This window comes from Loxodonta africana, chromosome 11, assembly GCF_030014295.1.
Source record: "Loxodonta africana isolate mLoxAfr1 chromosome 11, mLoxAfr1.hap2, whole genome shotgun sequence".
NCBI classification, from domain to species: domain Eukaryota; kingdom Metazoa; phylum Chordata; class Mammalia; order Proboscidea; family Elephantidae; genus Loxodonta; species Loxodonta africana.
In genome coordinates this window covers 53,087,759-53,158,255 of record NC_087352.1, presented here as the reverse complement: position 1 = coordinate 53,158,255, position 70,497 = coordinate 53,087,759, and the positions used below count along the sequence as shown (strand labels likewise).

Genomic DNA, 70,497 nt, shown 5'->3' with positions numbered 1-70,497 from the left:
TAAAAATGCCATAAAGGTCAGTACTGGAACTACTGATGAACTCTGAATATGAACTATATATTAGACAATAGGATTAGATCAATGTTAGTCTCTGAATTTGATCATTTTATCAGGTTAGATAAGAGAATGTCCTTGCTCATTGTGCTATGCATCCAATTTTTCTGTAAGTCTGAAATTTTTAAAAAGAAAAAAAAGTCTTGACTAAAAAAAAAAAAACCAACCCTGTTACTGTCAAGTCAGTTATGACTCATGGTGACCTCATGTGTGCAGCATAGAACTGCACTCCATAGGGTTTTTCAAAAGCTGTGACATTTCAGAAACAGATAGCCAGGCTTGTCTTCCAGAGTGCCTCTGGGTGGGTTCGAATCACCAACCTATAGAGCACTTAACCATTGTGCCTTCCAGGGATTCCTGAGCTTGTACATCTTGATACCTCAATCGATAAGAGATATACTGATTATAGTTTCCTCCAGGAAATTTGTCTAGAAACGTATCCAGCAAAGAGTTGGAAATTCAAGTCAGGTTCTCAGGAGAGAGTTCATTACTAGAGACAAGGACTTAGAAGTCATCTTGTGAGCATTCGTGGTAAAAATAAAGAGAACCAAGAACTGAATCTTAAGGAACACCTACATTCCTGGCTCTGGTGAATGAATAAAAGCCAAGGGAAAAAAAAGAGAGATCAAAGTTTGGAAGTAAGAGGGAGGACACTGAATTTCACAGCTAATAAAGATTAAAGGATAAAGGATGAACAGAAGTCTCAACAGAAAGGGAAATAGTATAGTTTTGGAAAATTTTACCTTTCCTGGCTTTGTCTAACAAGGCTTTATGCCAAATCATATAATAGATGTGAGATCCCGTTTAAAAGAATACAGTTGAGGAGCCCTGGTGGCACAGTGGTTAAGCGCTCTTCTGCTAACCCAAAGGTCAGCTTTTTGAACTCACCAGGCTTGATTACTACTACCAGAAGCCATTAGCTAAATCCCAGTAGATACAGTTTAGGGTTCCCTCTGGTGAGGAAAATCTCATCTAGCATTTCAAAAACTTTTTGGTCATACTTGAATTTTTCTTCTGTGATACCATAAAGCAAAGTACAAAAAAAAATAATAATTGTAACATTTATTTATCCTCCCACTAAAAGAAGAAAACAATCCAATTAAGGAAAGCAGATTGAATTCCCACAGGGACTAGATAGAGACTCTACAAGTATTGAGAACAGATGCTAAATACCTAAGAGACAGTCCCCTCTGCTTCCTTTAACACACTTGACAAATTATAAGCTTTTTAGAATTCTGAGAAAATGCATTTTCCCAGAGAAGCATAGCAACATTGTTGTCTCAAGCAGTAAAGTTGTGACCAAATTTCTCAACATTATCTGACAATGGAAAAGATCTTGCTAGCTTCCTCTGATAGAAAAAGTGAAAGAGTACTCCTCACGAGAGGATTGCGTCTGAAATCTGGTCCATTAAGCAAACAATAGAGATTTAACGGCCCCTGCTCTCTGCCTCCCAGGTGTAAAAGCAGGTGCTGAAATGCCAACTGTCACCCTTGGAAAACTATCCATTCTTTACAATATTTTTCCCTTGATTGTTTACCAGCTTAAGCTGGGGTGAAGCCATCAAAGAAAAAGTAGCTTTCAAGAAAAATAGATGTTAATTTGGACTTCTACTTAGGATAACAGAACAAATTCAGGGTATGAAACTTAAAAGAAACTTAGGGATATAATGACTGATTTGGAGAGCTGTATCTTTTACTCACAAATACATAAGTTGCATCTTTGAGTGCGATAAAATAGTCAATAAAAGAATGATTTAAAAATTGGAAATCCTCCTTAACAACTTCCAATGACATTATTTGCATCAGTTTCCCTCCCTTGTAGAGCCCAAACAGTATGGTTAGAATTTATCCTGGCATTAAACCGGTGTGAGGGCATAGCAAAAAACATTTTCCAGCTCTAATTAGCAGGTTTTATGATTCGCTAAGTTGGCTCAACGACTGTTCACTTAATTCTCAACGAAAATGAAATGCTGCTGACCCTGCATGTCAAGAGGCCGAGGGACACTTTCATGTACATGCAGTATAAATAAAGATTTTTTTTTATTATTACCTACTGCTTGGCATCACTACAGAGGAATCTTGGACTGCATAGCTGAAACTCAAAAGAGAAGAGTTTATTACAATAAAAGGCAAGAGAAAACAAGGAAAGGTAAATTTTAAACTAATAGGAATTATTTAAGAAGATGCTGCCTGGTATTTTGAAATGTTCTGCTAGCTGTTACATGAGCCATAAGTAAACATTTGGGATTAAGGGATAGAGAGAGGCTTATTTGATTTGTGTTGTAGCGGTTGGGAGCCATCGAGTTGATTCCAGCTCATAATGACTCCACATGACAGAGTAGAACTGCCCCATATAGGGCCACTATGAGTTAGAATCGACTCGATGGCGTGGAGTTTTTTGTTTACAGGGTTTCCTAGGCTGTAATCTTTACGGGAGCAGATAGCCAGGTCTTTCTCCCTTGGAGACACTGAGTGGGATGGAACCACCAAGCTTAATAGTTGCGACACTGGGTTTTCTTCCTTATTTAATTTAGTTCCTTAAAAAGAAAAAACACAATGCTGCCAGCAGAAAGAAAATAAAGGTTGAGTTTCAGAGTCCTAAAATACCACTTAACATGCTAAACCGTGGCTTTTAACCTCAATTCTGGCTGCAGAACACCAGAATGCTAGACACAGGATCCATCAGAAATAAGGAGTCGCTATGGCTGCAATTCACAAGAGGGGAAGAAGCAGTACAGTAAAGAAGAAATAGACCTCACCCAATAGCTTCTCTTTCCCATTCCACCCTAGCTTCTCATCCCCTTCCTCTCCTTTGACAGTCATTTCTTGGGAAAAAGAAAAGAACTAAAGTGATTGAGAGTCATCCAAAGACGAACTAAAGTGACTGAGAGTCATCCAAAGGTGTCAAGTAGCTATCTCAACTTCTCACTCATCTTGCAGGTGGTAGAGTAGGATTAGAATCTGAGTCTCCTGGTTCCAAGTTTAGAGATTTGTCTGTTTAACTACCTTCAATCTGTCCTAGTCTCTCTGGCTTTCTTACCCTGGTATTTGCTGTTAGAGAAATGGTGGTCCAGTGGTTAAGCTCTCACCTGCTAACCAAAAGATTAGTGGTTCCAACCCACCAGCAGCTCCACTGGAGAGATGGCCTGGTGATCAGCTCCCATAAAGACTACACACAGCCTAGGAAACCCTGTGGGGCAGGTCTACTCTGTTCTGCAGAGTGGCTATGAGTGGGAATCGACTCAACAGCACACCACAACAATGATTTGTTGTTAACCTCAGATTAGAAAAGCTCTATTTCCACACACACCAGCACCCAAGAACGTTTCATTTGACTAATTCCTATTTACCCACAGGTCTCATTTAGACATCACTTTGTCCAAGGAGCCTTTCCTGATTCCTCCTACCTTCCCTTCTTCCGCGCACTCCGCTGTAGTCCCCAACTCCCCTGGGTTGTACACTCCACGCTACGCTACCATTAGGTATTCCCCCCATCCATTTACTGTACTCTATTGTAATCAGCTGTTTGTCTTACTTCACCCACCAGCCTACAAGTTATTCTTTGTATTCACCATTGCATTCCCCAGTGCCTACTACTGTGCCTGGTACATAGGAAGAATTCATTAGATACCTGTTGAGTAAATCAATTAATACAGATTTTAAAAAGCATGTACTATTGAAACAATGACCAGCATATTTTCTTCACAAGGGAAGTACATAATCACACAGATTATGTAAGAGTATTAACAGCTCTTCCAGTCTTAGAAAATTTGCATAGGTTTCCATGCCCCAAGAGATAAATAATAATAAATTTGACTTAATTTCAATAAAAAAATGAGACACTCATTTCACAAGCATGTTTGATTATAAGACAGTTTATAGTATTTTCTTCCCAACAGTCTCTTCTACATCTTTTAAAGGTAACTTTAACTGTTTATAAGTTGCTTAAAAACTTCAGTGGAATCTTATAGGGTCGCGACAAATCAGAATCGACTCGATGGCAATGAGTTTGGTTTGGTTTTATATCATAAAAGACATGCAGAGTAGTGAATTACTCAATACAGTCATTCTAGCCATGGTCTTTGGGACTCACACACAATGATTGAGTGAGACTGTGCAAATAAGGTATATGGACCTGTGATGGTTAGGGTTATGTGTGATTTAGGAAATAATATTGGAGCTGATATTCCCTGTCTTTGAGCATAGAAAATGTGACCCAGCTGAAGTTTGGCTCACAAGAACACATCAACTGGGCCCAGAGATAAAGACAATAGCTAGCACAATCTTGGAAATTATCTTTTAGGATAACATTCACATAAACCAATCAAACAGAACATGAAAGACTTTCCACTCTTATCTTTTTCTATTAGCATTTAGTGAATAGAAAATTTGTGGGACCAACGAAGACCCTCCTGACTGTCATTACTGAAACCTGTACTGATGATTGTTAAGAAAGGCAATTCAAAATGTAGGATCACAGTTTCTAGCCAATCTGTGAATGATTTTATCCATTTCGTAATGTGAATATATTGGTAACTTTGTTACGTTCCTCAGACTCTGAAAGACATGGCTCTAGCAGCATGCTTGTCCGTTTTCCCACGTTTGTCTGTTCTGTAATATTTCCTTGGACTCGGGCACACATGGCTCTGGCAGCATGGTTGTCCGTTTCCTACTTTTGCCTTTTTGAATATATGCCAAATAAAACTTTCTTTTTGGTTTACCAAATTTTGTGATATTTTTACCCACCAATATGTGTCATCTTGGATAGGCCGTGATTCTCAATATTATATGGTTGTCCTTCATTTTATGCTTTGTGGATCCTGACATCTACATGTTGCGAGAGGGTGTGACTCAAATCCCACCCTTCCTAAAGTTAGCCCTTCCCTGAGGTGTGGCCTGCATCCAAGATATTTGTGTGAATGCCCTGGTGAGACTTTCTCTCTGCATCTGGATCCAGCTTCCTGTTTGTGATCAATTGACCTCTGGTTCTTGGGACTTGAGCCAGAGGCCAGCTGTCTGACCTGCTGATTCTGGGATTCAGTGGCCTTCACAGGCCCCTGGGCCTGTGGAGTATCATGTGACCTGATTCACCAGCTTCCACAGCCTTGCGAGCCAGCAGCCTGTGGTCTGAACTGCCGGTTTGAGTTCGTCAGCCCCTGCAGCCACGTGGGTCAGGAGAAGCTTACGCCTGACCCACGAATTTGGGACTTTCCAGCCTCCATAACCGTGTGAGCCATTTCCTTTATATGGTTTGATCAGTGAGCTCTGTGAGATGTTGCAGTGAATTAGGGAACCCAAAGACAGGAGGGAGAGTAGTGAGGGGAGAGGGAGTAGTTGATGTTAGAGAGGATGGAGTAGAAAGTTGGACATTTGGGACATCTTTAACCTCAGCCTCATAGGAACCAGCTTTGTGCTGATCTTTATAAAACAAATTATTCATTTAAGACCTAATCTCAAATAAACTCCATTTAAAAAAAAATTTCTGAATTTACATATTTATCTGCATGGATGTTTTTGTTCATTTGACTTCAAACAGCCTGATTCCTCTTAATGGTCTCTGAAATGACAAACTTGCAGACATTTATTTCCATGTCTTTTTGTATACTTTGGAATCTTACTCAAAGTTCTCAGAGGGTTTTCTTTTTGGTTTTGCTAATTTCTAATTTACCCCAATCTGTGCTGTTTTTAGCATATCTTAAAAACATAATAGTGAGCTCATGATTTGTCCTGATGATCCCAGTCACTGGGTAAGAACAGGGGTAAAGTGGGAGCTGTTTGTGGAAAGCTTCTACTTCCCTATATAAAAGAAAGAGAGAACATGACATAATTGGTACTGCCCACCCCCTACTTAATCCTGCCTTGAACATGGAACTGGTTTCTGGAGTTGTGACAGCTATCTTGCAACTGTGAAACAAAGAGCATAAAGATCAAAGCTCAACGCACTATGAAGAGCAGAGCAGAAAGATGGAGTTTCTGGATGGCATTACTGAGCAGCCGAACCAAGCCTGGCAACTATCTACCTCCATACTTCTTATATGAGAAACTGAACCATTTTTGGATTAAGCCATTATTGGGTTTTTGCACACCTGCAACAGACAGCATTCTTTCCTGATGAACAATTCCTTCCCTTAACAAATTGCGCAAATTCTGCTGGAAATCAGACAACTCCTAATCTTAAGACTCCTGTGTAAGAGAACACAAAGAAAGAAAGTGACCTGATTGGCCCTGTCTCCTTCCCCATTCCAGCCTTTTTCCCATTGCTGCTTTAGTACTGATCTTGTCTCCATAACTATGGGCTAGATCATGCCATATACCATTTCTGTCTCCATAGAAGTAACATAGCACTCAGGCTACTATCTTCTACTCTTAACTAACCTCATAATATCATCAATAGACTCCTCAGCACTATCAGCCTTTCCTTAACTCACTTCGAAAACATTTTCTCTGACTATCATTTTGATCGGACCACCCCATTCTCAGGTTCTTCTGTTCCTTCTCACTATCTCTTAATCAGATAAGCTCCTTCAACCAGTTGCATTTCAAATGCTTCAGCAGGTTGGCCTGAGCACCTTTACTGGGTTTCCTTCTAACTTGTTTCTTCCACTCTTTATATAGATTTACCCCAAAGGACACTGTTTAATTCTTCTGTGTTTATTTCCAAGTCTTCTCCTGGGTGCATATGTGCCCTGCTTTTTGTATTTTGCACTGTGGTGGAATTAGTTCCATTATGTGGCCTTTTGCCTTGCTTCTTTGAAAAAACAGCTTGAGAGATTTTTCTCCTAAGCCCTGAGGAGTTACATTTGTCCTAGTTGCCTGCTCCAGAGGGTTTGTTACTTTTTTCCAGGTTAATTGACATTTCCTAGAAAGACTGTGAACAACTTGGTTTGATACTTTTTGTCTGGCCCTGGGCTGCAGCTTGCCCTGTGGTTGGTCTATTTTACAAACCTTGCAGAGATTGGTCAATATACTGTAGACTATGCCAATGAAGTGACTGTGGACTAAGCAATTGAAGTGACAATGGTCCACCAAGGGAATTGGTCAGTTTGTTGCCCCGCTGCGAGGCCCAAGCCTTGAAACTGACAAGGAGTTTACTTGTGTATGCTGCCAACGTCACAGAGTTTGAAAGAAAAAGAAGGAAGCAGAAATAAGAAAACGCAAGAGAGCCAAGAAGAGAGAAGAAGCAGAGATAGAGGAGTCAAGGAACCCTAAAAAGAGCTGAAGGGGACCTCTGGCAAAGTTGGTGGTCACAGGCCCAGATGGGGCACTTCGGCAGAGTCAGTGGTGACAAAAGAACCCTACTGCAAAGAATGCAGCTAAGAGAGCTGAACAAAACTGCCACTGTGGCTATGACCTGGGTCAGTTATCAATGGAGAGGTCAATGGCAGGGAGGCCAGAAGCAGAGAGGGTGCATGGCTAAGAGGGGACATGCACGTTCAAAACGCGGCCTGCCCTGAGCGAGCTGAGAGGAGCCTGTCCTGAGGGGGCTGAGAAGAGCCTGTCCTGAGGGGGCTGAGAAGAGCGTGTCCTCAGTGGGCCAACATGAAGCCTGTAGGAGGCCTGTACAGCTGAGAGGGGGCTTGTCCTGAGAAGGGGTGTACATGGCAGAGAGAGAGGCTTGCTCGTTTGTATGGCCCAGAGGAGCTGAGAGAGCTGTCCTGTACCACTTAACTGTAAGTATGGTCTGTGAGTTCTGTGTGGCCATTGCAATGAATTATGGAACCCAGCAGAGAAGTAGAAAACACCGTGGGGATTACTGCTGGTATCAGAATTGGTACAAAGGTTGGAGAGTGGAGGTATGTCTGACCTCCACCTCATAGGAATCAGCTTTGGACTGATCTTGATGATAATTCTCTGTGAAATGAGGCAAAGCCTGATGCCATCATTTTACATACACCTTTTCTTTATTCTTTTAAGACATTCCTAAAATTTTCTTCCTCCAGGCCTAATTGGAGAGTAGAAAATTTCATTTGAATTAAACTTGTCTAAAATGTTTATTTCAAATGACTCAAAAAACCTTACTTACATGACAATAAAATTTTTTATAAAGTGTAATTCCACAAGAATCATTTCTACAAGAAATAAAGTTTTGACCTTTGGAGAAACTGAACCAGAGAGACTGGGGACTAAGACATAGCAGAGGGTACTGGAGAGAACACAGGAAGACTAGTTAAAAGTCTACAGCCCACTGAATGGAGAGACCACCAGCCCGCATCCACTCTGTTCCTCAGAATGTGCACAGCCTGTTTATTCCTTCAGTAAAAAGCTTGGAGTATGCTCGTTTAGAAAAAAAATAACTAAGACCCCAAAGAAAATTCCTCTAGATACCGGCCTGTAAGAATCTTCGAGTGAACAGGCTTGTACACCACCAGATCTCTGTAAAGTCAAGCTTACCAGAAGGCAAGCTCTGCCCATGTACACAGATCTTCCAAACAGCTTTCTTGTGCTTACTCTTAAATATGGGCTGCCTAAGAGGTCAGCAGTTCTACTCCACCAGGTGCTCCTTGGAAACTCTGTGGGGCAGTTCTACTCTGTCCTATAGGGTCAGTATGAGTTGCAGTCGACTCCACGGCAGCAGATTTTTTTAAGATCTCCAGCCATTTGAGAAAAAAACCTGTAACATGGAAAAAAAGAGAGCAAAAAAAAAAAAAAAATGGAAAAAAGTAAATTTGGAAGAAACAGAGATTCCCATCAAGTGAGGGCAGGTTTGCAGCCAAATGAGTAGCAACAAATGTTTGGCTCTCAAAGACTTTTGGATTCTAGAGATGCAGGCAATGGAAGGTGAACACACACTAGAGGAAGTAGCTTAAAAAAAGTAGAAATTTGTTGCCTATGGGGATTGAGACTGAGGAATGTGGAGCAATGGGGCAGGAGGCTGCTTACTTCCTTTACATGCTTCTTAGCGTTATTTCGCTTTTTGAACTATGCACTTGTATTATTTTGATAGAAATACTGTCATTCTTTTCCAATTTAATGCGACTTTCTTGTTGGTAGCTTCACTCACAACCTCATGATGTTAAGGATAATTACCACTTTTCTCTGAATACCAATTACAAACCAGCCCTTGTGTTGGCACTTCACACGGGTGATATCTAATCATCACAAAACCAGGCGAAGTATATATTATCTCCAGTTCACACATGAGGAGACTAAAGCATTCAGAGGCGAAGTTACTCATCGAAGTTTACCCAGCAGGTAAATAAGAAAGCAGCAGTCAGACCTAGGTCCATTTGATTTCGAAACCTGAACTCTTTTGATTATACTTTGTGGTGAAATACAGCTTTATCTTTGTTTATGTATAATTTTAATTTTTGCACATGCTAACTAATTATTCTCCAGGTGGACTTTATGTATGTTTGGGTCGGTATTGTCAGGTATGCTGTCACTCCTTGAAGTGACATTTTTAACATGTCTATTTTTTTTTTTTCCCTCAGGTTCTTACTCTAAAATTTTGAATGACTCTGTAATATTGTTTTCTCTTCAGCTGATCGGAGTTTCAGTGACTGTTCTCAGCTCTAACACTGAGCTTAAAGAAGTTTTTAATACTGAGTGATAGCCTTGAACTGCTCACAGTATTTGTTTGATTGCTTGGTGTGGGGAGGAGGAAAGCACTAGTTGAAGAAGATGAGGTGTGTCTAAAAAATTAGAGTTTCTGTAGGCCCTGCGTCAAAAGAGTCAAATATTAGAGCAGCAGCCTCAGTAGAAAGACAGAGCCAAACTCTCTCCTTTGGTGAACATTGTGCCCTCATCGTACTCCCTTACTCATCTCTCCATCTATTATATCAGGGAGAATTCCAATATAGGAGTCCCTAGGTGGCGCAAATTGTTAAGCAGCAGACTACTAGCCAAAAGGTTGGCAGTTCAAACCACCCGGAGGCACCTCAGAACACAGGCCTCATGATCTGCTTCAGAAAGGTTACAGCCTTGAAAAAGTCCTATGAAGCAGTTCTACACTGCACACATGGGGTCGTTATGAATCAGAACCGACTTGAAAGCAACTAACAACAATTATTCCAATATAGGAGTTTCATGACAATAAAAATGCATGAAAAGATTAAAGTAATGTAAAAAAATGAGTAATGTTTTTTGTTTAAAAGACATAAACACAAAAACATTTACAAACACTTCTAAGTATGTAATTTGTCTATTTTAAGTAAAACGAGGAAGATATGGAACATAGTAACAATAAAAAGAAGTTAGGATTATAATTTTATTTATTTATTTTTTTTGAGAATCTAAACTTAAGTGAGAAATAAATGATTGTCCAATTGTATACATTTTTGTAGCAACTCTGGTGGATTTGGAAACCCTGGTGCCATAGTGGTTAAGAGCGACGGCTGCTAACCAAAAGGTCTGCAGTTTGAATCCACCAGCCACTCCTGGGAAACTCTCTGAGGCAGTTCCACTCTGCCCTATAGGTTCACTATGAGTCAGAATTGACTTGATGGCAATGGGTTTGGTTTTGGTTTACGATGCATTTGCTCTTAGCCACCCAGCTTGTAGAACACTGTCATTAACTTCTTTTGAACAATAAATAGGACCTGAGGATACATAAGGAAAAAAAATCTCAAGCTAAATTACATTTTAGAGAGAGATGGAGAATTAGTGGGTACATGAAAAGAGAAATTTGTACTTATTTTAGGAAATATCTTCTGCAAATTTTCAAGGTCTTTTGCTATACAAATCACAATCTATCAAAAAAGAGAAAAAACTGAATGATTAGTTAAATTGTAAATTAAAAAAATTATAAATGTTACAGATTTTAAGATGGCTGTAAAAATTACGTGATTGTCATATAAATACATGCAAGATTCTGTTTTATTGAACATTGTGTTATTTTTTTTTGAGGAAAAAGTAAAACAGACTTTTAAAAACTGTGCTTTATGGGAAATACTTTACGTTTTCCCAAAATGCATAATTTGTGAAAAGTCCAGGTATACATTTGTTTTTAAATTTTTGTTTACTTTTAATTAAAAAAAAATCTCATACTTCTAGAAAAGTTGCAAGTATATCTCTTCCTCACCAGTTAAAAGTAACTTGTTGACATGATGTCCTATTACCCCTCAATACTTTACTGTATAATTCCTACAAACAAGGACATTCTCCCCCGTAACCACAATAAAACCATTGAAATCAAGAAATTAATTGGAGCTTTTTTTTTTTTATATTGCTACCATCTCATCCTCAGATCCCATTCAAGTTCTATGAATGGTCCCAACAGTTTTGTTTTTTTTTTATAGCAAAAAGATCTAGTTCAGAATCACATAATGCATTCAGTTGTCATGCCTTCCTGGTATCTTTCAGTTGGAACAGTTCTTCAGTCTTTTGTTGACTTTCCTGATCTTGAAGCTTTTGGAGATTATTCAGTTGTCGCCAAGTCTGTCCTGACTCAGGGCAACCTCACATGTGTCAGAGCAGAGCTGTGCTCTGCAGGATTTTCAATGTCTGATCTTTTCAGAAATAAATAGGTAGCCAGGCCTTTCTTCCAAGGCACCTCTGGGTGGTCTCAAACTGCCAACCTTTTGTTAGCAGCCAAGCGTGTTAACTATTTGCACCACCAAGGTGGGTTTTTTGTAGAATGTTCTTCAACTTGAGTTCATCTGATATTTCCTCATGACTAGATTCAGATTATCTGTGTCTTTGGCAGGACATTACAGAAGTGATGCTCTGTTCTCATTACATCCTGTCAACTGATACAGGATTTCCATTTGCCCCACTACTGGTGATATTGAAGGAGCCCTGGTAGTGCAATAGTTAATCCCTCAGCTGCTAACTGAAATCCTGGCAGTTTGGACCCACCCAGAGGCTCTACAGGAGAAAGACCTGGTGATCTGCTTCTGTAAAGATTACAGGCAAGAAAACCCTATGGGACAGTTTTACTCTGTCACATGGAGTCCCTATGAGCTGGAATTGACTGAACGGCACCCTACAATAACCGGTGATATTAACTTTAATCACTTGATTAAGATGGGTGTCCGATAAGATGCTCCACTGTAAAGTTACTTTTTTTACTTCATAATTCATAAGTATTAAAAATACATGATTAAAAATTGTAAAAACAGACTCAAATATATTATACATCAAATTTTAATTCGTTATTGGCCACCTTGGGCTACTGGCTTAATTCAGTTTTGCATTAACTGAGAATATAGCACCTATATTAGTTTTCTATCATTGTGTAACAAATTCCACAAGCTTAGCAGCATTACGCAATGCACATTTATTATTACACACTTCCCATGGGTCAGGAATGAAGGCACAGCTTAGTTGGGTGCTCCGCTTATGGCCTCACCCCCTGGATCTTCTGCTCATGGCTATATTCAAGGTGTTGAATAAGGCTAGGGTCTCATCTGAGGTTCAGGGTCTTCTTACAAGCTCATGTGGTTGATAGCAGAATTCTCTGGGGGGCATCTTAGAATTCTGTCTATTACAAATTTTCTGCCATCGGGTTTAGCATATTTGAACTTCTTGTATTGCTTCACTGGTTATTGATTTTGTCACTCTATTATGACTCAGCTTCCCCCTCCCCCATCTTAAGTTTTGCCTGTCTTATCACATTAAATTGTACAAGTAAAAATGCTGTTACAACACTCGTGCACCGTTGTGAAATGTCAGGCAAGGCCTGGACCTATCTGTTTTATTTGTGCTTATCATGGAGTGAAAGTTGTGCAATGACAAGTAAATTTTTGGTACTTCTTGCCTGACTTCTATGGCTAGGAAGGAGAGAGATGTAACCTATTGTTAATAATACAACTTAGATGTAAACATTTGTTACCATTATCTCATGCTTATGTATCAGTTTAAATGAAGCATATACTCGGTGTTCAATGGAATTTCTGAGAGCTCTGCAAGCAAAACTAGATACAGAAATGGATGCTGGGGCTGCCATATCAGCAACAACCATCTACAAACCCTATCTGACAAAACTTCTTGTAATTATTCCCTAGTTACATTTTTCTCTTTGACTATAAGAATTAAAATTGTAAGGAAAGATTGGTCGAAAGGATTAATGGACCACAACTACCACAGCCTCCACCAGACTGAGTCCAGCACAACTAGATGGTGCCCAGCTACCACCACCAACTGCTCTGACAGGGATCATAATAATGGGTCCCAGACAGAGCTGGAGAAAAATGTAGAGCAAAATTCTAACACACACACACAAAAAACTAGACTTACTGGTCTGACAGAGACTGGAGAAACTCCAAGAAGATGACCCCAGACATCTTTATAGCTTAGTAATGAAGTCACTCCTGAGGTTCATCCTTCAGCCAAAGATTAGACAGGCCCATAAAACAAAATGAGACTAAAGGGGCACACCAGCCCAGGGGGAGGGACCAGAAGGCAGGAAGGGACAAGAAAGCTGGAGTGGGGAATCCAAGGTTGAGACAAGAGTGTTGACATGTCGTGGCAACCAATGCCACAAAATAATACGTGTATTAATTGTTTAATGAGAAACTAGTTTGCTCTGTAAACCTTCACCTAAAGTACAATAAAAATATTTTTTTTTTGAGGATTAAAAATATAAACATAAATAAATGTGTGGTCATAGGCTTCTGCTTTTATCTTTGGCAGGGGTGAGTTTGAGGTGGGTGTTGTGAGAGTCTGTTTTACCAAAAGGTTCTCTTGCTTTAAAAAAAAGGTTCTATTGCTCTAAAAAATTTGAAAGCCACAAAAATTTTTTGACAATGATAGTATTGGTAAAATTGGACCTACAGCTAGTGAATGCATTTCAGAAATTCAGAAGCCTCATGAAATAAGAATTAAATTAAATTCTTCCTTTTATTGGAATTAAGGAGCTGTTATGTAATTCGACCGTATGTATGTATGTATGTATGTATCTGTCTGTCTGTCTGTCCGTTGGAGCCCTGGTGGCATAGTGATTAAGAGCTCAGGCTGTTCTGCTAACCAAAAGGTTGGCAGTTTGAACCTACCAGCCACTCCTTGGAAACCCTATGAGGCAGTTCTACTCTGTTCTTCTTTAGGGTCGCTGTAAGTCGGAATCGACTTAACTGCAACAGGTTTTTGGTTTAATCTATCTATCTGTCCACCTATCCATACCATATTTTCATTTAACACAATTCTGCTTCCTATCAGATAAGATGTGAAAAGCTTGAGAAACCTTTAAAGGTTTTATGTTGATGCTTTCATAAGGGAGAAGAAATAACAGGCAGAGCTGGGGCTTAGTTGTTTGGAGACCAAGTCTTGCCCTTTGGATATTTTATTCTTACACATATGGACCAGTTCTTTAAAAAGTCTCCAGACTAGGGTCTGGGACACTGGTTTAAAGCTATGCTACTTTCTTCATGTCGTTACTCCATAAATGTAGAGAAAGAGCTTTTGAATTACTGCCTCTGTGGCCACCAAGTGCCTCGTGGGCCACCAATCAAGTTTTCAAATAGTAACGTATTTTTTAAAAAAATTTTCCAGATTGAGGATGATGCAAACTTCTGAAATGCCATGGCGGATAAAACATACGCCCTTCCGGGGAGCCCTAGGCTCAATAACACTCAACAGCTTAAGTAAATTAAGCCGGCATTGAAAAACAGCACATATAATCAAGCCCTCTTTAGTTAGTTGCATTTATTTCTCTGTCAGTTGTTATACTTGAAGGGTGAGTTTTAATTTAGTGGAAGGATGGACAAGTAGAACCCTGAAGCAGGGGAGCAAGCAGGGCCAGCTTTGTAAGTGTGCAACCTGTGTAGTCATGTAGCCCCCATGCTTATAAGGGTCCCATGCTTAGAAGGAGCCCACACTTATTTTTTTTCTAAATTTAGTTCATTTTGTTGTTATTGTTGTTGAGAATATACACAGCAAAACATACATCAATTCAATGGTTTCTACATACACAGTTTAGTGACACTGATTACGTTGAGTTGTACAACCATTCTCACCTCCTTTTCTAAGCTGTTCCTCCCTCATTAATATAAACTCACTGCCCCCTAAGGTTCCTATCTAATCTTCCCAGTTGCTGTGTCAGTTTGATCCCATATAGATAGTTCTTAAAAGAGCATAATGCTCAAGGCAGATTTTTTTTACTAGTTAACTTAAACTACTATTGGGTTTTAAGATGAGATCATGGGGGATTTTGTTTAAGGTTTAAAGATTATCACAGGGAAATAGTTTCAGGGGTTCATTCACCCTCCATGGCTCCAGAAAGTAAGGAGTTGATGAGAATTTGAAATTCTGATCTCAATTTTCCTCCTTTTGATCAGAATTCTTCTATGGAATCTTTGATCAGTATGTTCAGTAATGGTAGCCAGGCACCATCCAGTTCTTCTGGTCTCACACCAGAGGAGACAGTTGTTCACGGAGGCAGTTAGGCACACATTCCATATCCTCCTCCTATTCCTGACTCTTCTTACTCTGTTGCTCCAGGTGAATAGAGACCAATTGTAGTGCCTTGGATGGCTACTTGCAAGTTTTTAAGACCCCAGGTATTAAGCAAAGATAAAATGTTATTAGGCCAATAAACTGGGAGGTCCCGTGAAACTATGACACTAAACCTCCAAACCAAGAAACCCAATCCCATGAGGTGTTTCGTTGTACATAAGCAGCCTGAACAACTACTCTTTTTTTTTTTTTTTTGTCATTGTTGTAAATATATCACACCACTTTTGCCAATTCAACTTTTTACAAGGTGCAACTTATTGACAACAATTACAGCAATGGATAAGAGTTCCAATTTCCCTACATCCTTGCCAACATTTGTTATTTTCTGTTTTTTTTTTTTTCATCTTAGCCATCCTAGTGGGAGTGAAATGCTATCTCATTGTGGTTTTGATTTGCATCTCTCTGATGGCTAATGACGCTGAGCACCTTTCCATGTGTCTAGTGGCCATTTAAATGTTCTCTTCAGTGAAATGTCTATTCAAGTCCTTTGCCCATTTTATGAATGGCTTATTTGTCTTTTTGTTGTTGTCAAAATTTTATGTATATTTTTGTTATTATATTCTTATCAGATGTATCATTTCTGAAGATATTTTCCCAGTTGGTAGCTTGTCTTTTCACTTTTTTTGGTGAAGCCTTTTGATAAACAAAAGTTTTTAATTTTTATGAGGCCCCATTTATTTATTTTGTCTTTTGTGGTTTGTGCTTTTGTTATTATATTAGATAATCCATTGTTAAAAGCTAGGCCTGACAGTGTTGCCCTGCATATACTTCTAAGAATTTTATAGTTGTAGTTTGTACATTTAGGTCAATCCATTTTGAATTTGTTTTTGTGTATGATGTGAGGCATGGGTCCTGTTTCATTTTCCTGCATGTGGAAATCCAATTTTCCCAGCACCGTATATTGAAGAGATTCTTTTTTTTCCCCCATCAAATGGACTTTACGCCCTTGTCAAAAATCAGTTGATGTGTGGGTTTATTTCTAGACTCTCAATTCTATTCCATTGGTCTATGTGTCTATTTTTATACCAAACCAGGCTGTTTTGATTACTGAAGCTGTATTTAGAAAAAAAAAAAAAAAAAAAAATCCATTGCCATTGAGGCAATTCCAACTCATAGTGACCCTCTAGGACAGAGTAGAATTGCCTCATAGGGTTTCCAAGGAGCGGCTGGTGGATTTGAACTGTTGACTTTTTGGTTAGTAGCTAAGCTCTTATCCACCAGGACTTCAGCTGTATAAAAAAAATTTTAAATCAGGAAGTATGAGTCCTCCTACTTTGTTCTTCATTTTCAACATTGTTTTAGTTATTCAAGGCTTCTTGCCATTCCCTAGAAAGTTGAGAATTGGTTTTTCTATTTCTGTAAACAAATCCCCCCCCCCCAAAAAAATTGGGATTGTGTTTAATTTATAGATTGCTTTGGGAGTATTGGCACCTTAACAATATTAAGTCTTCCAGTCCATGTACATGAAACATCTTTCCACTTATTTAAGTCTTCTTTTAATCTCTTTCAGCAGTGTTTTATAGTTTTCATTGTATAAATCCTTCACGTTCCTGGTTAGATTTATTCCTAGGAATTTTATTCTCTTAGATGCTGTTATAAATGGAAATGTTTTCCTGATTTCCCTTTCAGATTTCTCATTGCTGGTGTATAGAAACCCAACTAATTTTTCTTTGCTGACCTTGTACCCTGCACGTTTGCTAAATTTCTCTATTAGCTGTAAAAGTTTTCTTGTGGACTCTGAGATTTTCTATATATAGGATTCTATCATCCGTGAATAGAGATAATTTTACTTCTTTTCCAATCTGGATACCATTTATTTCTTTTTCTTGTCTTATTGCTCTAGTTAGGACTTCTAATACAATATTGAATAGAAGTGGTGAGAGCAGGCACCCCTGTTTTGTTCCCAGTTTCCAGGTGAAAGCTCTTAGTCTTTCTCCATTAAGTATAATGTTGGCTGTTGGCTTTTCCACACTTGGTTTAATGTTCTGCTGTTGCTGTCTTGAAATCCCTAATTATTTTTGAATAAAGGATCCCACATTTTGATTTTGGACCGGCCTCACAAATTATTTAGCCAGGTGTCCGAGCAAGGAAGGGAAGCAACATAGAAAATGACTCTTATTATATGCTTGCATACCAGGCACAAAGAAGCTTTGGTGGTGCAGTGGTTAAGTACTCAGCTGTTAACTGAAAGGTTGGTGGTTTGAACCTAGTGACTGCTACTCAGGAGGAAGGTGTGACAAGCTGCTTCTGTAAAGATTATAGGCCAGGAAACCCTATGGGGCAGTTTTATTGTGTCCTATAAGGTCACTATGGGTTGGAATCAACTCCATGGCAATGGATTTGGATGCTAGGCACAGGGAACAGTGGCAGTTCAGTGGTAGAATTCTCACCTTCCATGCAGGAGACCTGTGTTTTATCTCCACCCAATGTACCTAGAGCATAGCCACCACTTGTCTGACAGTAGAGGCTTGCATGTTGTTATGTTGATGAACAGTTTCCAGCGGTGCTTCCAGACTAAGACAAACTAGGAAGAAAGATCTGGTAATCTATTTCTGGAAACTAGCCAGTGAAAATTCTGTGGATCACAGTGGGCTGATCCTTTGTGCATGAGGTTGCCATTAGTTGAGGGCTGGCTCGATGGCAGCTAACAACAACAACATGTCAGGCACAGGGGTAACAGTTTGAAACAGGTCATCTTGATAGTAGGTATCATTATTCCCATTTTACCAAAGATGAAATAGGCTACGAGAGACTATGTTGCTTGTTCAAGGTTATAACTCTAGTCAATGGCAGACCCTCATTTCAGGGTTTTCCACAAGGAAGAACTAGTTAAAAATGTTCCCTCCATAGAGAAAATCAACTTTCTCTGCCATATTTTTCTCAGTGCTTCAAACACCAGACAACATGGACAGGGAAATATCTCTCAACTATGTTAAAACCAAACTAAACCCATTGCCATTGAGTTGATTCCAACTCATAGCGACCCTATAGGACAAAGTAGGACTGCCCCATAGGATTTCCAAGGAGCAGCTGGTGGATTTGAACTGCCAACCTTTTGGTTAGCAGCCAAGCTCTTAACCGCCCCCGCACCACCAGGGCTCTCTCAGCTATGAGTTGGAATCAACTCAATGGCAACAGGTTTCTCAACTATGTTGGGAAACATAAAAATAAAATTTACATGAGCTAACATATGTTGTTTTGTTATGGGTTATTTTGGAGGGAGAGTAAAATTTTTTATTCTAGAAACCCCTCCTCCTAGTTTTAATTAATAGGCTCTAATATTGGAAACGCTGGTGGCGTAGTGATTAAGAGTTACGGCTGCTAACCAAAAGCTTAGCAGTTTGAATCCACCAGGCGCTCCTTGGAAACCCTATAGGGCAGTTCTATTCTGTCCTATAGGGTCACTATGAGTCCGAATTGACTTGACGGCAATGGGTTTGGGTTTTTTTTTTTTTTTTGGTAATCTAGGATAATTTCAAGAAATGAATATTTTACATTTGGATCATAATTGTATATTTAAGTACCAAATGAAAAAAAAATTACAAGGAAGAATAAACATACTTAAATAAAATTGTAGTCAAGACAATATTTGTGGGGGAGTAATGGGTTGCAGAGTGTGGTTAATGGATAAACTGGGGGCATTTTAGAGCTTCAGAAGTCAAGACATTATGAACTCATGTACATTAAAATTGATAAGCATGAACACCCATGTCAGTGAATGGTGGGAAACAGGTACCAGTGCCTCCTGTCTCCTTCTGGCCAAACTGACCACGTATGGTTCAAAGGCAGAAATTTAGCCAATGTTCAAGGGCTTAGACATGAAAAGAATGAGCACCTTCCTGAAGGTCTGTGTTTTATGTTGATGGGTAGCTAGGTAGGCAGAGGGTGATTCTGGGGGTCAGGAGAACAGCTGGAATTGGAGGTAAAAAAGGCTGGTTTTGTAAGGTCTTTGGTCTTGTGCAGTGGTTCTTAACTGAGGATGATTTTGTCCCCCAGGGGATATTTGGCAATGTCTCAAGACATTTTTGGTGGTTACAACTGGGGGTTAGAGCTCTGTGCTACTGGTATCCAGTAAGTAGAGATCAGGGATGTTGCTGAGCATTCTACAATGCAAAAGACAGCCCCTCACAACAAAGAATTATCCAGCCCAAAATGTCAATAGGTATGAGGTTGAGACATCCTAGCCTAAAGACAGTAGTTTTTACACTGTACAACTGCCAACTACCCTCCTTCAGCTTAGGATAAAAAACAGAAATCAGTTGTCGTTCAGTCAGTTCCAACTCATGGTGACCCCATGTGTGTCAGAATAGAACTATGCTCCATAGGGTTTTTAATAACTGATTTTTCAAAAGTAGATTGTCAGGCCTTTCTTCCCAGGAGCCTCTGGGTGAACTCAAACCTCCATATTTTTGGTTGGCAGCCAAGCACACTAATCATTTGCACAACCCAGGGACTCTTCAGCTTAAGGTATCCAGTTGCAGTGAAGTATTGGTCTTTAGATAGGTGCTTTAATTACAAATAGGACATTTTTAGAGAAAGGAGGATATAAGAAAGAGTGGTTCAAATTATTTACTTGCTTTTAACTATGAAAACTTACATCCTGAGGCTAAAAAGTAAATGGAATGCATTTGCTAAAAAATAAATTCTTTAAGAAAAAAAAATCAGCACTTTTATGGAGCTTATGACTTTCCCTAGGGTGAAAGGCTAATGAGTCAGAAATAATTTACAAGGCTAAGCTAAAACCAGAACATACAGAAAAGCTTTGTGTGGTTGGAAACCTGTAATTATGATATGTTGTACAATGTGCATGTCTTGTGGTAGTTAATAATTTTTATCCAAGGGCCTCAAACCCTTTGCATAAAAACTTTGTCTGAAGAAACCCGCTTCTTTGTTTTTGTACAACACGTCCCACACCAGAGCTGTATTTTCCAGCTTTCTTTGTGTTATCATAAGAGTATTTGCTGCACACCACAAGATTGGGCTAAGAGAAGGTGTAAGACGCTGGAATTTTTCTGTCAGCTTCTGCTTGCTGGTTCTCTAGAAGTTGAGTGAAAAGCCTTCATAGTCATTTTAGTAATGACATTTTAAGTGTCATTACTAAATGTCATTACTAAATTTAACTCATCGGGATGTATTAAGGACCTTGCCTCATCATTTTAGATGGAAAGAGGTGGGATCGATGTGATCACAATATGACAAGTCAGTTGGTCCCAGTTTGTAAATAAAGACTACAAACTTCAGTCATTGAGAGAAAGAATATTACTTGATGTCATATAGAAAGTAGAAGCAGATTGTCATAGATTGAATACACTGTGTTAAGTTTACAGACACTAAATGTTAATGTAACAATTTTAAAAAAGGAACCTCTTTATGATTCTAAAAGTAATTTATGATTATTTTAGAGAATCTGGAAAACATAAGAAGGAACTAAAAAGAAAGTGGAAATAATCCATAATCTCTGTGTCCAGAGATAATCGCTCTAAAGAGTCTTTTGATAAAGCATGATTTAAAAAGGAAGCTTTTGTCTTGTTTGCCAATTAATTTCGTGTATCTCTTTCTTCACAAACCACTAAAAACACTGATAGATGCAATGCCTGTTCAAATAACATGGGAAAACCTTTATATGGTCACTTGTTTTTAATGTTAATTTGGAGGAAATGAAAAAAGGTACCCTCAATATCATCTTAGAAAAATAATAATTTCAGTTTAATCAATAATCTCCATTTTCCTGGTTTGAGATTAATAAAATTCTCTATAAAGGAAAATAAGATTTATGTTTATGGGACTTGTTTCTTAAAGTTGATTCGAAGACTTCATTAAAACAACGTATTAATCCTAAAAATACTGCTTGTGCCGCTGCTTGTTGTTATGTTGTTGGCGTTAGGTGCTGTCAAGTCAGCTTCGACTGATAGTGACCCTACCTATATACAATAGAACAAACTGTTGCTCAGTCCTGTGCCATCCTTACAATAGTAGGTATGTTTAAGCCCACAGTTGCAGCCACTGAGTCAATCCATCTCACTAAGGGTCTTCTTCTTCTTCATTGACCCTCTACTTTACCAAGCATGATGTCCTTCTCCAGGGACTGGTCACTCCTGATAACATGTCCAAAGTACATAAGACGAAGTCTCACCAGCTTCAATTCTAAGGAGCATTCTCGCTGTACTTCTTCCAAGACAGATTTGTTTGTTCTTCTGCCAGTCCATGTTATATTCAATATTCTTCACCATCACCAAAATTCAAAAGCATCAATTCTTCTGCGGTCTTCCTTTATCATTGTCCAGGTTTCATGTGCATATGAGGAGATTGAAAATACCCTGGCTTGGGTCAGATGCGCCTTAGTCCTCAAAGTGACATCTTCCCTTCTTTTGCAGCAGATTTGCCCAATGCAATACATTGATTTCTTGACTGCTGCTTCCCTGGCCATTATGGATCCAACTAAAATGAAATGCTTGACAACTTCAATCTTTTCTCCAATTACCATGATGTTGCTTACTGGTACAGTTGTGAAGATTGTTGTTTTCTTTATGTAGATGTGTAATCTATACCGAAGGCTGTAGTCTTTGATCTTCAGCAGTAAATGCTTCAAGTCCTCTTCATTTTCAGCAACCAAGGTTGTGTCATCTGCATATCACAGGCTGTTAATGAGTGTTCCTCCAATCCTGATGCCTCATTCTTTTTTATATAGTACAGCTTCTCAGATTATTTGCTCAGCATGCAGATTGAACAAGTATGGTAAAAAGACACAACCTTGGAACACACCTTTTCTGATTTAAAAATGCTCAGTGTCCCCTTGTTCTGTCACTGCTTAGAAAAATTATTTCTTCTCTTCCATTATTTAAGAAATTCTGATAAGACAAAAAAGTATAAGGTATAAAATGAAAATCCCTCAGAGTCCCCACTCCAGCCCAAAATGACCATGGTTAACAGAGTTTGACATATTTCTCAAACTTTTTCTTATAATGCTAATGTGGGGTAGACATAACGGTCACATGTCTAATTCACAGGAGTGGGATCACATGGTACACATGCTTCTGCACCATCCGTTTTCACTAGTATCTCTTGAACATCATTCCTTCTCAGCATGCAAAAATTGACTACATTCTTTTTAATGGATGCACTGTTTTACCGTCTCCATATTGACGGCATATATTCAACCTTCCTTGCCATCTTTTTTTACATATGTTTCGGATTATTCGCAGTTACAAACAGCGCTGCAAGGAACATCCTTGTGCACGTATCTTTGTGTGCTTCTTTAGGCGTCAAATCCCATCCTTTGCTAAGACAAACCCAACTTCCCAAAATTCCATAAGAACTTTATCTTTATCTTTTTAAATTAATAAGAGCATATGTAAGCATACCTCTGTCGGTCCTCCAAATGTTCCCTCAAATCTATCCATTTCTCTGAGTCTATACTGACACCCTGCCCATCTAAGCAATCTTCACTGTTATCTCTGGTTTAGCCCACTGCAGCGACCTTCTAATATCTTCCTGCTGTTACTCTTACGTCTTTAATATATGTGGGCCCAAGAACAGCAAGGATGATCTTTTGCTAACATATAATTTCATTTTCTTGCTAAGAACCCCTCCAAGGCTTCTTACTATCTTTAGAAAAGGATACACCCCCTCTTCTTGCCATGGTCCTTAAGGCTCTGCTGGGGCAGACTTCCGTACCTCATTTCATAGCAGTTTATCATTTTTCCCTGCACTTGGGCCACACCAGGCCCTTTCTATTCAGTGACAATTTCCTGTCTCCAGACTCTTCTGTAGTATGGAAGGCTTTTCACAGAGCTGGTTTGTTCTCTTTCTCCAGTTCTCAATTAAAATGTCAATACTTTAGACTGATCTTCCAAACCATCCTCTCTCAAATGACCTCCCCCAGGTACACTACACTCTCTTATCACACTGAGTACCAATTATAACACTCATCCCAATCTGTAATCAGTGTGTTTATTTACTGTTTACTTGTTTTTAATCTCTCTCACCTACTGTTGTTGTTGTTAGGTGCTATTGAGTGGGTTCTGACTCATAGCAACCCTAAGTACAACAGAAGGAAACACTGCCCAGTCTGGCATCTTTCTCACAATCATTGTTATGTTTGAGCCCATTGTTGCAGCTACTGTGTCAATCCATCTTGTTGAGGGTCTTCCTCTTTTTCACTGACCCTCTACTTTACCAAGAATGATATCCTTTTCTAGGGACTGGTCCCTTCCGATAACACGTCCAAACTATGTGAGACATAGCCCTGCCATCCTCACTTCTTAGGAGTATTCTTGTTGTACTTCGTCCAAGACAGATTTGGCAGTCCATGGTATATTCAGTGTTCTTTGCCAATATCACAATTCAAAGTTGTCCATTCTTCTTTGGTCTTCCTTATTCATCGTTCAGCTTTCACATGCATATGAAGCGATTGAAAACAGTAAGGTAGGTCAGACACACCTTAGTCTTCAGAGTGACATCTTTGCTTTTTAACAATTTAGAGGGGTCTTTTGCAGGTGATTTGCCCAATGCAATGACTGCTGCTTCCATGGCTGTTGACTGTGTTGATGTGGCACATCTCAAAATGAAAAGAAACAGCTGCAAGCATCCATTAATAATAGGAACTTGGAACATAAACGAAGTGTAAATCTAGGAAAATTAGAAATTGTCAAAAATGTAATGCAACACATAAACATCCATATCCTAGGCATTAGTGAGCTGAAATGGACTGGTATTGGCCATTTTGAATTGGAAATGCATATGATCTACGATGCTGGGAACGACAATTTGAAGAAGAATGATGTTGCATTCATTGTCAAAAAGACCATTTCAAGTTCTATCCTGAAGTACCATGTTGTCAGTGATAGGATAATATCCATATGCCTACAAGGAAGACCAGCCAATACAACTATTATTCAAATTTATGTACCAACCACTAAGGCCAAAGATGAAGAAATTGAAGATTTTTACCAACTTTTGCAGTCTGAAATTGATCGAACATGCAATCAGGATGCATTGATAATTACTGATAAAAAAATTTCTCCTACTAGAATGTAAATTTTTCTAAGGCAGGGGCCTTGTACGCTTTGTACTTTATTAGTACCAATATAGTACAAGTTGCTGTCGAGTTGATTCTGACTCATAGCAATCCCATGTGTGTCAGAGTAGAATTGTGCTCTCTAGGGTTTTCAATGACTGATTTTTCTGAAGTAGATCACCAGGCCTTTCTTCCAAGGTGCCTCTGAGTGGGCTCAAATCACCAACATTTCAATGAGCAGCTGAGCGAGTTAACTATTTGCACCATCCAGGGACTCTATTTTTGGTGGATACTTTAGTTACTTCAGTAGTATCCACCAAGAATATGTGTGGAAAAATAAGTAACATTATTTTACCATCAATGGAAGGGTTGGATAGCTTAACAATGTTAGATTTTAAAAGTTCTTGATGTACAAACCTTCCTTACAGAAGAAATCTCAATACTGTGTGTAGATATGCCCCCCTCCAGGTGGTGGAGGTTAATCTGCCCCCTCTTGTAGATGGGGTAGACATAGTGAATCGCTTCCAAAAGAATAGGGTATGAAAAGGGAGATGCAGTAAATTTACAGTCGAGAAACCTGGCAGACATTGCCTTAGCCGAGCAAGCATGTGAATATCATATACTCCTGATCAGATACACTCAGAAGGGCACAATATCCCTACTGTGGAATTCTTGCCCAAAATTTATAACATCAATCTAATCATAAGCAAATATCAGACAAACCCAAACTCAGAGGTTTTCTGTAAAATAATTAACCAGTATTTATCAAAAGTGTCAAGGTCATGAAAGACAAGGAATCGGTTCAAAGGCAATGGTTTTGGGGTTTTATTTTTATTTATTTTTTTTGGTTTAACACACATGTGGATTAGTGACTATTATCCTTCGAATTATTTTTAGAAATTTTTTCTACGTTTATCCTAGGTCTCAATTATTCATTTCCATTTCTGCCACCATACTTTAAAATCCTTAAAAGATACTACCATTGCAGTTAATGCCCATGTAAAGTTTCTAATTGAAGGACATGTTTGGACATACTGCTACCAAATACATAGTTAAACGAAAACCAAACACGTTGCTGTCAAGCGGATTCCAACTCATAGTGACCCCATAGGACAGAGTAGAACTGCCCCAAAGAGTTTCCTGGGTCATAGTCTTTACGGAAGCAGATCGCCAGGTCTTTTCTCTTGCAGAGCCACTGGTGAGTTCCAATTGTCAACCTTTCAGTTAGCAGCCAAGCACTTAACCACTGCACCACCAGGACTCCTTAACAGATAATCATTGCTGTTAAAATCATCACTCCTTAAATAAAAGTTTTTAAGATAGATGATTTTTACCTATCTGTAGACTTTTTTTTATAGACTTTAGCTTATTTTTCTTTTCAATAGAAGCCAGAGAGACTATTAAGAAATCAATAGTAATGAGTATCTGAAGTCAGAATTACAGAACCTTCTATCTGAGATGTTAGAAATGGAATGTTACCAATAGAGTCGACTGCCAATGCATGAAATGGCTCCTACTCTAGGCTAGTAACCAGCCAAGAACAAGAGCAATTTGTTCTTTTTGTTATCACTCAGGCAGCTAAATTTATTTGGATAACGGCATCTGCTATATCCACTTGTGTAATGACAAATTAATAAATAATCCACTGTAGAAAATATCTTGGTTTGGGATTTACACAGAATTACCTGAGGAAGCAATACCTGCTTAAGACATTTTAAAATATTGCTGACTTGAATTACTTTTCTTTACCTTCATAGAGTCATAGCTCAAGGTCATAAAAGAAAAGGACTGAGGGACTGTCACGGATTGGAGGAGACAAGGAAGATATTACAAATAAATAAAAGGCGGGGTCTTGGATTGGATCCTGGGACAGAAAAACTACATTGCAGAAAAAACTGGTAATATTTGAATAAGCTGTAGTTAGTTGATTGTTTTGTATGGACGTTAATCTCCTAGTTCTGGTAACTATACCATGGTTATGGTTATGTAAGTTAATGTTAGAGGAAACTGTGTAAAGAGTATACAACAACTTTCTGAACAATTTTTTAAAACTTTTGCAACTTCTGTAAGTCTCAAATTATTTCAAAATAAAAAGATTTTAAAAGTTGCACTGGAAAATTCCTCAGGAAGTGGTGCTTCAGAGAGAGATAATAATGTTACTCAACAGTTCCAATAAGCCAGTTTTCCCCCAGTTTTGAAACAAACCATTGTTTCATCAGTTGAGCAGATGTGTTGTTGGTTTGTACTTTAGGGGTATTTTGTACAAAAATACCTATCTCAAAATACTAGAATCAGACTTTGTACAGCGAGACATTCATACTTTTGAGTAGCCCATTGGAAGTGAAACCATTGAGGAAAAGATTCACATTTTACATCTTACGCTTATGCAAGAATATCTGCTCATCAAGTAATGGGATGAATTGTTCAGATAATTTAAAATTGATGAGGCTTTTTCTTCTTTTCATTGTTTTCTTTCTTGTCAAGTGCATATAGTTGAATTTGAATACGTTAAATGTAGATATTATGTGATTTCAGCGTATTCCAATGGAGGAAGTAAATATGCAGAAAGTTTTTTAAAGAGTAATGGGGGACACACTCTTTGACGCTACCTTATAAGTGACAATAATTAAAAGATCTTTTTGTCAATTCGGCAATTGTATTCTGTTTATAATAACTACCATTTATTAATCTCCTACCATGTGCTTGGCCCATTAAGCTACCTCTCTGTAGGGTCACTATGAGTCGGACTCTACTCCAGGGCAACGGATTCTACCTAACCCAGAGCCCTTGTGGCACAGTGGTTAAGAGCTTGGCTGCTGACCAAAAGGTCAGCAGTTTGAATCTATGAACCACTCCTTGGAAACCCTATGGGACAATTCTACTCTATCCTATAGGGTCATTATGAGTCGGTATCGACTCCACAGTGATGGGTTTGGGTTGGTTATACTTAATCCAGCAAGAAATTTTCCCTATTTTACAGGTAAGGAAATGGAGGTTTCGAAAAGCTTACTGGCTCACTCTAGGCTTCAGACTCATACTGGTCCATCTCCAAATGTCTGACTATTTATATTCACGGATCTACCCTGCAACAAATTCTACCCTTGGTGAATTGTGTCCTATTGAGAGTTCAGAATATAAGTCTTTTAACATGCTCGAGATACCTTGTTAATTTTCAGAGCAATTGTGTTATTCCATTTGAAAATTGACATATATAATTATGTTTTCTTCAAAATACAGACATGTATAAGAAAACCCAAGATCTAGATACTAATCATGTTATTAAATTATTTTTGTAATAGAATATATTAAGCAAATAAATTATGTATTCCTTAAGTATATTACCCTAACTATATGAAGATCCTATAACACATTTTAATCATGTTTACTATTGCAGTGTACTAAATGTTGTTTTTAAAAAGTCAGAAAAAATGTCAGTGATCTAAAAGAAGTGTGTTGCTGTTAATGCTTACTTTTAAAAGTTAGCTTCCTTGACCGTTTATTTACCAGTCAGACTATAGTGAAGAATTTATGGGTAATCTCCCTAGTTGAAAGTTACCCTTTCAAAGTAAAGATAAATATCTTTATTTTGATCTTTTTGAAAGTTTCTACTCAAATATATAATTACGTACTTTGGATATGGAAAATATTATTCAGTTGAACTATTCTAGCAATATAGATGCTCTATAACTGGGTTGGTAGAAAAAGATCATTTACTTGATTAAAAAAAAAAGACAACTTTGTGGCTGTTGCTCGCACCTTACAATTAAAAGTGGCATAATTAGATACAGGTTTAAACCTATCCCTTACCTCCTGGAACCAGCAAGTTTTATTCTGTGTGCCCTACTGGCCTGTGAAGTTGAAGTGTGTTAAAGGGTTTTTGAGATCCACTTTGTTTGAGCAGACAATGTTGTCTCAAAGCTCTCTGGTAAAGCATGGAACACCAGCACTCCTTGCTTAAGTTTTCAAAACTATGGTATGACCTAGATGATTCCTCACTTTTCCTGATTGCAAGAATCACCTAGGTACTGGTTAAAAACACATTTTCCGAGGCCCCTCATCTAGAAATTCTGATTTAATAGGTACAGGTGAGACCCTGAGAATCTTAATTTTAAGCAAATGCCTCAGGTGATCAGCCATATTTGAGACACATTGGTCTCAAATTTAAAAAATTAAATTACATTAAAAAAATAACATAAAGCATCTGTTATTCTTTTGAGGTGGTATTAGGGTACTAGAAAGATAATGAAATTTGATGTTAGACAGATTCCATGTTTTTCCTTTACAAGTTATTTAATCTCACCTTTAATGTCTGTTTTAAAAGGTAATAATAATGCCTATCTCTCAAATTTGTTTTAAGTATGAAATATGAAGGATCTAGGCCCTTGCCTAGACTCAATGGATTCAAACATCACTGATCATGAAGATGGCACAGGACCAGCCAATGTTTTGTTCTGTTATGCATAAGGCCAGTATGAGCCAGAGCTGACTTGATGGCAACTAATGACAATAGGCCCTTGCAATACAAAGTATGGTCTGGGGACCAGCAGCTGGCAGTCACTGAGAGCCTATTAGAAATGCAGACTCTCAGGCCCTACCCCAGACCTGCTCAATCAGAATATGCTGGTTACAAAGATTCTTTGGATGAATCATATGCATATTAAAGTTGGAGAAACACTGACCTAGTCATAGAGCAAATATTGATGAAATGCTAGGGAAGGGTCTTTCCTTCTCACTATGTTAGTTGTACCAATAATTTAATGCCGTTAGGGCTGAATGGCTGCCGCTACTGTTTCTTACTGTTGATTGCAAACCGTTGGGTATACTTTAAGCTTTCTCATTCAGTGGAAAGGCTTTCATGAATAAACCAATGCATGGGCTGGATATCAGTCTCCTGTAAAAGGTAATTCTGGGGATTTTACTGTCTGGCCTTTGCTCATGCACACTACTGCAGGCATGAAGCTGACAGCACACAAGTTTTAGGCTTTTCTAAGAAGAATTTTGGAACTTCTATGTGTTCACTGACAGTTTCCTACACAGCTTTCACAACTGTTTAGAAATTGTTGTAGCAGGGGAGGCCTACAGCTAATAACTAAACTGGTCACTACTTGAATAAAAATTTGGGGAAGGCTTCATAATAAAGTGTTGGGTCGTTGTCTTCTTTTTTTTTTTTTCCATTGAAACTTGTATAGTCAAAAGAGGAGAATTAGGTAGAACCTGTCTTACTTCATCAAAGACATTTTCAGTAATTGCCTGCATTAAGACATATAGCACATGTTGGGACATGATAAATGAAAATGAAGAATATATTTTAACCTTTGGGAACACTAAGGGAACAATAGAAAAGGCCATTTGCTACAATTAATATTTTAGCTGAAATGCTTTTATTAAAGCAGTGAATAAATTTAATTTTGTGTTTAAAAACAAATGACTAGGGTAATTCTCAGGACTTTAGATACCCCAGCCTCAGAAGGAAAGGCTTCTTTCAATGCCTTTATGTTTCTTAAGGAGCGAACTCCTCAACAGAACTTATTTTCAAAATCTAGTGTTCTATTATTTATGCGTTTCTGGTAAGAATACCCTTTTTGACTTTCCCTTTAATACTGGTGAACACCATGCTGGGAGATTCTGATTACACTGCATTCGTTGCTAAGCCAGCAGCCTGGCTTTAACCACAACCACACCTCCCCCATTTTTTATGACTTGGCAGGAAGTGGTAAGGTGTGTTCTCACCTATTGTTCTGTGTTCTTAGGAAAGTTCTGTACACGTATTGGAAGGCTGGAGAACCTGGCTAGGTATGCCTGGACTTTCACATAACAAGTCTTTGAATTCACTGCCCACCCTTTGCAATATTGTTTGGAGGGCAACCTTATCTATTCCCCCTCTCCATTTCAACGAGATACAGACAGCAGCGGAAATAAGACATGCCTTAAAATTGAGAAAGTAACAGCGGAAGATACAGCTCTCACTAAAATCAATGTGGCCTTGGTAAGCAATTAAAAAAAAAAAAGCTACCTAAATTTACAAAATAAACCATCTTTCACGAGTCATTGGGAAGAGAAATCGGCAGTGGATGTTGCATCTATCCTGAGGGTTGCCTGACTGTCTATTATGTGCTTGTAGTATAAAAAAACATAAGACTGCCAATTTGATTTTTTTTTTTTCAATTTTAACCTTAGCTTGCTTTTAGCTTAATGATGGTCACTATATATATTCTAGTCATATTGTCACAATTCAAGAATATTTTCACCTGTATTTTTTTGTTATCATTACGAAGCACTTTCCCATTCACTAGCTCAATTGATCTTCACAGAAACCTTGAAGTAGGCAGGAATTTAGCATGCCACCCTTGAGAATGGGGCCAAGTATTTGGAACAGAAATATGCCTCTTAACTTCAGTTTCTCTCTGATCTCCTTATGGAACTGGATTTTTACTTCCAACCAGGAAACAAAAAATCTGTCAATAGCAACAGTGTAAAAATGATGTGGGGGTGTCATCTGACCTGCTTTTACTTCATAAGGGGGTTAGAAGAATCAAGGTCAACAGCCCAAGGTTGATTCCTATGAAGCAGAAGCCAGACATGCCTTTTCTGTCCACCATTTTTACCAATTCTGACACCAAGAGTCCTTCCCACGGCACACGCCACTTCTCTGCTGGGTTCAATAATTCCTTGCAATGGCCACACAGAGCTCACAGACGATACTAAGGATTATGAAATTTATTAGGGAAGTAACAAGTTATAAATCAGGATCAGGAATGCTCATGATAGAGTTCTTCCATCCGGACAGCCTGTTCTCAGCCGTGCCCACAGAAACACCTCTCTCTGGCCCCTTGGCCTCTGCCCTGCTTGGATAAGTGTTACGAGACTCTTTTAACCCTGCCAATAAGTGCCCCAAGGCACCCCACTCCACCATTAGGCCTCAGCCCAAATGCAATGCTCATCTCTAGCTCTGTGGGTCAGCAAACCTAGCTCCACCAAGTGCCTGGAGGCACCCTACTCCCATTAAAAAGGCTCCTGCCTAAAGGCACTCAGCTTTCTCTCTCCATGGTCTGGGAAGCCCACTGTGCCGTCTCCTGCCAGTGTCTTCTGCCACCATTGCTCTGCCACCGCTTCTTGCCGTCTTTGGTGTTACAGCTCCCCCACCTCCTCTGTCTCCTGGTTCCAGGAGCTTCTGAGCACAGGGATCCCAGGTCTAAAGGACATGCTTTACTTCTGGCTCTCTTCCCTTCTCTGAGATGGCTCATTTTAAGCCTAGTGGGATCGCAAGACTGACCAATCTCTTTGTTACGGTTCCATAGATCTTATTTGCATGGCACCACCTCCAGACGGTACCATAATTTTTTTTTTACATTATTAACAACCTATCCAATCCCCTTGGTGGGCCACAAATACCTTATTTGTATAGTCCCACCCAGTCACTTGGGTGGGAGTTACAAGACCATGGTGAGAAAGGGCATATAAAAGAAATCCATTGCATGGCAAACAGAAATCAAAAATAATCTATTCTGGCTTCTGCAGAAATTGGTTGGTTGACAAATGGAGGGGGGAGGGTTGTAAGGGCAATCTTATTTTAGAGAGGTGAGATCTGAGGGGCATGGCCAGAGGCTGTCATACCCTTTTACACTTCCACTGTCCTGCCAAAACGCCTGAAATTCCAGCTCTGGAAAAGTGTCCTTGAGAGCCACTTGTACAGTACAAATATTCCTGGAGAGAGTTTGGAGTTGGCAAAGGAGGTTCCTTTCGAAGATGCTATGGGAAGAGGCAAACATCTTGTGGGAAGGGGCAAGAATTAAGTATCCAATCGTAGTCAACTTGAGAAATGAAGCCTATGATGCAGAAATGAAAAATGCAGCTCAGTATTATGTCATGATTGAATTAAAGGGCTCACCATGGTTAATCCCTAAAAGGCCATTTTCCTTTTGATCTGAATATGTGTATAGACACCACTGAGTTTCTGAAATGTATATTTTGTTTTTTATAGCTGTTTTTATAAAACATAGGTGTTGGCATATTTTTTCTGTAAGGGTCAGTTAGTATGTAAGCTTTGCCAGTCATAAGGTCTTTGGTCTCTGTTGAAACTATTAAACTCTGGTATGTAACATGAAAGCAACCATAGACAATACATAAACAAATGGGTGTGGTTGTGTGCCAATCCAGTTTTATTTATGGACACTAAAATTTGAATTTCATATTATATTCACGAGTCACAAAATATTACATTTTCTTTTTTTTCAACAATTTAAAAATTTAATAAAAAAATAAAAATATTGTTAGCTCACGAGTCCTACGCAGACTGCTGTTGGCAGCTCGGATTTGGTCCATGGGTCGTACTTTGCAAACCTCTGAACAGAGGTTCTGCCAACAATTGAAGTCAGCAAATTCAGAATTAAAATCATCTTTAAAGGTCTTTTTTTTTTTTTTTTTTTTTTAAAGGTTATCTAGTTCAGTGGCTTTGGAAAAAAAAAAAAAAAAAAGCAGTGGGAACCTATCTTCAAATATAACTCTAAGGTAATGCCTGTCTGCTCACCCCCCAAAAAGGAAGCTGCTCTGTTGAATTGGGGCTGGGGTCAAAGGCAGAACCAGAGTGCCTCCTGATTTGCTGTTCTAGGCCTGAAATACTTTTCCAGAATCCACAGAACAGGTTTTAAAATCACTGATCAGGTCCAAAACCACAGTTTTTCATATTAGTCCAAGATCACACATTCAAATAGCAGACAAATGTGGATTAGAACTCAGGTCCATTGGTCGGTTTATGAAATATTATATGAAGTTTCTGGAGCCCTGGTGGTGTGGTGGTTAAGATTTTGGCTGCTAAACAAAAGGTCGACAGTTCGAATCCACCAGCTGCTCCTTGGAAACCCTATGGGGCAGTTCTACTCTGTCCTATAGGGTTACTGTGAGTCAGAACTGACTTGATGGCAACAGGTTTTATGGTTGCCATTTATGGTTTCTCAGCTCAATTAAGAGTCTTGTTGCATTGTTCTTTCTCTTCACTGACTGTATGCCTATCACTCTTAATTTTGAAATAATTTCAGACCTACAGAAAGGGTAGAATAGTATAAGGAACTCTCATATATCCTTTACCCAGATTCACCAAGTTTAAACATTTTTTATGCCCACACATATATTATTTTTTTTAATAATTTTTATTGTGCTTTAAGTGAAAGTTTACAAATCAAGTCAGTCTGTCACATATAAGCTTATATACACCTTACTACATACTCCCATTTACTCTCCCCCTAATGAGTCAGTCCACTCCCTTCTTCCAGTCTCTCCTTTCGTGACCGTTTTGCCAGTTTCTAACCCTCTCTACCCTCCCATCTCCCCTCCAGACAGGAGATGCCAACACAGTCTCAAGTGTCCACCTGATACAAGTAGCTCACTCTTTGTCAGCATCTCTCTCCAACCCATTGTCCAGTCCCTTCCGTGTCTGATGAGTAGTCTTCGGGAATGGTTCTTGTTCTGGGCCAACGGAAGGTTTGGGGACCATGACCGCCGGGATTCTTCGAGTCTCAGTCAGACCATGAAGTCTGGTCTTTTTATGAGAATTTGGGGTCTGCATCCCACTGATGTCCTGCTCCTTCAGGAGTTCTCTGTTGTGCTCCCTGTCAGGGCAGTCATCGGTTGTGGCCAGGCACCATCTAGTTCTTCTGGTCTCAGGGTGATGTTAAGTCTCTAGTTCATGTGGCCCTTTCTGTCTCGGGCTCATAGTTATCTTGTGACCTTGGTGTTCTTCATTCTCCTTTGACCCAGGTGGGTCGAGACTAATTGATGCATCTTAGATGGCCGCTTGTTAGCATTTAAGACCCCAGACGCCACAGTTCCAAGTGGGATGCAGAATGTTTTCCTAATGGAGTTTATTATGCCAATTGACTTAGAAGTCCCCTTAAGCCATAGTCGCCAAACCCCCACCCTTGCTCCGCTGACCTCTGAAGCATTCAGTTTATCCTGGAAACTTCTTTGCTTTTGGTCCAGTCCAGTTGAGCTGACCTTCCCTGTATTGAGTATTGTCCTTCCCTTCACCTAAAGCAGTTCTTATCTACTAACTAATCAGTAAATAACCCTCTCCCACCCTCCCTCCCTCCCCCCTCTCCTAACCACAAAAGAGTGTGTTCTTCTCAGTTTATACTATTTCTCAGGAACTTATAATAGTGGTCTTATACAGTATTTGTCCTTTTGCCTCTGACTAATTTCACTCAGCATAATGCCTTCCAGGTTCCTCCATGTTATGAAATGTTTCACAGATTCGTCACTGTTCTTTGTCGATGCGTAGTATTCCATTGTGTGAATGTACCATAATTTATTAAAGCATTCATCCGTTGATGGACACCTTGGTTGCTTCCAGCTTTTTGCTATTGTAAACAGTGCTGCAATAAACATGGGTGTGCCTATATCTGTTCATGTAAAGGCTCTTATTTCTCTAGGGTATATTCCGAGGAGTGGGATTTCTGGGTTGTATGGTAGGTCTATTTCTAACTTTTTAAGAAAACACCAGACAGATTTCCAAAGTGGTTGTACCATTTTACATTCCCACCAGCAGTGTATAAGAGTTCCAATCTGTCCGCAGCACCTCCAACATTTATTATTTTGTGTTTTTTGGATTAATGCCAGCCTTGTTGGAGTGAGATGGAATCTCATCGTGGTTTTAATTTGCATTTCTCTAATGGCTAATGATCGAGAGCATTTTCTCATGTGTCTGTTAGCTGCTTGAATATCTTCTTTAGTGAAGTGCGTGTTCATATCCTTTGCCCACTTTTTGATTGGGTTGTTTGCCTTTTTGTGGTTGAGTTTTAACAGAATCATATAGATTTTAGAGATCGGGCGCTGGTCAGAGATGTCATAGCTGAAAATTTTTTCCCAATCTGTAGGTGGTCTTTTCACTCTTTTGGTGAAGTCTTTAGATGAGCATAGGTGTTTGATTTTTAGGAGCTACCAGTTGTTTGATTTCTCTTCGTCATTTTTAGTAATGTTTTGTATTCTGTTTATGCCTTGTATTAGGGCTCCTAAGATTGTCCCTATTTTTTCTTCCATGATCTTCATCGTTTTAGTCTTTATGTTTAGGTCTTTGATCCACTTGGAGTTAGTTTTTGTGCATGGCGTGAGGTATGGGTCCTGTTTCATTTTTTTGCAAATGGATATCCAGGTATGCCAGCACCATTTGTTAAGAAGACTGTCTTTTCCCCAATTAACTGACACTGGGCCTTTGTCAAATATCAGCTGCTCATATGTGGATGGATTTATATCTGGGTTCTCAATTCTGTTCCCTTGTCTATGTGCCTGTTGTTGTACAAATACCAGGCTGTTTTGACTACTGTGGCTGTATAATAGGTTCTAAAATCAGATAGAGTGAGGCCTCCCACTTTCTTCTTCTTTTTCAGTAATGCCTTTACTTATCTGGGGCTTCTTTCCCTTCCATATGAAGTTGGTGATTTGTTTCTCCATCACTTTAAAAAATGTCATTGGAATTTGGATCGGAAGTGCATTGTATGTATAGATGGCTTTTGGTAGAATAGACATTTTTACTATGTTAAGTCTTCCTATCCATGAGCAAGGTATGTTTTTCCATTTATGTAGGTCCCTTTTAGTTTCTTGCACTAGTACTTTGTAGTTTTCTTTGTATAGGTCTTTTACATCTTTAGCGAGATTTATTCCTAAGTATTTTATCTTCTTGGGGGCTACTGTGAATGGTATTAATTTGGTGATTTCCTCTTCGATGTTCTTTTTGTTGATGTAGAGGAATCCAAGTGATTTTTGTATGTTTATCTTGTAACCTGAGACTCTAACAAACTCTTCTATTAGTTTCAGTAGTTTTCTGGAGGATTCCTTAGGGTTTTCTGTGTATAAGATCATGTCATCTGCAAACAGAGATAATTTTACTTCTTCCTTGCCAATCTGGATGCCCTTTATTTCTTTGTCTAGCCTAATTGCTCTGGCTAGGACCTCTAGCACAATGTTGAATAAGAGCGGTGATAAAGGGCACCCTTGTCTGGTTCCCGTTCTCCAGGGTGCCCACACATATATTATTACACTGCATTTATTTTTTCTGAACTATTTGAGAGTCTGTTGCATACATCATGCCCTTTACTCAACATTTCAGTGTGCATTTCTTATATCCCATCACTCCTTTCAGGGTCTTGGTGGCACAATGGTTAAGAGCTCGGCTGCTAACTAAAAGGTCAGCAGTTCGAATTCACCAGCTGCTCCTTGGAAACCCCATGGGGTAGTTCTAACTCTGTTCTATAGGGTGGCTATGAGTCAGAATCAACTCTACGGCAATGGAGTTAAGTAATGGGGGTTTCCCAATTTCCCATCTTTCCTCATAGCTTCGTTCCCCTACCACTTGCGGTTTCTCAAGCTTCTCACATTTTATTTGATAAGAAGCAGAATCATGTTAAAAAAAAAATTGTCTGTGTGGATGGATAGATAGACAGATAGATAGATAGACATATACATATCTCTACATTTCTGGTAAGGAGAAACCATAACTGAATTACAACTTTACTCCACACTGTGGCCTCAAACCTACTAGGCCAGATCTCAGCTACTATCTTTCAATCCTTTATAATTATCCCCATACTTGTATTAGAGTACTGATCACTTACTTTTATTTCTGCTGTTTACCTTAGTTTGAGTTTAATGTGGTTTGAGTACCGAAAGGAAGTACAGTAGCACTAGCAGAAATAATTCGTGCATATAATTAATGATTCCAAACAGTTATGCTTTCTCTTGTGCGTCTTTTCATGACCTAAACAGAAATTTTCTGGGGTCAGAAGATCTGGGTTCCTGTTCCAGTTCTGCTATTTATTAGATAGGTAACCCTTGCCAAAAGAGCTCTGGTGTCACAGTGGTTAAGCGCTTGGCTACTAACTGAAAGGTCAGCAGTTCGAACCCACCACTTGCTGTTTAGGAGAAAGACGTGGCAGTCTGCTCCTATAAAGATTACAGCCTTGGAAACCCCATGGGGCAGCTCTACTCTGTCAATCTGCTTCCATAAAGACTATAACCTAGGAAACCCTTTAGGGCAGTTCTAATCTATCCTATAGGATTGCAATGAGTCAGAATCGACTCAACCGCAGTGGGCTTGGCTTTTTAGTTTTATTTAGAATACAAATAAATACATCATTTCAGAAAGAGCTAGACAATTTTTTAAAAATGCACAAGGATTACAAGTGGCTTAGAATTGTATTTGACATTATTTGAAATATCTGTCAGGAAATCATTTTTGCCCACTGAAGTGCAAGTTGTATAAAAGCATAAAAAACAAGGATCCATATTTAGCTTGTTTCATTCTGCTGTATACACGGTTGCTATGAGTTGGAACCAACTCAATGGTACCTAACAACAACAACAACATATTAAGCTTGTACAGATTAGCCCTTAATTCAAAGTCAATAAATGGCTGATATAAGCTGCCAATAATCTTATCATTTCAGTAGTTTAAAACAGTATAACAGATTAATGGTGGAATTGTTGTTGTTAGGTCCTGTTGAGTTGGTTCTGACTCATAGGGGACCCTATGTACAGCAGAATGAAACACTGCCCTGGTCCTACGCCATTCTCACAGTCCTTGCTATGTTTGAGCCCATTGTTGCAGCCACTGTGTCAATCTGTTGCATTGAGGGTCTTCTTCTTTTTTGCTGACCCTCTCCTTTACGAAGCATGATACCCTTCTGCAGTGACTCGTCTCTCCTGATAACACATCCAAAGCACTTAAGGCAAAGTCTTGCCATCCTAGCTTCTAAGGAGGGTTCTGATTGTGCTTCTTCCAGGACAGATTTGTTAGTTCTTCTGGCAGTCCGTGGTATATTCAATATTCTATGCCAATACCATAATTCAAAGGCATCAATTCTTCTTCAGTCTTCTTTATTCATTGTCCAGCTTTCACATGCATATGGGGCAATTGAAAATACCATGGCTTGGGTCAGGCACACCATAGTCCTCAAAGTGACATCTTTGCCTTTTAATACTTCAAAAGAGATCTTCTGCAGCAGTCTTTTGGTGGAACAGTCCTGTCTAAAGCTCAATTTAATACTGATCTGAAAATTTAGACTTGCAATTATTGAAGAAGATATTGGCATAACTTTTAGATGAAGTAGGTAACAAATTAATTCATCTATAGTGTTGGGTGTTGGAGGACTACCCTACTGAAGATTGGGTTGAATCTACTCTGAGTCCATTAAAAAAAAAAATCTCATTGATGGAATTTAAGAAGTATGAAGTTGGGCAATATTTGGAGCTCACAAACCTAAGAAGATTTTTGAACTGTCCTGACAGCAAAAGTATTCACTCCATACCCTATTTAATTAAAAAATTTTATTGAAATGTATTATATGAGGAAGTACTACCAGGTTCCAATAAGAGAAAAGACTGAAATCTGTTAAACTCAAGGCAATTGCCCTAGGATGATAGAACTAAAAAGGTCTCCAAAATTCCTGTCAGGGTTAGAGATCCCGCAATCTCATATACCAGAGTTAATCCACTGTTCTCAGTGAAGTTTTGAGTGGCCAGATTCAGGATTTTATAAGTATTTTTATAGACAATGTTTATAATAAAACTGAAAAATATTGAGTGCCCATCTGAGTTTATGCCTCCAACTGGCTCACTAATCATGGAAGTTTAAACATGACAAGGATAAAGTCAATATTAGGTTATTATTAATCTGTTTTTAGGTATCTGAGACAAATTTCAGGAACTCATCAATAGAATTCAAAAGTCTTTTCCAATCAGATTTTAATTTTTTTCTTTAAAAATTTTTTTTAATAACTTTTCTCCCAAATATAACAGTACTATGGTAATCCTTCATCAATTATGGAGGTTATGTTCCTGAAGAGTACTGTGGTTGACAAAACTACTATCGTTAAGATCATGATCACCAAGAAAATACAGTATTAGGAGAAAAATGGATACCATAAAAATAGTATATGTGCTTTAACTCAGTAAATAAAAGTTCTAGAAGGTATATGCTTTTGAAACAAATCAGATTTGTTGGCATTATATACTTGCTCCAGTAGTCACCTTTTCCTGAGTCATCTTTATCAATTATTCAGGAAAATTGCTGAGGCAGAGTCTCACATTAGTGTCATATTATCAGCCTATATTTCTATATAACACTTTTGAATCAGTCCTTTTTGCCTTAACATTTACTGTTTCTTTTACTTATGCTTTCCTTTGTTTTTTCCATGTCTCAGCAAATGTTTATGTCTACCTTTTTACAAGGTGCGTCAGTACTTAAGTATCGGGGGCGGAGAGGAGGGAGTCTGGTCTTGAAGGCACGTATGGAGTGGGTGGGGTAACAAACAAAATTTCCCATGAACCACACCATGTATGTATCCTCTGAACTTAGCAATGCGTCTGTGAAGGGAACAGAATGGAGCCACACTTTTAAATGTCAGTGAAAGCTTTTTTTTTTCTCTTAAAGCTCAAGTTTCCACTAGTTTCTACTAAGAAATAGATCCAAGGAGGTAGAAGATGTTTTGATTCTCAATTTTATTAGTGGCAAAAATTAGATTTTTGGAGGGAAAAAAGTGAACAGGCAGCTAGACTTTCCCACCCACTGTCAGGGTAAAAAACTGCTTCTAAGAGAACAGAGGCCTGTCAGGGCCTGTAAGAGGCAGACCACACCTGTCAGTGTACTGATTAGAACCTGGAAGCACAGTGAACCCGCAATGCTTCTGGGAGACCCAATAAGGACTGGAAAGGTTGGGCCACAGCACCATTCACTCCAGCTGGCCTTATAATTGTCAGACTCTTCTCACCTCCCGAATTACATAAATATCTACTCTTGCCTTGGAGAAGAGCAAAATGGAGATGAAGAGAGAGAAATAAATATAGTGCCCCTGGGAGAGTGGAGTAAAAGCCCTCTTCATTATTCAAACGTTGAAAAGCAGCGGTTTAAATCCCCTCATCCCCACCAAACCTGTAAGAGTTGGAAAAACAGATAACCCGTTGCTGTTGAATTGCTTCTGACTCATGGTGACCCCATGTGTTAACAGAGTAGAACTGCTCCATGAGTTTTTCTTGACTGTAATCTTTACAGAAACAGATTGCCAGGCCATTTAAACTACCGACCTTTAGGTGAGTAGTCAGGCACAAAACATTTGTGCCACCCAGATACCTTGGAGAAACAGATAAAAAACCAAAAATCCAAAATCATTGCCATTGAGTCTTTTCCAACTCATAGCAACTCTATAGGGCAGAGTCGAACTGCCCCATAGAGTTTCCAAGGCTGTAAATATTTATGGAAGCTGACTGCCAAGCTTTCTCCTACAGAGTAGCCAGTGGATTCGAACTGCTAAGTTAGCAGTCAAGCACTTTAACCACCGAGCCAGATTGGCTCCTCAGAGAAACAGACACTATTGTTATTTTGGATATGCCTCCATCTTTTTATCTGTATTTTGTTTTATCAAACAATATTGATTTCAAAGCCCAATTATGCATACAATTCATCTTGGAGACAGCTATTGAAGATTTAGAGTAAGGGATTATCAGTCGCTGTCTATAGAGTAAGGAGTCCTGGTGGTGGAGTGGTTAAAGCTCTTGGCTGCTAACCAAAAGGTCTTGAGAAAAGACGTGGTAGTCTGCTTCCATAAAGATTAAAATCAAAACACAAACAAACAAACCCTTTGCTGTCGAGTCAATTCTGACTCATAGCGACCCTATAGAACTGCCTCATAGAATTTCCAAGGAGCAGCTGTTGAATTCAAACTGCCAACCTTTTGGTTAGCAGCCAAGATCTTAACCACTGTGCCACCAGGGCTCCCCACAACACCTAGTTCCATTTAATGATACATTTAGAGAAAGATTTCCCATTTAAATTGACATGCTCTTTCTAGAAGGATAACCCATAAGCACAAAACACACACAAAAAACACTCCCATTTCACATTGATTCCAAGGGGGGTTTCAGCAGTCCTGCACCAATTCTAGTGCTCATGTCTTCAATAACAATATTGTCATGGATTGAATTGTGTTCCCCTAAAATACATGTCAATTTAGCTGGGCCATGATTCTCAGTATTATGTGATTGTCTACCATTTTATGTGATTGTCCACCATTTTATGTGATTTTCCTATATGTTGTAAATCCTATTACTATGATGTAATAAGGTGCATTAGTGGCAGTTATATTGGTGAGGTCTACAAGATTAGGTACTGTCTTAAGCCAATCTCTTTTGAGATATAAAAGAGAGAAGTGAACAGAGAGACATGGGAACCTCATACCATCAAGATATCAGCACTGGGAGCAGAGTACATCCTTTGGACCTGAGGTTCCTGTGCTGAGATGCTCCCAGACCAAGGGAAGACTGATGACAAGGACCTTCCTCCAGAGCCAACAGAGAAAAAATCTTCCCCTGGAGCTGGTGCCCTGAATTCGGACTTCTAGCCTACTGACTGTGACAGAATAAACTTCTCTTTTGTTAAAGCCATCCTCTTGTGGCATTTCTGTTACAGCAGCACTAGATATCCAAGACAAGTATCTACCACAGGGTATGTGAAATGAAGAGGGCATCAAGTAGTAACTGAACGTGCACTGCCCTGGCAAGAAGGATATAAGTTGTCAAAGAGTAAAAGTCCTTAGCCTGTTAAAAGGAAAAGGAAAAGAGTTTTATTGAAGGAATATAAAGATTGGAATCTGGCAGCACTTCAGCAAAATTGCAAAGTGCTCCAATTCATTGGAAGAGGTACAAGCCTATTATACAATAAAGTGGGGTAGGGAGTACACGACTATAATCATGGAAGCTTGGGTTTACACATGGCTACAGGACAATAGCAAGCTAAAATCTTACAGGGTTAGCTGATCTGTTTTCTAACACAGACTTTCTACCTATACGTTTTTCCTGAGATAGGCTGTGCAAACATTCTCCCAGGACCAACCTGAGAAACATTTATTGACAAACATGTCTTCACAAACCACATTTTCACCCCTTCCATTGTTTGCTGAGGGTGGTTAAAGTTTCACAAGAAGCTAGATGTCACAGTTTCTAAAAAGGCAGAAAGGAGGACTTAGAATAGACTGAAGTTTAATTAAAAAATGGAACTATGGTTCAGACCTAAGTCAGTCATTTTTTTTTAATTGTGCTGTAAGTGAAAGTTTACGATTCAAGTCAGTTTCTCATACAAAATCTTATATACACATTGTCATGTGAACCTACTTGCTCTCCCTATAATGTGACAGCACACTCCTAGGTCAGTCATTTTTAATCATGCCAAGCACCTCAATTTTAGAGTACCCTCACACGAAGTATAGAGATGGAGGTCAACTAACATAACAGATAATTAGATCAAGTAGCACAGAACGGATTGTTATGTAGAGAAAAACGCAGCAGTCCCCTAGAATTTAGTAGAGATCAAAGTGGTTGGCTTACCATATCCTGAGCCTAAACGTTGAACATGAGGAAATGGAGTTTTGATGCCAAGTTTTCCCCCAGAGACATTCTTAAAAAACACATTGGACAACTCAGCAATAAAATGGGCAGAAAATTTGAACAGACACTTCACAAAAGAAGACATACAAATAGCCAGTAAACACATGAAAAGATGGTTAACATCATTAGTCATCAGGGAAATACAGCTTAAAACCACAATGCGATGCCACTACATACTCATTATAAAGACTAGAATTTTTTAAAAACTTACTATACCAAGTGTAAATCAGAATGTAAAGCAACTGGGAAACTCATACACCACTGGCGGGAAAGCAAAATGGTGTAGTAATTTTGGAAAACCATTTAGCAGTTTCTTAAAAAGATACATATAAACTATAAGCCATTCAAACTTATCCAAGAAAATGAAAACATGTGCTAAACGAATGCTCATAGCAGGTTTGTTTGTAATGGTAAAAAATTGAAAATGATCCAAACATTCATCAATAGGTGAACAGATAAAGTGTGGTACACTCATACAGTGGTATATTACTCAGCAATAAAAAAGAATGGACTCTTGATATTCCCCCACAACATGGCTGAATATTAAATTAGCTGAGTGAAAAAGCCAGGCAAAAAGGAGCACATACCATATGATTCCACTTATATAAAATTCAGAAAATATTAACAAATCTATAAGGAGAGAACAGAACCCTGGTGGTGTAGTGGTTAAGAGCTGCAGCTGCTAACCAAAAGATCTGCAGTTGGAATCCACCAGGTGCTCGTTGGAAACCCTGTGGGGCAGTTCTACTCTGTCCTATATGGTGTTTTTTTTTTTTTTTTTTTTTTGGCTTAAGGAGAGAGAGCAGATCAGTGGTTCTCCAGGGAAGGAGCATAAGGAAATTTTGAGGCTGATGGGGGAATATTTACTATCTTATGGTGCATACTTTTGTTAAGACTGATCAATTTGTACTCTTTAAATGTGTTTCGTTTGTTGTACTTTAGTTATACCTCAATAAAGTTAGGAAACAAACACGCATTGAGAAACCTAACCCTTTAGGGTCTTTACATGTAGGTCCTCTTCTGGCCCCATTGCATAAGAGTACACCATAGCTCTTAACCACTGCGCCACCAGGGGTCCTTCCAGTGTCTAACAAAAAAAAAAAAAAAGTGTTTTTTTTTTTTTTTTTTTTTGGTGTTAGCAATTCTGTTAACTGTTGATCAGGAGAACGGGCTGGTCTCAGCAAAAACAAAAATTTTGTATTTGTGCTGCATGCCGAAGTATGACAGCCTCAAGCAAAATCTAGGATTTTGGCATTTCAAACTCTCACTTCCGGCCTCCACTTAGCCGGCGAGGCCTCCAGCACCGGAGCCCGAGCCGATTCCCACGCCGGAGCGCAACTCCGGGCAAAAGATAGGTCGGCCGCCATCGCGCAGGCGCGTGGACTGAGGCGGATGGGGAACAGTCGGCCCACGGTTGCCCGGTGACCGGGCGGAAGCGGCCGGAAGTTGCGCTGCAGTTGGTCTCGGTAGGATGGAGAAGCTGGGGGTGGTGCCCGAGGAGGAAGGTGGCTGCGAAGAGGAACTGGGTGCGTTCCGAGGCATGGAGCCGACGGACGCGGACGCGGAGGCGGCAGGCGGCTCGCAGGGTGCGCCGGGGCCTGAAGAGCTCAGTGGCCTTCCTGGGTGTAAATGGGAGGGGCTGGGCGGCGGTGCCCGTTGGGGCGCGACCGTCCCCGCCCCTTTCGGCTGCCTTTGTTTTGCCCGCCCCACCGTGAGAGAACTGCCCTAGCTTGTCTGGTATTTAGCGACTAGGACCCCCGAGAGGATGGCTTCGCCTCGGAGTAGTAGGGTAGGGCTCGTCAACCTGTTAATCGAGGGTACATTTGTGCCTTTCTCCGCCTCCCCGTGGGGAAAGAAAATACCCGCCACCAGTCGAACGAAAGCTGAATAGGCTCCCAGGCGGTTCAAGGTTGGGAAGGTTGAGAGCCTTGTCCCTCCCTTAGCAGAGGTTGGGCCCCGGCCGCAGCCTGGGCGGGAAGGACTGGTTCGGGATGGAACCGAGAAGGCAGCATGTATATAGTGGTCTTCTCACAGGGTACTCGTGTCCAGCTTCCGGGCCCTACTTTTTACCGGCCAGCCCTAGGGTCAGGAGGGGAAAAGACGCTCCTCCCTGCCCTCTTTTTTATTTTTTTCCTGTAGTGGGGAAGAGGGGGCGTAGTTGTACGTTCACACAAAGTTGTAGAGATAGTACAGAGTCTTGTATCTCTTCACCCAAATTCTCCTAGTGTTTCCATCTTAACATCAGTATGGTACATTTGTCAAAGCCAAGAAATGAACTTTGGCCTAATACTATTAACTAAACTACATACTTTTTTCTTCAGATTTCACTCTTTTTTCCGCTAATGTTCCTTTTCCCTTCCGGGATCCAAACCAGAGGACCGTGTTCCGTTTAGCCTGCTTTGTATTTAACAAATGTTAAGAGCAGGAATCTCATGTGTCCTCCCAATGACAAGAGCTACATTTTAAAATCCAGGACATACTTACTCATTCTTTGAATTTAGTGAATATTTATTGATAGTCTACTATATGCCAGACTCCAGGAATATGGGAGCTAAGTATTGAAACCTATAGGTTCTGCTTCCTCACATTTCAGATTTCTTTTTTATATTGAAGGACATGGCACTTAACAAAAAATTTTAAGTTGGGGGAAAATCAGTGATGTTTAGACATTTCTGACCGTCCCAGTTTAGTCTTAGATGTTACTGTAAATTTCCACGTCATAGCATTAGCTCTTTTATTATGATCAAATTTTTTTTCTTCAGTTTATTACTACCCTCAGAAAAATGCACTGCACAAAGAAATGCTAAGTAAGTAAACAAGACTCAGATCCTACCGTATTAGGATGATGGAGTGATCCTAAAGGACAGATACTCCTTACTGTTTCTTTGTAGTTTTTAGATGCTTTGGTGTGTGTAATAAATCCAAGGAAAAAAACTTAAAACCAGTCTGCACTCTCGTTTCTTACTTGTCAGTTACCATGTTTTAAGCACTGTCTTAACTGTGATGATAAAAAGTCTGAATGTATTTTTCCATATTGTACAGCAGGTCGTTGTGAAGTGGTACCAACAGGAAGTACTTCATCCAGAGTCATAGTACATGTGGACCTGGATTGCTTTTATGCGCAGGTAGAAATGATCTCACATCCAGAGCTAAAGGGCAAACCTTTAGGTAATTCTGAACGTTGTTAATATCTTCATTGTGTAATGATCCGATTAGCTACTCGTATTTGTTATATTTATTCTGACTTATTAACTGGACTAAGAAAGACTTAAATGTTAACATTTTGGGAACAGTTCTTACAGGTGCTTTATTGACAGTAATCTTTGATGCACTACCAAGTGTAAACTTTCTAAGTCTCGTTTAATAGATGGTGGAACAAGCGGAATAGCCAACTGAAAAGATGAACAGAGAGACCAGAATAAATTTTCAGTCTTCTGCACTGGGTTTTGTTTTTATGTTAGCCAGGGGCTTAGTTCTCAATTCGTTTGAAATTTTATAAGCCTTATCTCTCAAAAACAAACTTCTGATTACATTTTTAATAGAAATTTTCATCGATCCCCTTTCTTTTGAAATCAACCCTTAAATTGTGTAAAGTCTGATAAGTTAATTGGGTTTTGAACAAAACTTTAATAACAAAACATAGAACAAACTTTCCTAAAACGGCCTTTCTATTAATTTTTTAAAAGTGAAAAGAGAAATTTTACATTGAGGATTTATTTATTGATGTCCTGACTTGTTTTAATAATTATTCATATTTTACATTGGGAATGCAGAGGTTTTTTTTTGTTTGTTTCTTTTGTATGCAAGAAGGGTTAGTCTTTTAGTATAAGCATTAAGAGCAATTTTGCTTCCCTTGCTGCTACCCTGTTATCCCTAGTTTGATTTTTTAAATCCCTATGCAGCCCAGCCTAGCTGATATATTAAAGAGCAATGGGGCGATTAGCTCTTGGTATGCTGAACGTAAGTAGTAACTATAGAGTTTTCTCAAGGGTATCAATAAGTTAGGATCTAAGGTACCTCCATTTCCTCTTAAAAGCATTTATAACTAATAGCTCTGTAACACACTTTGCTCTATAGGTCAAACCAAGTCAAACTCATTGCCATTGAGTTGAATTTGACTCAGCTACACCTATAGGACAGAGTACAACTACCCTATAGGGTTTCCAAAGCTATAAATATTTATGGAAGCTAACTGCCATATCATTCTCCTGCTGATGGGTCCCAACTGCTGGCCTTTCAGTTAGCATCTGAACACTCAACCACTGTGCCACCAGTGTTCCTTGCTCTGTCCAAGCCAAGCCCACTGCTGTTGAGTCAATTCCGACTCCTAGCGACCCTGTAGGACAGAGTAGAACTGCCTCACAGAGTTTCCAAGGAGTGCCTGGTGAATTCGAACTGCCGACCTTTTGGTTAGCAGCTGTAGCACTTAACCACTATGCCACTAGGGTTTCCATAAAAAAAAAAATAATGCTTAATTAAAAGGTATTGTGTAATTAAGAAGCATGAATGAATGATTACCATGAAGTGAGGGAGATGGATACTGAAAGTCTCATGGAGGAAACAAAAGGAGTCTTTACACTCAACACACATTTGAGTACTTTTTCTGCTGGTGACATACAATGGTGGGCCCATATAATTTATTTCTGCATTAAAGTAAGAAAGTTACCAATTTGATTTTTCTTGTAGTTCACTGAGGAATCTTTTATTATTTCCTTTCACCCAGGGATGCTATTTTTGAAAATCTGATATATAAAAAACCATTTTGTGCAAATGTGTTTTTTTGCTTTGTTTATAATATTCAAAATTTTAGAAATGAGTGCTTCGCATTAGGGCAACGGACATAACTTTTTTTTTCCCCCCTAAATGTCCACATTTTACGTATTTTCAGTGCTTATTTTATAGTGGTTAACAATCTACTTATTGAAAAAAGAAAAACGTAATTTTAGCAATCTTAAGGGACCAATAAACTAGAATTTTATGTATTCGGTGATAACAATTTAATGATTTTCATAGGGAGGCAGCTCATAATGCCTCCTCACTTTGATCTTTTCTGCAGATTACTATGAAGAACAAGTTTGGTAATTGACATTTGTGGCGAGAGATCCTTAACAATTGGTATAGGTTGGCACTTGTAACAGAACATTGCTTTATGTTCACTGACATGTTACTCAGAAGATAAGTACTTGAGTTTTTCTAGCAGCAACCGATAGTAAATTGTACACAGCTTATTGCACCTGTTTTTTCGTAAAACACGAGCTAGAGTTACATATGGTAATAAAAATTAATCTGGTTTTGCATTGTCTGAAAAATTGTAGAAAGATACAATTTGTATCTTATTACCAAAAATTCCACAGGATGTATTGATTTATGATAATTTTTGTTAAATTCAAGAAATATAAACAGTTGCCTTTTGTTTATGAAATAATTGATCCCTCTTCTAACATATAATCTCTCTACTATTACCTAGTGTTTTACTATTTAGTAATAACTTTTCTTCTTTCACAAGTAGGCAAAAACAACTAATGATTAAAAATGGAGTGCGGAAAATCTTATATTGATGTCTTATGATTCTGAAGTAGGAGATAGCTTGAAAACTTGGTGTTTCTGCTTTGTAGAATTTTGATTGGAAGTATATTTTTAAACTGAGATAGGGCTCTTTACTCTTATGAAAACATTACAGTATAATTTATACATTTATAGTACGGAAGTGGAGTATGTGGATGGCACAAACAGTTAAGAGCTCGACTACTAACCAAAAGGTTGGTTCCAACCCACCCAGAGGTGCCTCAGAAGAAAGGCCTGGCCATCTGCTTCTGAAAGGTCACAGCCTTGAAAACTTTATGTAGCGCAATTCTACTTGTAACATGTGGGGTTGTCCTGAGTTGGAATTGACTTGATGGCAACTGGTTTTAGTTTTAATATGGAAGAAGTAAGTTATATTTCAAGATACTTTTTCAGTCCTCAGTTTTTTCATAAAGTATTTGTTTTTTATAGGGGTACAGCAGAAATATTTTGTGGTTACCTGCAACTATGAAGCCAGGAAACTTGGAGTTAAGAAACTTATGAGTGTCAGAGATGCAAAAGAAAAGTGTCCACAGTTGGTATTAGTTAATGGAGAAGACTTGACTCGGTATAGAGAGACGTCATATAAAGTTACAGGTACAGATTATAGGCAGTATACGTTTAGCGTTAATTTTTATATAGAATGTTTACTACATTAATATTTTACTAAATGTGAAATGCCATAATTCATTTATCTTTTTTCTAATAATGGTTTGAGGCCTACCTTTTTTTTAAAAAAAAAATTATAGAGGAGGATGACTGTAATATAAATGATGTTGACAAGAAAGTGTGTAGCTGGAAGTAATTTGAATTGTCATGTTTGGTGTTTATAGAGAAAAAATGTAAAACAATGTAGAAGTGAGAAAATTGGAAGATATACTATAAATGAAACCAAATCATTTTGATTTTAAATTCACTACACGTGAATAATGCACACATTCTCATTTGTTTGCCAAACTCGACCCCACCACTCCTGAGATATTTTCATAAGGACGTTATGCTTATTTTTTTGGTAAAAATACGGTAAGTGCCAAGTTTAAATGAATTATTAAGTCACGTGCTGTTCTTTAATGCATTAATGGTAGTGGGAGAGGCTTATGTAACGTTTGATTAGCATAACAAAAAACTGATATTAAAAACTATTAAACATAATAGTAATATTAATTTTTTTCTAGGATTTTACGTGTGTACTAAATATTATAGTACAGCTAAACTCTTCAATGCTAAGGCTTGGGTTTGAATCTAAGTCAGTGTTTTAGTAAACTAGAGGAAAAATAAAAATGCCTGCATACTATCATATGCAGATATATATAATTTAAAAATATATTAGGTCAGCTTTTGGATTTATTTATTTTTATTTTTGTTTTGATTAACTATAACTGTTTTAGAAGAAAGGGGTAAAGATGTGTAATGTACAGAGCTCTTATAATTAATGAGAAAAACAAAACAAGAAAAATGAACAAAAAGCTTGAATAGACGATTCACAAGAGGAACAAACCCAGATGTCCAACAGTTACTTGAAAATGTGCTCAAGTTAGTGGCTAACGAAGTATTAATTAGTAAGACTTTTTTTTTGTTTTATACCATCATATTTGCAAAAAAAAAAGATGTAAGAAAAAGTAGGAACACGAAGTATTGTGACCTTTTAAAAAAGCAATGTAGAAACTCTCCTTGAAAATATGTATATTCTTCAGCCAGTTATCCCACTGCTGAGTATTTTTCAAGTAGAGATAAAATAATAACTACACAAGGACATACGTACAAAGATATCGTAGCATGGTTTGTAATTGGTGAAAACAAATGTTCTTCAGTAGAAGAATGACGAAAGAAGCTAAGACTTCTCTACAATGGGACATTATACCACTCTTAAAAAGAATGCACTGGAGCTATGCTATTTGACTCATTGCTTTATGCCTTGTTGGTGAGTAAGTTAAAAACAAGATGTAAAACGTGTATCACATTTTCCCATATATGTAAAACAATGGTAGAAATTCCTCCCTTTGTAAATAGGTATATGTCCCTCAAGGAAGGGATGACCAATCAAAATACTGCATTGAGGTGTGTTACATTGTAGTATAAATGACTTTTCTGGTTGACCCAGTAGTAATTGGAAATATTTTTGTTTATTTTTCATTTTGCCTTTTTAAACTCTTGTGGAAAATAGAGCTAAAATATATTAGTACTCATTTTGACTTTTCTAAGCATGCTGTAACTTACACCTCGAACACACTGTTTCAAGATCGTAATTAACTAAAAGCATTGATGTTTAATGTACTAAAACAAAAAAACCAAACCCTTTACCCTCGAGTCGATTCTGACTCATAGCGATCCTGTAGGACAGTAGAACTGCCCCATAGGCTTTCCAGGGAGCGATTGGTGGATTCAATCTGCTGACCTTTTGGTTAGCAGCTATAGCACCTAGCTGCTGTGCCACCAGGGCTCCTTAGTGTACTGTAGATATAGTAATAATATGTGCAGGAAATTGAGCTAAATATATTGCCATAAGTAACTGCGTTAGGAATTTTGTTTTCAGACTTGTTTCGTTAAAAAACACTGCCTCTACTCAAAATGTAGTATAGAAAAAAAATCATAGTTAACTGAAGGCTTTATTAAAGAAGTTGTAGAACTGTGAATATATATAAAACCTTCAACGAGATAGTAGATAAATTTTTTAAGCCTAAAATAGTTAAGTTCATTCTAGTTATGGTTTCAGTTACATCTGTGTTCTAATATTATTTCCATTTAGAGCTAATGGAAGAATTTAGTCCACTTGTTGAGAGACTTGGATTCGATGAAAATTTTGTGGATATAACAGAATTGATTGAGAAGAGACTCCAACAGCTACAAAGTGAAGAACATTCTTCAGTGACTGTGTCGGGTCATGTATACAATGATCAATGTGAGTGGGTTCTTACTCATTCTCTTTAGTAGGTAAAGTACATGTATTTCTTACTGTTCAATGAGTTGGCTGTGTCATTCTAAAAGTTACGACTTTTGTTGGAGGGGTAGTCCTATTTAATCTGTCCAGGATAGCCAGAATTAGATGTAGATATTCCAAACTGAGTGTGTAGAAAATGAGATTGAAATGACATGTAGCTCAATGCTTTGTGCTGTTTTCATTTCTGAAATAGCCTACCTGTTCCCATTTTTAAGAGCTGTATCTCTATCTCATTGTTAAGTTACAGGACTTGACTTGTAGGCTAAATTTATCTTTGATGCATCTTTTACTCATTCCCTTCTATTCCCTCAACGCACTGATACCCTCTTTTTTTCCTCTGACTTTCCTAGCTACCCCTTGTGGAATCTTTTCCAGCCCTACCTGCCATGCTCCAGGCTCCTATTTAATCAGCTCAAATAATCTTTGCCAGCTCATAGCAGGAAAGCACAATGATTCATCTTTACATATTAAGGTGTGAATGACTGATAGTGTTTCCAGTGATATTTGCATTGGAAAAGAGGCTGCAAGAAGCTCTAATAAATATCTGGTCAGATTTTCAGAAATCTTGTGGCTCTGCTGGTGACTCATACATCATACCACATAGAGGACAAACTATGTTTTTGCGTAAGAACTTCCTGACCCTCTTGCTCTTAGGTCCCATCATGTACTTTCTTTTCCCTCCTGTTTTTGATAAATCGCTAGTATAGTCCTTGCTATCCCAGTGTTAATGAAGAAAAGAGAACTACAGTTCTCTTTTAGAACAAGAATTGAAGCTTTTTGTGTGTCTTCTGTACCTATGCTCTTTTGTCACTTACAAGGTCTGTGTAGCAAGAAGATTCCAAATATATTTTTATATAAATTTTTAAAGCAAACTCGGATTTTATTGCTTAAAAAGATTATGGAGAGCTAGGTTTTATATCCTAAAAATAAAATATCTTATTATCCATACGTTCTCTTTCCCATAATTTTATTTAAAAAGACTTTTTCAAACTTACAAAAAAATTGACAGAATAGTACAGGGAGTACCCATTATGCCCTTCCTGTGATGCACCAGTTGTGATCACTTCACCACATTTGCTTTATTTTGCTCTGTTTCTGTCTCTCTCTCTCTCGATTGATTAACCATTTGAAAGTGAACTGCACATCATGACTCTTCATCCCTAAATGCTTCTAACATGAATTGTCTGAAATAAGAACAGTCTCCTGAGAAAATTTACATCTATATAATTTCTCTACTTTATTCCATTTTTCATAAAAAGTCTCAAAGTATATACAGGTCAGAAATTGTTTTCAGTAACAGACGTAGCTAGTGTGTACAATTTAGATGCAGGTTTTTAAAACTGTAATGTTCGCTTTCTCATTTTATTATAATATGCATTTATGCTTACTTCTAGGTGAATGTGAGTGAAAGTTTTACTAATGCCAGTAGGAATTTTTTCTGAGAGATAATTTTCATAGTCTGTTAATAATTAAGCACTTCCAGTATACATTTGTTATCACTGGCCCTTGGAGTTCACTTGTATTTGCTTACAGTATTCCTGTGAAGAATGAAAGAGATTAGTTAAGTCAGTAGCAGTACGGTGGTAGTGGCGATGGTGGTGGTGGTAGGGATTAACATAAGCTAAGTCTTGTACTCTTTTTAAAACCGTTTGGTGAAAAGGAAAATGAAAATATTTTGTCATGACATTGGCTCTTTTTATAGCTATAAACCTGCATGACATCTCACACATCAGGCTACTTGTTGGATCTCAGATTGCAGCAGAGATACGGGAAGCCATATATAATAAGTTGGGTCTCACTGGCTGTGCTGGAGTGGCTTCAAATAAACTACTGGCAAAATTAGTTTCTGGCATCTTTAAACCAAATCAGCAAACAGTCTTATTACCTGAAAGTTGTCAAGATCTCATTCATAGTTTGAACCACATAAAGGAAATACCTGGTAAGACAAATATATTTGAAAAGTATCTAATTGGCTTTATTGTATTTCTTTAAATTTAAAAATTTATAGGTACAATATAATTCTTATCATATATATTCTTGATTCTTTAAAAAACCTGATGTTTTCTGTAAATATCTGTATTAGGAAATATATGAAACTGCCCTTCTGTTTTCCCCTACTTTTGTATAGTTAGAATATGATCATAAGCATTAAAATTTGGAATCATATGATCATTTATTTATCTCCACTCCCTGGTTCATGCTTTTATACCGTGCATTGCATGCAGAGAGGGGTGTTGGTCTTCTACTAACTCTGTTTTGGGATTATGTATACAATATTAATGCTGGAAGGGACCTTCCAAGGTACCTAAGACAGGGCCCTCATTTAAAAGATAAGGTAACTGATTTCTTTGAATGGGTCAGTGGCCTGTTCAGGTCATGGGGCAAGTTTGTATATTTGAAAATCAAATATTCAGGTTTTTAGAGAACCTCAATAATGGATACATTAAACTTCATTTCTGTGACATTGCTGGGAATAAGATGTTATAATAGATTTCTGTGAAAGTGATTTTCTAAGACAGTTGAAACTTCTTCTTTAGATGTCATAACGTGAGATTTTTAACCCATTTTTGTGTGATTCCAAAATGTATTACGCACTGCCTTACCTTTTTTAATATAAAAAAAAAAAAAAACGGTTGCCATTGGGTCGATTCCAACTCATAGCGACCCTGTAGGACAGAGTAGAATTGCCCCATAAGGTTTCCAGGGAGCGGCTGGTGGATTGGAACTTTAAACCGTTCGGTTAGCAGCTGAATGCTTAACTGCTGGGCCCCAGGGCTCTTCTTTAATAGAGTATAATCATAATTTGAAGTTTTGGGAATGATCCTGATCTGTGTTGTGAATAATAATCACTGTCAGGTTTTAATAAATTGAGGACTATATACTGATACAAAATTCACTTAGTTTTACTTTTTGAGTTCTTACATATGCTTTTTACAGACTGTTTTCTTCCTTACTGCCAAATTGCCAGCTCTCATTTATTTTAGCTGTGAAAATATCTGCCGGTCCACTTTAATAATTTTCCCTACACACCCGTCTCCTCTGATTCACTGCTTTCACTGTGCAAGTAAACTAGTAATTGCATGATTTTAAAAAACAGAGAATGGAACAGCCAGAATGGAAATAATGAGAATGTTCATACATTGTGAAAAATGTAACCAGTGTTATTAAACAACTTTGTAGAAATCGTTGAGTGGGAACCTAGCTGTGTAAACCTTTACCAAAACCAAAAACCAAATCCAGTGCCGAGTCAATTCCGACTCAAAGCAACCCTATAGGACAGATTAGAACTGTCCCATAGAGTTTCCAAGGAGTGCCTGGTGGATTCGAACTGCCGAACCTTTGGTCAGTAGCCGTAGCACTTAACTACTACGCCTTTAGCAAAAACACCATAAAATTCCATTTAAAAAAAAGAGTAAGGGGCATTAAATGGTGTAAAAATGGTTTGGTGGCAGTGTCTGACCTCTGACTTCCTAACGGGGAAGCAGAATCAGGATCAACAGCCCAAGGCTGATTCCTATGAGGCAGAGGTCAGACATGGCTTGCCTGTCTGCCTTCTGTACCAATTCTGACACTATTCATCTCTTCCACAGCACTCTCTACTTCTCTTGGGTTCAGTAATTCATTGCGATGGCCACAGAGACCTCACACACCGTACTCAAAATTAATGGGGTCTATTAAAAAAAAAAAAAAAAAATTTTTTTTATTATTTTATTTAGGGAAGTAGCAGGTTACAATTCAGGTTCAGGAACGCTCAGGATACAGCTCTTGCATCAGGACAGCCTCTTTCCAGCCATGCCCGTAGGCACGCCTCTCTCTGGCCCCTCAGCCTCTGCCCTGCTCAGGCAAGTGTTGCAATGCTCTTTTAGCTCTCCTAAGTGCGCAGAGGCACTGCACTCCACCAGTAATCCTTATCTTGAAGGCGCTCTGCCCTAGCTCTGTGGGTTGGCAAACCTAGCTCTTCCAAGTGCCCAGAGGCACCCTACTCCTTCAGCAAGCCTCTTGCCCAAAGGCACCCAGCTTTGTGCCATCACCCACCAGTCTTTCCTGCCTCTGTTCCTCTGCCAGTGGTTCTCACCGTCTTCAGTATTACAGCTCTCTCTGAGACTCCTGGTTCCAGGAGCTTCTCAGCGCAGGGATCTCTTATACAAAGGACGCACTCCACTCTTGGCTGTTCCTTGATGGTAGTGAGAGCTTGTCCCCATCTCTGGGATAGCTTATTTTAAAACTAGTGGGATGGCAGAACTCACCGAACTTCCTTAGGGTCCCATAGAACTTATTTGCATGGTCCCACACCCACATGGGTGCTATGAACTTTATTTGCATTATTAGCAACTTATCCAATCCCCTTGGAGGGCCACATTTACCTTATTTGTATAGTCCCACCCAATCACCTGGGTGGCAGTTACCAGACCACGGTGAGAAAGACCACACAAAAGCGATCCATTGCACCACAAATGTCCTGAGTATTTCTCCTGTGAATAAAGTATGACTGAGTTTTGGTGCAAGAACTTTGTGATAGGAGTTTTGCTACTAAGGAGTTGTTTTGTTTTCTGATTTTTATTTGTATTCTGGATGATAAATACTGCCAGGTACAACTTTTGGATAAATGTGTTTTGTATAGGAATTAGTTAAGTTAGCTAATAAACACAATCTATTTTTTTTTATTTAATATTAATTGCTATAATGACGATCTTTCTTTGTATGAATAATAACCATGATGGCTGAATACTTCCACAGTGTTACGTAACAGGCAGTAAAAATTTCACTTTATCAAGAAGGCATTTATTGACTGTTTCTGTATTTATTATATTAGGTGTTGTCAGGGCTTCAAAGGGTTCATATAACTCAGGGGCCCTGAGTGGAAGAATACTCTAACTTGCAATAAAGTTTAATCCTAGAAAAATACAAATTACGGACTTATAATATTTTAATTAGTTTTAAGAAGAAAAGTTACAACAGCACTATATACATTTTTTTTTGTTTAGGTATTGGCTATAAAACTTCCAAACGTCTTGAAGCACTGGGTATCAGTAGTGTTCGTGATCTTCAAACCTTTTCATCCAAAATATTAGAAAAGGAATTAGGAATTTCAGTTGCTCAGCGTATCCAGAAGCTCAGTTTTGGAGAGGATACCTCTCCTGTGACACCCTCAGGACCACCTCAGGTACATGGTAATGATGTTTATTTTAATTGACTACTCGTGACATTATTGGTGATAAAGATTTCTAGTTTTAGTACCATGTTCTTCGTATTCTAGTTTACTTATTAGATAGTACTTAATCTCTTAACTATTAGGAGTACACTTTATTATATTAGGTTAATAAATATTCTTAAATTGAATCTAAGTTTTAATATTTTTAAAGTCTCAAATCAGCTGCTTTGATTGAAATACTTATTTTAATAGCCTATGTTGTCTATATAAGGGACTATAATTTTTTAAATATCTTGTTTTCAGAGTAGTCCAGTGATTTAGGGACTAGGCAAAGGGATAATCATCCAGTGAACATTGATTGATTTCTTCCTGTGTGACAAGCAGTTTACTAAGTGCTTTATGTATGTTAGTCCTTTAATCTTCCAAAATCTTTGAGGTAGGTAGTACTACTCTGTTTCTCTCCCTCCCCTCTTTTCTATAAGATGAGGATACTGTACTTTAGAAAGGTTAAATAACCTACCCAGGGTTAAACTCAGATTCAGGTCCTAGAGGATCAAAAGCCTTGCTGTAATTATACAGTAAAGTCTGGAGTTGGTACTAGAATTTTTTAATTTTCCTTACTGCCAGTATACTTTCTAGTGGAGTATAGTAACTTGCACATAAAGAGTTAATATAAAAGTGAACTAAATGGCTCAAATTAATCACAAAAGGTAAGTTGACAAAGAATGTGTTGAATATTTATTTGACTTATACACTGGTAATGGGACACACTTATTTGGGTTTGCAGTAACCTTTATTTGTGCTTCTTTGGTAGTCCTTTAGTGAAGAAGATTCATTTAAAAAGTGTTCATCAGAAGATGAAGCTAAACAAAAGATTGCAGAACTACTTGATAGTCTTTTTAACAGGTAATTTACCATTTTGCCAAGTCATCTTATATATTTATTTTGTAGATAGTATATGGAAAGAATACTTGATGTTCTATCTTGGAATTTATAGATTAATTGAAGACTAAACAATGTAAGGGATTCCTGGGTGCTGTAAATGGTTAACATGCTCAGCTACTAACCGAAAGGTCGGAGGCTTGAGTCTACCCAGAGGTGCCACAGAAGAAAGGCCTGGCTATCTATTTCTGAAAAAAAAAAACCATTGAAAATCCTATGGAGCAGAGTTCTACTTTGACACACATGTGATAACCGTGATCAGAATCGACTCAGTGACTACTGTGTGTTATTATTTTTTTTTTTGAATAATGTAAAGATTATTTGTCACTGGGTTTCTTTACATTATAAACTATTGCAAACATAATGATAGGTACACTTAGTTTAATTCTTTACTTCCATTGGTCGTAATTTTAGTAACACTGTGGTTACACCTAAAAGGGTTTTATGGATATCTCTAGAATCCCTAGACCTATTGTAGTCTTTGGCAAAAAGGAACAAGTTTTAATTTCATCCCTGTCGCACTTGTAAAACTTTTGCCCTGATCCTAATAGTTAACTTGCTTTTCAGTAAGAGGAAAAAATGTAGAGAGGAGTAATCCTGCTACAACTCTTATAGGAAAAGATACATAAATTTGTGATGGTTGACAAAGGAAATTATTAAGAGTAACAATAATGGAAAAAGCAGAAGAACCCTTATATCTCCTTTGCCTCAGACTATGTGAAAGAAAACGCAGTCAGGACAAAGGAAAAAAAGCAGTAGCTAAATTGGGCTATGTGTTTGATTGCGGGTGTATGCAGGGTTATTGATCTATAAGATGAAAGTGTCAACTGGGATTATGATTACATTAACAGCATAGCATAAGCTGAACAAGAAATTTAGTTTTCTGATGCTCTTTCGCCATCACATCTATATTTCTGAATACTTTTTAGAAGATTATCTTTTTCCCATTTCTCTGACTCTCTTTTTGTTGTTAGAAATTTCTCAAAATAGGGTGTCAAGAGTCTAATGGTATAGGATAGGTGTGCTTCTGTAGTGGTGCTAGGAGGGCTGACTGTGACTTGAGAGAACAGGCTTTGGATGACTAAATCTCAAAACTGATGAAATGAAATTTCCTACTACTTTACTGTCACATGCAGTGTGGTTCTCATGTTTTGAACAGGGACATGCAGCCCATCGCTTGCCACATGCAGCTGGGGCTTGTTGGTATCAGTCAGCTCTAGTGCTGTGACTCAGGCTGGTCCTGTGAGTGTGATGGTGAAACTGGGTCATCTGCTGGGCTTCAGCTAAATATAAGACTGCTGTGAAATGTCTAGCCACTGGAAACAGTTCTGCACATAGAGAAACCACAAGAAGTATAAGTTTTACTTTTTCTCGTATTTGACAAATCAACACCTACCTTGGCCCCTTGTTTCGGTGACTGAAGTATAATACCACCTAAGTGACTGGCAAAAAAAAATAATTTTATATATATATTTGTATATATATACATACATCTAATTTTTAATCCGTCCTCTGTCTTGTTAGTTGCCATCGGGTTGACTCTAACTCGTGTTACAGAGCGGCACTGCTCCCTAGGGTTTCTTTGGCTGTAATCTTTACGGATGCAGATCGCCAGGCTTTCCTTCAGCAGCGCTGCTGAGTGGGTTCAGACTGTTCAACCTTTAGGTTAGCAGTCGAGTGCAAACCGTTTGCACCACCTAGGGACCTAATCCATCCTCTAGGCAGTAGTTTAAGATTGCTTAGAGTATACCTTATTTCTAGTATGTCTAGTATGCCACACTGAATTGCATAATTAGTAGAACAAGTTTAACTGGAAGATATTTAAGCATGTTTACAGGAACCATTTAAGGCATTTTTATTATTCTAGTAAAGCTCCTTAGAAACTCTGTGGGGCAGTTTTACCCTGTCCTATAGGGTCACTGTGAGTCGGAGTTGACTCAACAGCAATAGGTTTTTTTTTTTTTTTTAAAAAAAGCAGGAATCAAGTTTTGTGATTAAATCAATAAGAGAAAAAAAATTATTTACTATAAAAATCTAAGTTTTCTAATTCAGAGTCTTCATTTTGAATATGCTTAACAACGTTCACTGTTTTTGTTTCATATTTGTGATTTGGTTTTGCATGCATTGCTTGCAGATAAAAAGGGAAATGCTGTCCTTTAAAGACGTTTATTTACTTCAATAACTGGACTTTCTACTTTTGAAGTGAATCTCCCGTATTAGTAAAGTTTTAGTTTTCAGCACCAAAAACCTAAAACCATTTGGATGGAACATTTTTTTTTTTCTTAAATTTTGGAGAAAAAGATGTAACAGAACAGTGCCGATTCACCATTTTTCAGGTGTACAATTTAGTGATACCAATTACGTTAATCATGTGCACCAGTTACTCAAATCGTTGCCGAATTTCTCGTTACCGCAGCAGAAACTCTCCGCTTCTGAAACAGTGAGAAGTAATCTTGCAAGTTATTCTTCTGAGATGCCGTATAATGGTGATACTGTTGGCTCTCTCGGATCTATTTGGGGAGTACTCTTTACTTTGACAAAAATAACCTTATTTTGTAAAACCAAAATTTGTAAAAATTTTCCCCTCTCATGTTTTACTTATTTGCTTCTGCCAGTGAATGCTTTTCTCAGTTTCTTAAAATTTCTGCTGATTTTAATGTTGCTTTTAGTTGAACTTAGATTATAAAACAGCTTATTAACTAGTCTGATTTCTGTTCTGTTTCTGAAAACAGTCAATTCTGAGTGAAGCCAGGTATCTTTACATTTAAAATTTCAGAGCTTTAGCATATAGGGGAGCCCTGGTGGTGCAGTGGTCAAGAGCTACAGTTGCTAACCAAAAGGTTGGCAGTTGGAATCCCCAGCTGCTCCTTGGAAACCCTATGGGGCAGTTCTATTCTGACCTATAGGGTTACTATGAGTCGGAATTGACCTGATGGCAGCGGGTTTGATATTTGGTTTTGGTTTAGTATATAGTCTTTGTGATATTCATTTGGGCTCTTCAGGGGCCTTTATTGCTTACTTCTTAGTTATCTACTATGTTTATAATTGTTACAGTTACCAGATGTGGCACCTTTAGGTAAAGGAGGAGGTATACCATTTTAAAAATCTTTAGGGAATACTTTTTCTAATTCTTTATTTTACTTTATTTTTAGAGTATGTCAAGATGGAAGGAAGCCACATACAGTAAGATTAATAATCCGTCGGTATTCATCTGAGAAGCACTATAGTCGTGAAAGTCGTCAGTGCCCTGTTCCATCCCATGTAATTCAGAAGTTAGGGACGACAGGTATGGGCTAATTTTCTAAGAATTTAACTGGCAAGTCGAACTCTTAAAAAAACAAACTTTGAATTAGAAATATGCTCCAAAGGTGGAGAGCCCTCACAGGAAATTAGCAAGAAATTAAATACCTGCTAAGCATTTTCATTAGAAAACTTTATTTGCTTTTTTTATAGAGGTAATAAAAAGTAATGAATGTTTCCCAGTTTCACAGAGGATGAAACTATGATTATTAATTATGTAGCATGAGATAACCTCTTTTTGGGCATTTAGATTGTTTTCTACTCTTTGGCTATTAGGAAAAATGACGAACATTTGCATCCAAGTCATCGGGTGAACATGTTGTTTTTGTTTATCTGGGGTAGGTTACAAGGAGTGGAACTGCAGGGTCGTGTGGTAACTTGAACTTTTTAAGAATTTTTTTTTTTAATTTAAATTTTTTTCCAGAGTGTAACATTTTTACATTCTCATCAACAATATATGAGGGTTCAGTTTTTCCGTATTCTTGCCAACATTTGGTATTGTCAGTCTCTTTGATTGTGATCATTCTGGTGTGTATTGGTATGTCATTGTGATTTTTTTTTTCCTATACATAGAGCTTTTAGTGTCATATCTAATAACTCTTTGCCTAACCAAATATCATAGATATTCTCTGTTTTCTTTTAGAAGTTTTAAGCTTTTCATTTGGGTACATTTTGAGGCTTTTTTTTGCATGTGGATGTCTAGTTGTTCATCAGCATTTGTTGCATTGCTTTGGCACCTTTGTCAAAAATCAGTTGGCCATAAATGTATTTATTTCTTGACTTTCTTGTTCCAGTGATATATATATTTATCCTTATGCCAGTTCCACTCTGTCTTTATTACTGTACCTTTGTTGTAAGTTTTTAGATTAGGTAGTATAAGTTCTTCAACTTGATTCTTCTTGAAATTGTTTTGACTGTTTTAGGGTCTTTGCATTTCTGAGTCAGCTCGACAGCAACTGTTTTTTTGGTCAGTTTCTACAGAAATGGCTGCTGGGATTTTGATAGGGATTGGGTTGAATCTAAGATCAATGTAGGGTTTTCCGATATGGAATGTCTCTCTGTTTATTTAGGTTTCCTTTAATCTCTCTCAGCAACGTTTTGTAGTTTTTAATGCACGAGGCTTGAAACTCCTTTTGTTAACTTTATTCCTAAGTATCTTACATTCTCTTCGATGCTGTTGTGACTGGAAATGTTTCTTAATTTGATTTATGGATTGTTTTTAATACATAAATGTACAATTGATTTTTATATTTGAATCTTGTGTCTGTTTACCTGGCTAAACTCATTTATTAGCTCTGGTAGGTTTTTTTTTTTTTTTTGTAGATTCCTTAAGATTTTATACATAGACGATCTTGACATCCGTGACTAAAGCCAGTTTTGTTTCTTCCTTTTAATCTGTATACTTTTAATTTCTTTTTCCTGTCTTATTACACTCACTAGACCTCAAGTACAGTGTTGAATAGAGGTGGTGAGAGAAGCCATCCTTTGGTTGTTTTTAGGAAAAAAACATTCAGTCTTTCACCACTAAGTGTGATATTAGTTCCAGGGATTTCTTTTAGCTGCCCTTTTTATCAAGTTGAGGAAGTTCCTTTTTATTCATAGTTTGTTGAGATTTTTTACCGTGAAAGGGAATTGGATTTTTGTAAAAACTCTTTTTTCTGTGTATTATCTATTGAGATAATTGGAGTCCTGATGGCGCAGTGGTTAAGCGCTGAGTTGCTGACCGAAAGGTCAGCAGTTCATATCCACCAGCTGCTCCTTGGAAGCCCTATAAGGCAGTTCTACTCTGTCCTACGGGGTTGCTATGATTTGGAATCGACTGTACGGCAACGGGTTTGGGTTTTTTTTTTTTAAGATGATTATATAGTCTTTGTTCTTTATTCTGTTAATAAAAAAAACAATTATAAATTTCCTTTCAGATTAAACCAACTTTCATTTTTGTAATAAATTCCCTTGATCATGGTGTGTAATCCTTTTTATATGTTAATGAAATTGTTTTCCTGAGATTTTGTTAAGAATTTTTGCATCTGTGTTGATGAGGGGTTTTCTGTAGTTTTTATTTCTTGTGATGTCTTTGTCTGACTTTGGTATTAGTGTAATACTGGCCTCAGAAGATGAATTAGGAAATGTTCCCATCTTTGTTATTTTCTCAAAAGAATTTGTGTAAGATTGACATTATTTTTATTAAATATTTAGTAGAATTCACTAATGAAGGCAAACATCCCTGGTCTTTTATTTGTGGGGAGATTTTAAAATATTAATTTTATTTATTTCTAAGAGTCTGGTAAACTTATTTATTTTGAGTAAGTTTTGGTAATTTATGGCTTTCTAGGAATTTGTGTTTTTCATCCAAATTGTTTAATTTTTGGCATGAAGTAGATTTTTTTGGTAATCCCTTTAATTTTTGTTTGGTCTGTAGTGATGTTTCCTCTTTAATCCGTGAGTTTGGAAATTTGTGTGTTTCTCTCCTTTTTCTCGTGGTTATTTTAGCTAAATGTTTATTAGTTTTGTTGATTTTTTTTTTTATTTAACTTAATATTATAATATGTTTAGATATTTTCTTATTAAACATTTTATTTAGGAAACTACGATGTGATGACTCCAATGGTTGATATACTTATGAAACTTTTTCGAAATATGGTGAATGTAAAGATGCCATTTCACCTTACACTACTAAGTGTGTGCTTCTGCAATCTTAAAGCACCAAATACTACCAAGAAAGGACCTATTGACTGTTATTTAACACCGTCATTATCAACAACATCATGCTCTGGCAAGCGCAGTTTTGTAAGTACACTTTTTAAGAAAGTTTTATAAGTAGACTGTTATTGAATTTGTGGGACTAAGTTACAAATCTGAGCTTGTGTTTGACTGATGTAATTTAGAGATTCTTTTGGGTGATGTTGTTTGGATAATTTACTTGTTTATAGTATCTATCGTATATTATTTTGTCTAGCTGCAGTGCAACGAATACCTTAGTTTGGCTCTTCTAGCCATAGTCTTTGTGACTCCCACATAATGATTGGGTGGACTGTGCAAATACAGTGTTTCTGGCCCTCCAAGGAGATTGGATAGCCTACTAAGAATGCAAATAAGATGCTTAAAACCCTAATGAGGGGATTCGTCAGTTTTGCCATTCTTAGGTTTAAAAGAGAGCCAATCCTGGAGCAGGGGGGTCCTCAACTTCAATCAAGAAAGAAAGAGCCAGGAGTGGAATGCGTCCTTTGGAGCCATCATCGCTGCAGTAAAGAGCTAAGACTCAGGAGACAGAGAGAGCTATAACAGCAGAGATGAGAGAGATAGTGACAAGCAGTGGCAGAGAAACGGTGACAGTAGAACCAGGAGATTGGTAGGAGACAGCGAGGTGGGCTTGCTGGCCCACGGACTGAGAAAGCTGTACACCTTCAGGCAGGAGGCTTGCTGGCCAGTGGCCTACCTCCAGGCACTTGGTGGAGCTAAGACCAACAGAGGAAGAAAGTTGAGCACCTTTGGGCAGGAGGTAGAGTGGGCTGCCTCTGGGCACTTACTGGCAGAGCTAAAGAGCTTTGTCACCTTTGCCTGAGCAGGGCAGAGGCAGAGGGGCCAAGGGCCAGAGAGAGGCGTGCTTGTGGGTGTGGCTGAGACGAAGCTGTCCTGGCTGAAGAGCTGTATGTATCCTGAGTCGCTTCTGATCCTGAATTGTAATCTGTTTTCTTCCCTGATAAACCCCATAATTGTGAGTATGATCTGTGAGTTTTTTGAGGCCATTGCAGTGAATAATCGAACCCAGTAGCAGAGTAAAGAGTGCTGTGTGGCTGGTGTTAGAATTGGTAAAAAGGTTGGAGAGAGGAGGTATGCCTGACATCCACCTCATAGGAAGTAGCCTTGGGCTGTTGATCTTGATTTTCCTTCCCCCTTGTGAAGTTAGAGGAGGTCAGATGCCCCCGCCACGCCCTTTTTGCATGCATAGAAGGTGAATGAACAGACCATAGCTTGGGTCAGGCACACATAAGTCATCAAATGTTTTTTAAAACTTTTAAAGAGATCTTTTGTAGCAGATTTGCTGAATGTAGTACATCATTTGATTTCTTGACTGCCACATCTACGGGTATTAATTATTGATCCATGTAGAATGAAATCCTTGACAACTTCAATTTTTTCTCCATTTATCCTGATGATGTTTATTGGTCCAGTTGTGAGAAATTTTGTTTTCTTTACATTCAGGTGTAATCTATACTGAAGGCTGTGGTCTTTGATCTTCATCAGTAAGTGCTTCAAGTCTTCTTAATTTTCAGCAAGCTAGGCCATGTCATCTGCATATCTCAGGTTGTTAATGAGTCTTCTTCCAATTCTGATGCCATGTTTTTCTTCATATAGCCCAGCAGCACAGATATCTTGTTGTTCAGCATACAGATTGAATAAGTGAGGTGAAAGGATACAACCATGCAGTTCACCTTTTCGAATTTTGAACCATGCAGTATCCCCTTGTTCTGTTCAAATGACTGACTCTTGATCTACGTATAGGTTCTGCATGAGCACAATTAACCGTCTTGGAATTCTCATTCTTTTTAATATTATTCATAATTTGTTATGATCTGCACGGTTGAATGCCACATTCAAATTTTGGTGCTGGTGAAGAATATTGAATATATCGCGGACTACCAAAGGAATGAACAAATCAGTCTTAGAAGAAATACAACCAGAATGCTCCTGAGACTTGAATATGGTGAGACTTAGACTGGCATGCTTTGGATACATCATCAGGAAAGATCAGTCACTAAAAAAGCACATTACATTTAGTAGAGGGTCAGCAAAAATGGTGGAAAGTCTCAACGAGATGAGTTGACACAACAGCCACAACAACGGACACAAACGTACCAGCGATCATGAAGATGGGAAAGGAATGGTAGCATTTCCTTCTGATACACGTGAGGTCACTATTAGTTGGAGCCTAGTTTACGGCAGTTAACAATGACATCGTATATTACAGTTGCTGGTCTTAAATCTATGTGTTGTGATCTAAGAAAACAGCATCACTAGATAAATGAGAAAATTGTTACAAAGATTCCCAGTTGCGGAAGTGTTAACACATTTTATAACAGTATATAGGGAGGTGATGGATTATCTCATAAATAGAAAAATATTTCCATATTCTGCAAATCAAATATTTTTGTCAGTTTATAGATAAGCTACCAGCCCTCCCTCCTTGCCCCAATTTTTTTTTTTTTAAGTATTTAAACAAATCATGGTTTTTAAGTTCTGCTGAATTTTGATGTCAATATTGTATGACTGCTGATTTTACAGTTGTTAAAATTGAGAGTATGGCAATGGAGAGGCAGAAAGAAGCCAGTTACATTTTTAAATGACTAAAACAAAAACTCCGCACATGATAGTTTTGTGAACCTCTGATTATTAACAATTTAGAAATGTGGAATGCTTTTAAAAATAACTGTTATTTGCTAAATTGTTCATACTTAAAATTAACTCTGACTATAAAATATTTTTATTTCTTATTTTTCATTGTTTAATCATCCAGTGTATAATTTCAATACTTTATTTACATTTAAGATTAAAATGAGAACAGAATAGTATCATGCAAATAGTGAATTAGTGCCCTCTTTTTTTTTTTACATTTATCTCTGACTCTTTCATTCCATTTATTAACTGAAACTTTAAAAGGCATTTACTTTTCATATTTTAATAAACATTTAGAAGGGGAATTAAAGGTCCCTAATACATTTTTTTTTTTTTTAATTTACAGAAGGAAATCCTGGTGGCATAGTGGTTAAGTGCTATGGCTGTTAACCAAGAGGTTTGCAGTTCGAATCTGCCAGGCGCTCCTTGGAAACTCTACGGGGCAGTTCTACTCTGTCCTATAGGGTCGCTATGAGTCGGAATCGACTTGATTGGAGTGGGTTTGGTTTTGGTTTTTAATTTACAGAAATATTGCATGTTTCCATCAAGTTGATTCTGATGGCTAAAGTTCATAGCAACCCTATAGGACAGAGTAGAACTGCCCCATAGTATTTCCAAGGAGCAGCTGGTGGATTTGAACTGCCACCCTTTTGGTTAGCAACTGAGCTCTTAACCACCTCGCCGCCAGGGCTCCACAAAGGTATTAGAGGACTAAATATAAGTGAAAATTACCTTGTGCATGTCTGGCACAAAATGGATGCTTAATAAATACTATGGCCTTAATCTCTTCTTTGATTTTTTTTCTGAGATTACTATTGTGTTGATGTTTACTGAGTTACATTTGGCTGTACACACGTTTTTCTTATGCTTAAAACTGTTGTTTTGTTGGATGTCATTGAGTTGGTCCAGACTCATAGCGACCCTACGTACAACAGAACGAAATACTGCCCAGTCCCTGCACCATCCTCACAGTTTTTCCTAGGCTTGAGCCCATTGTTGTAGCCACTGTGTCAGTCCATTCTCATTGAGGCTTTTCCTCTTTTTCACTGACCGTTTAGTTTACCAAGGTTGATGTCCTTCTCCAGGGACTGATCCCTCCTGATAGTATGTCCAAAGTATGTGAGTCTTGCCATCTTTGCTTCTAAGGAGCATTCTGGCATCATTTTTGTCACCAAGGCCATATTTTCCACTACCGATCCATCTTTGTTTCCAACTATTGCATTCCAATCACCAGAAATTATCATTGCATCTTGATAGTATGTTTGATCAATTTCAGGCTGCAGAAGCTGATAAAAAATCTTTAGTTTTCTCATCTTTAGCATTAGAGGTTGTGTAAATTTGAATAATAGTCATATTAATTGGTCTTCCTTTTAGGCGTATGGATACTATCCCATCACTGACAACGTTGTACTTCAGAGTAGATCTTGAAATGCTGTTTTTGACAATGAATGCAATGCCATTTGTCTTCAATTTGTCATTCCCAACATGGTAGACCATATGATTGATTTAAAATGGCCAATACCAGTCTGTTTCAGCTCACTAGTGCCTAGGATATCGATATTGATGTGTTCCGTTTCATTTTTGACGATTTCCAGTTTTCCTAGGTTCATACTTTGTACGTTCCATGTTCCAATTATTAATGGACTTTTGCAGCAGTTTTTTCTCTTTGGATCATGCCACATCAACAAATGAAGATCCCGAAAGCTTTACTCCATTCATGTTATTAAAGATGTCATTTTGAGGTGGCAGCCCTTCCCCAGTAATATTTTGAGTGCTCATCATCTGGCACTATACCAGACAGTGTTCCGCTGCTATTCAGAAGGTTTTCAGTGGCCAGTTTTTTTCAGAAGTAGACCGCGAGGTTCTTTTTAGCCATGTTAGTCTGGAAGCTCTGCTGAAACCACCACTCTTCAGTCAGTTTGTCATACTTTGGTGGCTTGTGTGTTAACTATGATTTGTACTTAAAACTAGAGGGAAATTAAAAAAAAATTTTTTTTATTGAACTTTAGATGAAAGTTTACAGAACAAACTAGTTTCTTGTCAGTTAGTACACACATCGTTGTATGACATTGGATAACAACCCCATGACTGGGTTCCCTATTACCAGCTTTCGTGTTCCTTCCTACCTTCCAGTCTCTGCCCCAGGGCTGGTGCGCCACTTTAGTCTTGTTTTGTTCCATGGGCCTGTTCAGCCTTTGGCTGAAAGGGGAACCTCAGGAGTGACCCCATTACTGAGCTAAAAAGGTGTCCGGGGGCCATACTCTAAGGCTTTCTCCAGCTCTGTCCAGGACCCTCTATTGTAATCCCTGTCAGGGCAGTCAGTGGTGGTAGCCAGGCACCATCTAGTTGTACTGGACTCAGTCTGGTGGAGGCAGTGGTAGATGTGGTCCGTTAGTCCTTTGGACTAATCTTTCCTTTGTGTCTTTAGTTTTCTTTATTTTTCCATGCTCCCGAAGGGGTGAGACCAGTGGAGTATCCTAGATGGCCACTCACAGGCTTTTAAGACCCCACGCCACTCACCAAAGTAGAAAGTAGAACATTTTCTTTATAAACTACATTATGCCAGTGGAGCTCAATGTTTCTCGAGACCATGGTCCCCACAGCTAGAGGGGAAATTTTAGTGAAAAACTTTACATAGCAAAATTATACATCAAAAATTAAAAAGATTTAAAGAATTTTTGTTTTAGGTAAATATAAACCGGTATTACATGTTAATAATGATGTGGAAGTTTTACGAAAGAAGTATTTTTTCTTTCTGCTAAATGGCTTAATCGTCCCTAGTTGTTTAGAACTGGCCAAAAAGGGTGGAAGTTGTTGAGTCTGTTAGAATACTTAGATAATAGCTATAAACACACTTCAGGAGCCTGGATGCTTAAAGAATATTAGGTACCTAAATTACTCTGGTATCCTTTTCTTGTAGAAAATGAAAGACACTCGCACGGAAGATTTTTCAAAAGACAAAGAAACAAACCGAGATTTTCTACCAAGCAGAAGAATTGAAAGTACAAGAAATGGGAAATCTCTAGTAAATAATACTGATTTTTCTAAAGAAAAAGGTATTAATGAATTCCCGCTCTATTCGCTTCCTGAGGGTGTTGACGAGGAAGTTTTTAGGCATCTTCCAGTAGATATTCAAGAAGAAATCCTTTCTTCAAAATCCAGAGAGAAATTTCAAGAGAAAGGAAGTTTGAGCTGTCCCTTACGTGCTTCTAGAGGAATATTATCTTTCTTTTCTACAAAACAAATGCAAGACACCCCTTCAAATCCTAGAGGTCATTTATCCAGTAGCAAACAGGTACCCTCAGTCTCTCCCTGTGAACCGGGAACATCAGGCTTAAATAGCAGTAGTTCCTCTTCTCTGTCTGTCCAAAAGGATTATGAAGATGAGCGAATGAGTCAAGGACCTAAAGAATCTCAAGGATTCCACTTTTCAAATACCGACCCTGTTGTATCTATTTTCCATTCATTTCCAAATCTGCAAAGTGAGCAACTTTTTTCCAAAAACCGTACTACAGGTAGCCATAAGCAACCCGTAGCAACAGTCTCTCATCATGAAGGATTTACAGCAAATAAACAGCAACATTCTGCTGAGGAAAAAATTACTTTTCCTTCAGATATTGACCCTGAAGTTTTCTATGAACTACCAGAAGAAGTACAAAAAGAACTGTTAGCTGAGTGGAAGAGAACAGGATATTTCCAGCTTGTACGTAGATAGGCACTTTCAGAAAAAAGAATGGTCTAAAACAACGAAAGGGTCATTGTTCTTAGATAGTCGTTTGTTAAGCTTTTGTAAATTAAACATTAACAGATGTTCAGTAATGTAGAAATCTAGTGTAAAATGTTCCAGATAAAGCAAGAATTGTTACAGCAAGTAAATTCCTACACAAAGCACAAAAATATTCCTGATAAAAGAAATAATGTAAAATACTATCTTCTTTTTCTAAAGCTATTTTATATTTTCAATAAAAAGAATATCATGATCAGTAATAGTTCATTTTCCGTTAATGGGAAAGAAGATGTATATACCTGATACAAAAAAAAAAATGAAATCATTGCTATGCTATGACAAAGAACAATTTTTTTCTTTGAAATACGGAGTGATTCACTAAGAGGCGCACAAATAAGCAATCCAATTGCTAACTAACTTACTGAAAAGTACGTATCTGATTCAAACACTGCATACCGTTTAATAAGTTAATTTTTTAAAAATAACAAAGGAGTGCATGTTCAATTAATGCTTCTTAGTATATTGGGAAACTGTTACAATGCTTAGCACACAAAGGGCACTCGATAAATATTGAATGAATGAATTGTGGGGTGGGGGTC

General features: G+C 38.1%; 1 protein-coding gene across 13 annotated transcripts; it reads left to right on the top strand.

Annotated features, from left to right (window-relative positions):
* Positions 1-44,336: 44,336 nt before the first annotated feature.
* POLI (DNA polymerase iota) lies at positions 44,337-70,154 on the top strand. 13 transcript variants are annotated; one of them, XR_010323448.1, is made up of 11 exons: positions 44,337-44,469; positions 45,926-46,051; positions 48,878-49,042; positions 51,192-51,344; positions 53,086-53,322; positions 56,369-56,547; positions 57,350-57,441; positions 60,630-60,763; positions 63,359-63,564; positions 65,134-65,482; positions 69,092-69,202. XR_010323448.1 is itself a non-coding variant. In XM_064294501.1 (11 exons), the coding sequence occupies exons 1-10, from the start codon at positions 44,355-44,357 to the stop codon at positions 64,984-64,986; spliced, it is 1,413 nt and encodes a 470-aa protein (XP_064150571.1). In that variant the 5' UTR covers positions 44,338-44,354; the 3' UTR covers positions 64,987-65,021; positions 69,092-69,188. The 13 variants fall into 13 exon arrangements, 12 of the variants coding, with proteins under 12 accessions (XP_064150561.1, XP_064150568.1, XP_064150571.1 ...); XM_064294501.1 differs by lacking the exon at positions 65,134-65,482 and adding an exon at positions 64,981-65,021 and having other exon boundaries at positions 44,338-44,469; positions 69,092-69,188; XM_064294493.1 differs by lacking the exons at positions 44,337-44,469; positions 65,134-65,482 and adding exons at positions 44,478-44,672; positions 45,646-45,690 and having other exon boundaries at positions 69,092-70,154.
* The last annotated feature ends 343 nt before the right edge of the window (positions 70,155-70,497 follow it).

Coding starts and splice junctions, on each gene's coding strand:
- POLI (XM_064294491.1), top strand. CDS start 44,355: ATGGAGAAGCTGGGGGTGGTGCCCGAGGAGGAAGGTGGCTGCGAAGAG. Junction 49,043..51,191: donor GACGTCATATAAAGTTACAG/GTACAGATTATA, acceptor ATTTCCATTTAG/AGCTAATGGAAGAATTTAGT. Junction 53,323..56,368: donor CCACATAAAGGAAATACCTG/GTAAGACAAATA, acceptor TTTTTTGTTTAG/GTATTGGCTATAAAACTTCC.